The sequence below is a fragment of the Leopardus geoffroyi genome, chromosome X (assembly GCF_018350155.1).
Source record: "Leopardus geoffroyi isolate Oge1 chromosome X, O.geoffroyi_Oge1_pat1.0, whole genome shotgun sequence".
Lineage (NCBI taxonomy): Eukaryota > Metazoa > Chordata > Mammalia > Carnivora > Felidae > Leopardus > Leopardus geoffroyi.
The window spans coordinates 65,992,926-66,065,014 of NC_059343.1; the positions used below are offsets into that span (position 1 = coordinate 65,992,926).

Genomic DNA, 72,089 nt, shown 5'->3' on the forward strand with positions numbered 1-72,089 from the left:
GGTTTTATTTCCTGTTCTTTATCCAGCTCTTTAAGCTGTAAGGTTAGGTTGTGTATATGAAACCTTTCTTCATTCTTTAGGAAGGCCTGGATTGCTATATACTTCCCTCTTATGTTCACCTTTGCTGCGTCCCAGAGGTTTTGGTCTGTGGTGTTATCATCTTCATTGGCTCCCATGTATTTTTAATTTCCTCTTTAACTTCTTGGTTAGCCCATCCATTCTTCAGTAGGATGTCCTTTAGTCTCCAAGTATTTGTTATCTTTCCACATTTTTTCTAGTGGTTGATTTCAAGTTTCATGGTGTTGTGATCTGAAAATATGCATGGTATGATCTTGATATTTTGTACTTGTTGAGGGCTGATTTGTGTCCCATTATGTGATGTTCTATATGCACTGGAGAGGAATATGTATTCTGCTGCTTTTGGATGAAATGTTCTGAATATATCTGTTAAGTCCATCCAGTCCAGTGTGTCATTCAAAGCCATTGTTTCCTTGTTGATTTCTGTTTAGATGATGTGTCCATTGCTGCAAGTGGGGTGTTTTTCTCCCCTAATATTATGGTATTATTATCAATGAATTTCTTTATGTTTGTGATTAATTGATTTATATATTTGAGTGTTCTCAAATTTAGAGCATAAATGTTTACAATTGTTAGGTTTTCTCTGTGTATAGACCCCTTAATTATGATATAATGCCCTTATTCATCTCTTGTTACAGTTTTTATTTTAAAGTCTAGATTGTCTAAGTATGGCTACTCCAGCTTTCTTTTGGTGACCATTAGCATGATATATGGTTCTCCATCCTCTTACTTTTAATCTCAAGGTGTCTTTAGGTCTAAAGTGGTTCTCTTGAAAACAGCATTTGGATGGATATTATTTTCTTATCCATTCTGCTACCCTATGTCTTTTGATTGGAGCATTTAGTCCATTGATGTTTAGAGTGAGTACTGAAAGATATGAATTTATTGCCATTATGTTGCCTGTAGAGTTGGAGTTTCTGGTGGTATTTTCTGGTCCTTTCTAGTCTTTGTTGCTTTTGGTCTTTTTTTTTCACCTTTTCTCCTCTCAGAGGGTCCCCCTTAAAATTTTTTGCAGGGATGGTTTAGTGGTCACAAACTCCTTTAATTTTTGTCTGGGAAACTTTTAATCTTTCCAATTTTGAATGACAGCCTTGCTGGATAAAGAATTCTTGGCTGCATACTTTTCCAATTCAGCACATTAAATATATCCTGCCACTCCTTTCTGGCCTGCCAAGTTTCTGTGGCTAGGTCTGCTGCAAACCTGATCTGTCTTTCCTTGTAGGTTAAGGACTTTTTTCCCTTGCTGCTTTCATGATTCTTGCCTGAGTATTTTGTGAATTTGACTATGATATGCCTTGTTGATACTCAGTTTTTGTTTAATCTAGTGGGGGTCCTCTGTGCTTCCTGGATTTTGATGTCTGTGTCTTTCCCCAGGTTAGGGAAGTTTTCTGCTATGATTTTCTCACATAACCCTCCTACCCCTTTCTCTCCCTCTTCATCTTCTGAGACCCCTATGATTCTGGTGTTGTTCCTTTTTAATTAGTCATTTCTTTCTCTAATTCTTAAATTGTGCCTTTTTGCCTTAGTATCCCTCTTTTTCCTGCTTCATTATTTTCCATAAGATTGTCTTCTATACTGCTGATTCTCTGCTCTGCCTCATTCATCCTTGCCGCTGTGGCATCATTCAAGATTGCAGCTCACTAAGGGCATATTTTTAATTCATCCTGACTAGCTTTTACTTCTTTTATCTCCACAGAAAGGGATTCTAATCTATTTTCAACACCAGCTAGTATTCTTATTATTGTGATTCTAAATTCTGGTTCAGACATCTTGTTTGTATCTGTGTTGATTAAATCCCTGGCTCTTTCTTCTTTTTCTTTCTTTTGGGGTGATTTCCTTCATTTCATCATTTTAAAGGAAGAAATGGAATTAATAAGGTAAAAAAAATAAAATTTAAAATTTAAAATAACACCAAAAGAATCAAATAAAGGATGCTAGATCTTAGGTGTATTTTGGTCTTGTTGTTGAAAGGAGCTTGATAGATTAGAGAAAAAAGGGAAAGATAAGAAAAGAAAAAAGGAAAATGTTTGAAAATTTGAAAAAATGAATACAATGAAAAGAATATAATGAAATGATAGAAGTAAAATACAATTTGAAAATTTACAAAAAAGTAAAAAATATAGTAGAAAAAATTATAGAAAAATAAAATGGAAAATAAAAATAAATTTTTGCTTTCTGTATTGAAAAACTAGAAAAGAAAAGAAAAGAAAAAGAAAAAAAAATGAATAGATAGACCGGCGAAAAGACTGAAATACGAGTGAAATTACATTGGTTTCCCTTACAAGTCAAACTATGAAGCACTTTATAGTCTGTAAATTAAGCAGGTGGAGAAACTTGTGGTGTTCCTGAAGACAGAGGTTGGCCCAGTTGGGTGGGACCTACTGCAATGGCTCCATTCTCCACTAGATGGTGCTGCTTAGTTTACTGTTGTGGTCCATGTAGGTGTGCATGAACATGCTTGGGAGGGGTGAAAATGGCGCCACCCACCTACCAAGTCTCTAGTATCAGAACTTTATGCTCTCCGCAACCAGCAATCGTGCACTCCGTCTTTGTCTCTTGTTTCTATCCACTTCCCACTTCTAGACTGTCCATTACCAAGCCATCAGGATGCCAGGAGGCACCACCTTCCTGAGTTTTATCTCATATGCAGCTGTATTTCCCAACCCCTCACCCTGAGGGACTGTGGCTTTGACACGTTCTGGCCTTCTGGGGGAGGGTCTCACCAAGTAATGGTCAGGTACAACCCACCCCCAGGAATGTTCACAGGATTGTGCTGCTGCCAATGCCCAGAGACTGTGGCTGGATGCCAGCTCACCCCAGAAAAACTTCACACAATTGTGTAGTAGCAGCATTCCAGGGATTATGGTAAATCACAATACACATCTGGCACCAGGCTTCACCCTTAATGTCCTTGTTCCAACACCAGCAAATGTGGTTGTTCTCTAGGATCTGCTGGGACCTTTGCCTGTGGGGTAGCCTCACAGCCTCTACCAAATATTCTCCAAGCAGGGGAACTGCCTCTCCTTGTGTGGCCTTCCGACCCCTCAGATCTCACTCTCTGCTCCTGGGGATTCACCCTTCCCACCAGAGCACTGCCAGGTATCAATCTGTGGAGTTTCAGACTCTGCACTCCCCTTGTTTATAGAGTCTTAATGGAGTTTAAACCCTCTATTTTCTACTTTCTCCCTTTTTTGTTCAGTCCCTTGCATAGTCTTTCTTTTCTCTCCAGCTGCTTTTGGGAAGGAGGGATGTTTTACCATACTCTCCTCCCATCTCCTTCCTCTCTCTGCAAGCAAAAACAGCTCCCTGACCTCTGCAGCTTCTCTCTCCCCCACTTCACCTCTCTGCACCATGTACCTTCTGAGTTCTTTGGTTCAGGTTGTGCAGATTGTTGTGTTAATCCTCAAATCAGTTTTCTAGGTTTGCAGGGTGGTTGAGTGTTGATCTGGCTGTAATTCAGGGGCGAAAGATAAAAATAAAAAATACCTTCCATGCTGTTCTGCCATCTTGGCTCCTCTGACTTGTTTTATAACTGAAAGTTTGTACCTTTTAATCCCCTTCACCTAGTTTGTCAAGTCCCCCATATACTTACCCTCTACCAACCACCAGTTTGGTCTCTGTATTTATTAGTCTATTTTTTTGTTCATTTGTTTTGTTTTTTAGATTCTACATATAAATTAAATCATATGGTTATTTTTCTTTCTCTGTTTGACTTATTTCACCTAACATAATACCCTCTAGGTCTATCCATTTGTCATGAATGGGAAGATTTCATTATTTTTATAGCTGAGTAATATTTCATTTTATACATATACCAACAGAAAAGATGAGACTTTTGATGGTCCTTGAAAAATGTATGGACTGAGAAGGTTAAAAAAAATAAACCCCAAGCAGGATGGAAACCTAGAGCTTGTCTGGAGATGCATCTTTGATTCAGCCAGCTCCTGCTTATCTCTCAAGGGTTTATGTATTGTTTTTAGGTGCCTGTATTCAGTGCCACCAGGCATGTAACTAGAATCCTCAGAACATTTGAGACAGGGCCCATACTGCATAAAAATCCTGATTAGACAGGATTAGTAGGTCAAAAAGAAACTACTAACAACAGGACTAACACCATTTTTAGGGAAGAAGTGTTATCAGAATTTAGAAAGAGAGAAGCATATAGAATAGGCCACCTGGAAAGGAACAAGCATTTTGGGCAACGGACCCTGCTAGCCTGCGGTGATCCTTCAGGGAGGGAGCTGGCATGTAGTAAGTGTTTAATAAATGTTAGCTATAATTTGATCAACACATTGCATGTGATTACTTAAAAGCTAAAGTTAAATTACTTTAAATTACTACATGCCGCTCATGATTTCACATACTTAAAATATATTAATTCATCTTAATCCTTAGCAACCCCAGGAGAGAGTTGCTAATATTAACTCTGTTTTACAAGTGATTATCACACCCAGGCACAGATAATTAAATAAATTATCCAAGATTATATGTCTAATAAAATGGTAGATCCATAATTTGAATGCAGGTAATTTTGGCTCTAGGACCCAATCTTTTAATAACTATTCTTTACTGTTTGAGCTGGTTAGTGTTCTTAGGTCCTGAGGTTGAGAGTGAGTATGGTGTGTGGTATGCTCCAGCTTATTCCCTCCTTTTTTCACCTCTTTCCATGTCAGTTGAAGATGGATCTTTGTCTCATTGTCTCTAGGGACCAATTAAAAAATAAAAATCTCTATGATGGTATACAATCCTCAAGCCCTGTCCAATATCTTTTAACACAATAAATTAAGAAACAGGGAATTTCCATTCAACATGAAATATCAATAAAAGGGAGATGGTGGCAACAGTAGAGTGTTGGCCAGGCCCAAGCATGACTCTGCAAGTAAATACGAAAAGTCACATTCATCCTTTTAATTAATTTTATGATAATAATACTGACCACAATACTCACTAACTATTTAGGTATATCTACTAAAATATTAAAATAAATAGTTACCTTAACCAGTAATAATTATTCTTTGGTCACTTTTGATTTAATAAAATTCTAACCCACAACTCCAATCCAATTATTGCCTTTATTTTCACCACTGTCCTCTCAAGATAAAATATACCTTGTATTGCAAGTTATGAAAGATATTCTGAAGTTGGACTGTGTTACAGTGAAATATTTGGCATTACATATTTATTTTTATATGATTTACTTTAGCAATTACATAATGTTATGATTTGTTGTCCGAGATTCATCACAAGATGTCTTTTGATCAATGTAACCAACCTAAATAGTTGTTATTAGACAGCTCTTCAAGCACAAGAGATCAAGGTTGGGGTTTTTATGTATGTGTGTTTATACACACATGAATGTATATAAGAACATGAATACACATATGTGTGTGTTTCTGCATGTGCTGGTTCAGTCAGGCTCATGGAATTTGTGATTTTGTGCTCGCCATAAAGAGTGAAAACATTAGGAATGCCATTGGTATAAAATTTTGGTCACTTCCCAATCATAGTAATATTATGGGGTTATAATGGTCTTCCTACTATAGTAAGCAGTGTCTCATAAGGACCATTTTCATTTAAAACGGCACCCACTGACACTGACTTGTTCAAGGAAAAGGCTAGATACAGAAAAATCTCTGCTCCTAAATTTGAACAGTCTTCTCTTTTGAAATGTCCCCAAACTGCTCACTTGCCTCCTTGTATCCTACCTAGGATTGTAACCTGTATCTGAAGACCAATTAGAAAGTCTTTTATTTAAAAAAATATTAAAATTTTCCCAATCATACACTGTCTCATTATGGTGTCTTTTTATTCTACAAAACTTACTCCTTCCTATCTCCTTGAACCGCTCTTGAAGCAAAAGTAAAGGCAAATGGGTTCCTGTGCACAAGTTTATAAATAAGCACTTTGTTAATTTTGTCTCAGATTTAGTTTCATCTTTTATAGTATATTCCAAATGAATTCAGCAAGCCTGATTTGAATAAGTTCTCAAGATAATTTCTTAGTTTAATTCCTTACAAAAATCTAAGGTTACTAAGTTATCACTGTCCGTTTCAGTTTACAATTGCCTCCATGATATTCTGCCTGCTGATAACAAGAGAAATAAGCATATTTTAGATGTAATTGCAAGATCTTTTTGTTACTTGCTAAATTTTCCTAGATACTATAGTAAATGATGTAGTGGAATAGTTTGTCATTACTATACCTAGCAATATACATTTTGTGATTTCTCTTTTCAAATGTAGTGATCCTTTCTATAAAGGAATCACTAGTGAGCCATATGTTAAAATAAAAAGTAAATATTTTTAGCAACTTTGCCATAGAGAAAGACTTAGGGAAACTTTTCCTCTTACGCATTTCCACTTCTCCTTAGATTCCAATTATAATTACTACTGTTCAAATTGGATATATTCAATGATTTTTTTTTCAAAGAGTGTTAAGCTTCACAAAACTTTTAATGCTCTCAAGAGGAAAGAAACAAATCTCCATCTCATCCTTGAAAAAATAAGCTATAAAATAACACAATAAAGAACCTTCATATTACATTGAAATGTAAAAATTCACAGTCAAAAAATCTTCTTATGTCTTATAATTTGATGCCAAAACCATTTTGTAACACTCTGGCAGTTCTGGAGCACAATTTGTTATTTTCGGTCAATCTTTCTTACTTAAAAGGCCTGCTTTAAAATAGAATTTTAACTTTGCACGAATATTTTAAATATAATACCTTTTTTTCTTTATCTTGTGGCCAAATTTTAAGGGAAAACCAGAAACCTTGGATCTATAGACTTGACAGTGTAATTCTTAAGTTTACATGTAACACATTAACACAGCTGTGACCAATAACTGCACTGTCTTTATTGTTCTCCTATGATATGAAATTAAAATGAAATGGAAATGTTTATTCCATATATGGTGGGCAACACTTTAAACAGATAATAAATTCTAAGGGGGTTTTCCTGAAAGCAAAAGGTCTCTCATTTAACCAAACCAAGAGGTGACTCAATGACAAGTTTGTTCAAATAGGCAGAGACAGCTGATCATCCTGTCAATTCATTCAGTTACATAGCAATATCTTCACTATGGGGAACTATTTTTATTTTGTAACTCTCGTGTTCCATGAGAAATGAAGCTTTTTGTTTCACATGGTGAATTGAATTAGCCCAATTCAATTGGTCATCTTTATATGAAGATAGCTTTTCTTCCCAGGACATTATTGACAAGACTCTTTTGGTTTTTGTTTGCTTCTCTTTTAAAATTCTCCTGGAACCTGTTTAGAAATTATATATTAATTCTTTGATCAGGTTTATGATGTTTTCCCTCATTGAAAAAATTGACATATCACATTTAATCATTTCAACTCAACATTATTTTGCCTTGTTTGTACCAATCAATAAATTCAACCAAATCAAATTATTGAAGGTTGTTAATTCTGAATCCGATAAGTTCCTGATTCCAACATGTTCAGATGACATGTATTTTGTTTGAAATAAGATATTTCTCCTTCAACAGACACATGCCAATTCAACAGTGCTACATGAGGAACTTCCATAACTATCTAAGGACAACTTGCTGACATGAGTCTGAAAATTGATTTTCAACATGTTCAGTGTCTTTAGGGGTATAGGAAGGGCAGCATGTGGGGAAGCAAGAATTTCAAGAACTTCAGGGTGTTTTTAATTAACTTTACAATTCCATCCATATATCATTTACCACTGTACAAAGAACTGATGCCTGCAAATGGCACAGAAATCTAGAAATTTCAACAAAGATTGTTAACTTGTATTGTTCCATTGGGTCACTAAAGCTAAAAGAACTAGTCCCAAAATATCCTGGACAACATCTTTGACGCTCAGCAAGATGCAATATCACTGGATATGAATGGTTAAAGGGATTATTGGAGAAGTTCAGAGAGACTGGTAGACAGTTGAACTATCTTTTCAGTTTGTACTGTATCTTATTCCACTGAAAACAAGATTAAGAATATAGGCAAAATGTTTCAGGGTATTACTGTGTGCTTCCAAGAGAATAGGTCCACAGAGTTCTGGGCTCTACTAAATCCTGATTCTCCTGGAGCTGATCCCAGAGGCTAATGGATAGGATTTTCCAAGGCAGACTCTGTTGGTTCTCTGGGAATGACAGTCTGTCAATAAAGGCAAACTGAGAAGAAAAAGGATTACTCTCAGCTCATGGTAAAAAGTAACAAATAACTGTGGTATGTTTATACTTGAGTCTTTTTTTATAAAAACATCTTACCCCTAATTTCAGAGGTAAATTGTTAAAGTGCCCCTTTGTCTATAAAGTCACATTCCCCCTTCTTCTACCTATTTGTGACTCTTCCTACTTGTCCTTGATTTTAATTTCAACATGATTCCATGAGGATTCAAATGCTGATGCTTATAGAGAGAGATTTGTCTCCAGCCCTGTACTAGGACTTGTATGACACTAAAAGTTGGCACCAATTCAACCTACCTCTTTCTACCAAATCCTATCTTACTACAACCTTAAATCAACAAAAGGTCTTAGCTTTCACTTGATGTGTTTCTTATCACATGTTCATACTTGGATATCATCATCTATATTTCATGCCAAATTAAAATTGGCTCTCTTTCATTTGGCAAACATTAATTTTACCTTCTTTCCCATATTTGGTATCAAGTATAGCTTAGGGCTACTTGAATTTTCCTTAACAGTTTTCTTCAGCTCAGGAATTTGTAATTATTTAGTAACTGGTATTGTAGGATAGACCAAAGCAAGAGAAAAAATGCTGATGTTTTGTGAACTCCCTTTTAGTAAACTTTTGCATTTTAGTGCTGAGATGAAGTGACTTCCAAGAAGATTTAGGATCCAGATGTTTGGTTCAGATTACTTTAGTCATGATATCTGGGATTGCTGTTCCAGAAAATATAAAATATGTTTAAGGTGTAGTAAGTACCTCTATATCCCCAGATAGTATGTTTAGAGCACTGTGAAAGACATATGACATATAAAACATGAGTCCAGGTTTCAAGTATTTACAATAAAAGGAGAGAAAAATGGAAAATGCTATTAGAATTATTAAAGCAGTAGTGAAGATGTTAAGTGCTACAAGAGTTAAGAATAGGAAAAAAGTGTGATTCTTCTGAATTGCATTATTCAGGATAGGTTTCCAGTAAGGGTAGGATTTGAAGTAGGCCTTGAGGGTTGGGTAGGAGTATAGGTGGAGGTGAGTATAAAATATGAAGGGATAAGAACCGTTTAAGCAAAAAATACAAAGTAATATCTGAGTAAAAATTGCAGTGAAGACTAGTCTTATCAAAAAGTACTAATTGGGGCTCCTGGATGGCTCAGTCGATTGAGCGTCCGACTTCGGCTCAGGTCATGTTCTCACAGTTCATGGTTTGAGCCCTGCGTCGGGCTCTGTGCTGACAGCTCAGAGCCTTGAGCCTGCTTCTGATTCTGTGTCTCCCTCTCTCTGGCCCTCCCCCGCTCACGCTGTGTCTCACTCTCTCAAAAATAAAAACATTTTTTAGAAAAAGTACTAATTGATCTCACATGCTCAGGTCCTTAAAAAATTAAGCTCTGACATAAAACAAACTCATGTTATTTTAATAGTATTATTATGCTAATAAATGGAATGGGAGACAGTAAGAATTATTTATTACTAATGCAGTTTGAAAAGGTTCAAATTAACATTTTACACTAAATGTTAAGTCTGCACCAGTGGTTTCAAACTTTAACTTGCAGAAGAATAAGCTGGGGGGGGGGCTGTTAAAATACACATTACTGTATCTCCTCTCCAGCATTTTTGACTCAGTTGGTCTCTGATGGTTCTGGAGAATTTGCATTTCTAATAACTTTTTTTAATATGAAATTTATTGTTAAATTGGTTTCCATACAACACCCAGTGCTCATCCCAAAAGGTGCCCTCCTCAATACTCATCACCCACCCTCCCCTTCCTCCCACCCCCCATCAGCCCTCAGTTTGTTCTCAGTTTTGAAGAGTCTCTTATGCTTTGGCTCTCTCCCTCTCTAACCTCTTTTTTTTTCCTTCCCCTCCGCCATGGTCTTCTGTTAAGTTTCTAAGGATCCACATAGGAGTGAAAATATACGGTATCTGTCTTTCTCTGTATGACTCATGTCACTTAGCATGACACTCTCTAGTTCCATCCACGTTGCCACAAAAGGCCATATTTCATTCTTTCTCATTGCCCCGTAGTATTCCATTGTGTATATAAACTACAATTTCTTTATCCATTCGTCAGTTGATGGACATTTAGGCTCTTTCCATAATTTGGCTATTTTTGAGAGTGCTGCTATAAACATTGAGGTACAAGTGCCCCTATGCATCAGCACTCCTGTATCCCTTGGGTAAATTCCTAGCAGTGCTATTGCTGGGTCATAAGGTAGGACTATTTTTAATTTTTTGAAGAACCTCCACACTGTTTTCCAGAGCAGCTGCACCAGTTTGCATTCCCACCAACAGTGCAAGAGGGTTCCCGTTTCTCCACATCCTCTCCAGCATCTATAGTCTCCTGATGAGTTCATTTTAGCCACTCTGGTGTGACGTGATATGAGTGTGGTTTTGATTTGTATTTCCCTGATGAGGAGTGACATTGAACATCTTTTCATGTGCCTGTTGGCCATCTGGATGTCTTCTTTAGAGAAGTGTCTATTCATGTTTTCTGCCCATTTCTTCACTGGATTATTTGTTTTTCGGGTGTGGAGTTTGGTGAGCTCTTTATAGATTTTGGATACTAGTCTTGTGTCCGATATGTCATTTGCAAATATCTTTTGCCATTCCCTTGGTTTCCTTTTAGTTATGTTGATTGTTTCCTTTGCTGTGCAGAAGCTTTTTATCTTCATGAGGTCCCAATAATTCATTTTTGCTTTTAATTCCTTTGCCTTTGGGGATGTGTCAAGTAAGAAATTGCTGTGGCTGAGGTCAGAGAGGTTTGTTCCTGCTTTCTCCTCTAGGGTTTTGATGGTTTCCTGTCTCACATTCAAGTCCTTTATCCATTTTGAGTTTGTTTTTGTGAATGGTGTAAGAAAATGGCATAGTTTCATCCGTCTGCATGCTGGTGTCCAGTTCTCCCAGCACCATAACTTCTTAAGTGACACTGGTGTTGCAGATCTAGGGACCACATTCTGGGGGAAGTGTTTCAGTCAGAGGAAACAGCTAGTGCAAAGACCTTGAGACTCAAATTATCTGGGTGTGTTCAAGAAACAATGAGGCCTTTTTGGATGAAATAGATTGAACAAGTGGGAGAGTAGTAGGTCAGAGAGATAAGGGGAAGTTGAGGTCAGAGAGGTAATAGGGATGAAATACAGGATCTTGGAGGTCATAATCAAGATTTTGGCTTTTATTATGGAACTGAAAGTCATTAAATTTCTATTTTGACAAGCCTGTCTTGTTGCTGTGAGAATGGACTTAAGGAGAGCAAGGTAGAGTATCAGAAAGTCAGTTAGAATATTGTAGTAATACAGGCCTGAGATGATTAACTAAGGTAGTAGTAATGAAACTGGTGAGAAGCACTGGACTTTGTACATACTTTGAATACAGTGCCAACATGATTTCCTGAAAACAATAAAAGATGACTCCAATGTCTTTGTTCTGAACAACTGGAAGATGGATGTTCCATCAACTAAGATAGGGAAGACTATGAATAGAGCAGATTTGGAGGTAGGGAAAGACAAGAGTTTAGTTTGTGGTATGTATGGTTTGAGATTTATAGACTTTTAAAATATTACAACTGGAAGGGGCCACAGAGATTAATAGCCCAGTGAGGGATGATAATTAGACCAAAGTCACATATCTGGACAGAAGCAGATCTAAAATTGAGACACTATATTTTCTTATATCTCCAAAAGTTTCAGCACTGTTTTAGGCACACAGTAAGAACTTTCTAAAGACTTGTTGAAAGCTCTTATGAGGGATATTTAGTTAAGCACTCTTTGTTTTAAGTTTATTTATTTATTTTGAGGGAGGAGGGGAAGATGGAAGGAGAGAGACAGAATCCCAAGCAGACTTTGTACCATCAGCACAGAGTCTGATGTGGGGCTCAAACTCACAAACCTCGAGATCATGACCTAAGCTGAATTCAAGAGTCAGACACTTTACTGACTGAGCCACCAAGGCACCCCTAGTTTAGCACTATTTACCAATATATATTTGGATAAAATATCAAATCAGATTATTTCATCAATAATTTGTATAAGGTGATCTTTATAATGATTTTTAGGTTCTAAATATGAAAAATATATTGGTGCTAAAGAAGGTCCTAGGCATCACACATTAAGCTAAATTCCATTATGAGGGTTTAGTGTCTTGAAACTGCATATACTGGCCAGCCACAGAGATACTGTTCCTGAATGCTGAATCTAAGAGATATAATTAAGGTATTTTTTGTGACAGTTGAGTGAGTACAATCTGGGGACTCAAAAGATCTGAGCTCTGGTCTCAACTTTGCTTTAATCTCTCTGTGTCTCTGGGAAAGTCATTCCCCCTATTTGCATGCAGTTTCCTCATCTGTAAAACTAAGATGTTGGCTTACATGACCTCTATATTTACTTAAAGCTCTTGAAATTAGATTACCAATTTCATTCTTTTAGAAGGAATTTGTGACTGAGTGTTTTTGTTCCTTAGGGCTTCCATGTGCATCCAGAAATTCATTTACTTAAACAACTAGACGCGAATTGTGAGTTTGGGACCCTCCATTGGAAAAGGTCAGACTTAAAAAGCACAGTACTGGCCAGTAATGAGGACTTCTCCCACTCGTGTTCGAGTTCCCCAACCATGAGATGACTCCACATGCACTACTTGCTGTGTACAGACCCAATCTGGGGTTGCAAATAGGTTGTTCTGTGTATAAATAAAACCTGCCATTGTCAAAAAAAAAAAAAAGCACAGTATTCATAGTAGTAAGTATATTGAACTTTGAGGGTTTTTTATTTAAAAAATTTTTTAAATGTTTATTTAATTTTTTGAGAGATAGGGAGACAGAATGCAAGTTGGGGAGGGGCAGAGAGAGAGGGAGACACAGAATATGAAGCAGGCTCTGAGCTGTCAGCATAAAGCCCAATGTGGGGCTCAAACTTGTGAACCGTGAGATCAAGACCTGAGCAGAAGTCAGCTGCTTAACTGACTGAGCCACCCAGGTACCCTAGTATATTGAATTTTGAATCAGAGTCTTGAATCTTTTCTCTGACCTCACCGTTGACTCACTATGTTACTTAACTGTGCCATTTTATCTGAGATTTCAGTTTTGCTCAAATAGGGCTACTGCTTGCCCCTCCCACATCATGGGGTTTTTGTGATAATCTAATGGGATAACAAATGTAAAGCATTTTTGAAGAAGAAAAACTTTTAAAAATATAAATTGGTGTCGTACATAACACAAACACAATAAAAACAATGATAGTAATTCACATTTATAATTTACAATACGTTTTCACTACATCAAGTTCTTGCTCCGTCATTTTGCTAAATGTCGTTTTCTCAGTGGTGACTTTGCTGACCGCTCTGTTTATAAATTATACTCCTTCACTCATGTTCCCATCCCCTATATTCTGCTTTATTTGGGATGGCACTTACAACCTGCTAACATCCTGTATAATTTAATTCTATTTTTTAGTGCCTGTCTCTGGTCCTAAGAACATATACTATATGAAGAAAGGGATTTTATGTGTTTTGTTCCTTCAACACTTAAAACTGTAAACTAATACATAACAGACACTTAATAAATATTTCTTTAATTAGTGATTTCTGCCTGATCTTTTCCCATGTAGGTACGTATATTATTAGCTTGTGTGAAATCAAGATATTTACTATTCATCCAGCAGAAATTATCCTTGTTCTATGCAGGTAGCCAGGTGGAAATCCTGCTATCTCAGAAGATCCTAAGTTAAGACAACAATTTTCTGTGGATATAATAAGCCTTTTCTTTTAATTCCAGTATAATGAACTACAGTTTTATATTAGTTTCAGGTGTACAATATAGTGATTCAACAATTCTATAAATTACTCAGCACTTGTCATGATGTGTGTACTCTTAATCCCCTTCACCTAATTAACCCATCCCCCTATCCACCTCCCCTCTGGCAACCACTAGTTTGTTTTCTATAGTTAATAGTCTGTTTTTTTGTCTCCTTTTTTCTTTATTTATTTTGTTTTGTTTCTTATATTTCACATATAAGTGAAATCATATGGCATTTGTCTTTCTCTGACTGACATTTCACTTTATATTATACCCTTTAGATTCATCTATGTTGTTGCAAATAGCAATAATTCATTCTTTTTTATGGACAAGTAATATTTCAGAATATACATATATATACTTTATATATTATACTAATTATATTAATAAAATATATATACAAATATACTACATCTTCTTTATCCATACATCCCAATGGACACTTGGGTTATTTCCATATTTTGGCTATTATAAATAAAGTTGCAATAAACATTGCGGTGCATATATCTTTTCGAATTAGTGTTTTTGTTTTCTTTGGGTAAATACCAGTAATGGAATTACAGGATCATATCGTAATTCTATTTTTAATTTTTTGAGGAATCTCCATAATGTTTTCTATATGAACAAACTGAGAACTTTTCTTTTCCCCTAAAATCAGGAAAAAGACAAGGATGTCCACTCTCACCCCTTTTATTCAATTTAATCAGCCTTTTGAGGCACTCTGCTATAACGTTAGCCATATGGTTAGGTGAGATAGATAGTTACTATCTTCTGAGTGGGATTGTTTAATGTAATGTTTCACCTTGTGGTCCAATATTATCTCTACCATTTATTAACCATGTGACCTTAATCATGGTACTTGAATTTACTAAGGCTTCTGTTTTCTCATCTATGAAATGAGGGTTTGCAATAGTGCCCTCTTCAAAAAGATGTTAGGTGACCAAATTATGCATGAAGCACTTGACACAATTCCTGAACATGGTAAAAGCCAAATAGTCTTCTTTAGGTAATGCCAAAGGGGGCAGGTGTTCTAGAAATATTCCCATCTCCCCTTCACAATTGGAAGGATGTTTGATTTTCTATAAACGTCTTCCCATCCCCACAAAATACAAAATCCGTAGGCACTTATCTACAGAAATTGAGAGTATGTGTATATTCCCATGTCTAGGTACTTGATGGGGAAGGAAAGTGAAGGAGTTGCAATTGAAAGGGACTCAAAAGGAGGCTGAAATTCTGAAAATTCACTTCACCAACTTCAAAAGATTGTGCTGGCTGAGGTTGATGATTGGAGCTTGGTCCATGGTACTTAAGGAAATATTCCTAAGGTAAGTACACCACAATAGAGGGTGCTGGGATACTAGATTCTATGCTGTGACTTGCAAGTTTCTCGTTGCCAACATGATTTTCATGGCTGCCAAAAAGTAGTCAAAAATCTCCCTTCAACAAAATTAATTATATATATATTCTTTGTGCACCTAGACATAAACTTCCGTCCCTTCCTTATTTTTTCTTTTTATTTTTTAATATAATTTATTGATGAGTTAGCTAACATATGGTGTATAAACTGTGTTCTTGGTTTCAGGGGTAGATCCCATGATTCATCACTTAGATGCAGCACCCAGTACTCTTCCCAACAAGTGCCCTCCTCAGTGCCCATCACCCATTTCCCCCTCTCCAACCCTCAGTTTGTTCTCTGTATTTTAGAGTCTCTTATGGGTTTGCCTCCCTCTCTGTTTGAAACTATTTTTCCCCTTCCCTTCCCCCATGGTATTCTGTTAAGTTTCTCAAGATCCACATACGAGTGAAAATATATATTTGTCTTTCTCTGACTTATTTCATTTAGCATAATACCCTCCAGTTCCATCCACATTGCTACAAATGGCAGGATTTCATTATTTCTCATTGCCAAGTATCATTCCATTTTATATATAAACCATATCTTCTTCATCCATTCATCAGTTGATGGAAAGTTGGGGTCTTTCCATGATTTGGCTATTGTTTAAAGTACAGCTATAAACATTGGGGTACAAGTGCCCTTATGAATCAGCACTCCTCTATCCTTTGTATAAATTTCTAGTGGTGCTGGGATGCCTGGGTGGCTCAGTCAGTTAAGCGTCCAACTCCGGCTCAGATCTGATCTCACTGTTCCTGAGTTCAAGCCCCACATTGGGTTCTGTGCTGACAGCTCAGAGCCTGGAGCCTGAGAATCTGAGCTTCAGATTCTATGTCTCCCTCACTCTCTGCCCCTCCCCCACTCGCACTCTGTCCCTGTCTCTCTCTAAAAAATAAATAAAAGTTACAAATTTTTTTTTTTTAAAATTCCTAGTAGTGCTACTGCTGGGTCATAGGGTAGTTCTATTTTTATTTTTTTGAGGAAACTCCACACTATTTTCCAGAGTGGCTGCACCAGTATGCATTCCCACCAACAGTGCAAGAGGGTTCCCATTTCTCTACATCCTCACAAACCTTTGTTGTTTCCTGAATTGTTAATTTTAGGTGCTTTGACTGGTGTGAGGTGGTATCTCAATGTGGTTTTGATTTGGATTTCCCTGATGATGAGTGATGTTGAAAATTTTTTTCATGTATCGGTTGGCCATCTGGATGTTTCTCTGGAAAAATGTCTATTCATGTCTTCTTCCCATTTCTTCACTGGATTGTTTGTTTTGCGAGTGTTGAATTTGATAAGTTCTTTATAGATTTTGGATACTAGCCCTATATCTGATATGTCATTTGCAAATATCTTTTCCCATTCTGTCGGTTGCCTTTTAGTTTTGTTGATTGTTTCCTTTGCAGTGCAGAAGCTTTTCATCTTGATGAGGTTCCAATAGTTCATTTTTGCTTTTATTTTTCTTTTCTTCAGAGAAATGTCAAGTAAGAAGTTGCTGCAGCTGAGATCAAAGAGGTTGTTTCCTGTTTTCTCCTCTAGGGTTTTGATGGTTTCCTGTCTCACATTTCGGTCTTTCATCCATTTTGTTTTTATTTTTGTGTATGGTGTAAGAAACTGGTCCAGTTTCATTCTAATGCATGTTGCTGTCCAGTTCTCCCAGCACCTTTGCTAAAGAGGCTGTCTTTTTTTCCATTCGATACTCTTTCCTGCTTTGTCAAAAATTAGTTAGCCATACATTTGTGGGTCCAATTCTGGGTTCTCTATTCTATTCCATTGGTCTATGTGTCTGCTTTTGTGCCAATACCATATTGTCTTGATGATTACAGCTTTGCAGTAGAGACTACAGTCTGGTATTATGATGCCTCCCATTTTGGTTTTTCTTTAAAAACATTACTTTGGCTATTCAGGCTCTTTTGTGGTTCCATAAAAATTTTAGGAGTGTTTGTTCTAGCTCTGAGAAGAATGCCAGTGAAATTTTGATTGGGATTCAATTGAATGTGTAAATTGCTTTGGGTAGTATTGACATTTTAACAATATTTGTTCTTCCAGTCCATGAGCATGGAATGTTTTTCCATTTCTTTGTGTCTTCTTCACTTTCTTTCATAAGTTTTCTATAGTTTTCAGCATACAGATCTTTTACCTCTTTGGTTAGGTTTATTCCTAGGTATTTTATGGTTCTTGGTGCAATTGTAAATGGGATCACTTTCTTGATTTCTCTTTCGATTGCTTCATTATTGGTGTATAAAAATGCAACCGCTTTCTATACATTAATTTTGTATCCTACGACTTTCTCAAATTCATGTATCAGTTCTAGCAGTTTTTTGGTGTAGTATTTTGGGTTTTTCATGTCGACTATCATGTCACCTGCAAAAAGTGAAAGTTTGACTTCTTTGCCAATGATACAATTTCTTTGCTGGCTATCAGTCAGGTCAAGTTTTCTATTTCTTTCTACTTCAGTTTTGGTAATTTATATGATTCTAGTAATTTATCCATTGCTTCCAGGTTTTCCAGTTTGTTGGCACATAGTTTTCCTAATATTATCTTATGATTGTTTGTATTTCTGTGGTGTTGGTTGTTATTTCACCTCTCTGATTTGTGATTTTATTTTGGGGGGGTCCTGTCTTTTTCTTTGTAATAAGTCTGGCTAGGGGTTTATTAATTTTATTAAGTTTTTCAAAGAACCAGCTCCTGGATTCATCAATTTGTTCTATTATTTATTTAATGTCTGTATCATTTATTTTGGCTGTAATCTTTATTATTCCCCCTTCTACTGGTTTAAGACTTTGTTGTTCTTTTTCTAGCTCCTTTAGGTGTATGGTTAGGTTGTGTATTTGAGATTTTTCTTGCTTCCAGAGGTAGGCCTGTATTGATATAAACTTTCCTCTTAGGACTGCTTTTGTTGCATACCAAGGTTTTAGAACATTGTATTTTCATTTTCATTTGTTTACATGTATTTTTTAGTTTTTTTTTTTGTTTGTTTGACCCATTAATTGTTTAGTAGCATGTTGTTTAACGTCCATGTATTTGTGATCCTTCCAAAATTTTTTCTTGTGTTTCACTTTTAGTTCCACAGTGTTGTGGTAAGAAAAAGTACATGGTATGACTTCAATATTTTTCTATTTGTTGAGGCCTGTTATGTGACCAAATATATGACCTATTCTGTGGAACGTCCCATGTGCACTTGAAAAGAATATGTATTCTGCTGTTTTAGGATAGACTGTTCTGAATATATATGTTAAGTCCATCTGATCCAGTCTGTCATTCAAAGCTATTGTTTCCTTATTTTCTGTTGAGATGATCTGCCCATTGTTGTAAGTGATGTGTTAAAGTCCCCTAATATTACTGTATTATCATTGAGTTCCTTTAGGTTTGTTATTAATTGTTTTATATATGTGAGTTCTCCTATGTTGGATGCATAAATATTTACAGTTGCTGGATCTTCTTGTTGGATTGCCCCCTTTATTATGATATAATGCCCTTATATATCTCTTGTTACAGTCTTTGGTTTAATTTTTTTTTTTTCTACGTTTATTTATTTTTGGGACAGAGAGAGACAGAGCATGAACGGGGGAGGGGCAGAGAGAGAGGGAGACACAGAATCAGAAACAGGCTCCAGGCTCTGAGCCATCAGCCCAGAGCCTGACGCGGGGCTCGAACTCACGGACTGCGAGATCGTGACCTGGCTGAAGTCAGACGCTTAACCGACTGCGCCACCCAGGCGCCCCGAGTCTTTGGTTTAAAAATTAGTTGTTCCAGTAGAAGTATTGGTACTCTGGCTTTCTTTTGACATCCATTTGCATAAGTATTTCTCCATCCTTTCACTTTCAATATGCACGTGTCTTTTAGTCTAAAATGAGTCTCTTGTAGGCAGAATATAGATGGATCTTCCTTTTTAAATACCTCTTGACACCTTTTGCCTTTGAAGCATTTAGTCAATTTACATCCAAAGTAATTGCTGATAGATATGTATTCATTTATTACCATTTTATTGCCTGTTTTGTGGTTGTTTCTGGATATTTCTTCCAATCCTTTCTTGTCTTTCTCTTTCATCTGTTGCTGATTTTCTTTAGGAATATATTTGGATTTCTTTCTGTTTATTCTTTGCATGTTTATTAGTGGCTTTTCATACATCATTTCCATTATTTTTGTTTTTTTTTAATATATGAAATTTATTGTCAAATTGGTTTCCATACAACACCCAGTGCTCATCCCAAAAGGTGCCCTCCTCAATACCCATCACCCACCCTCCCCTCCCTCCCACCCTCCATCAAACCTCAGTTTGTTCTCAGTTTTTAAGAGTCTCTTATGCTTTGGCTCTCTCCCACTCTAACCTCTTTTTTTTTGCCTTCCCCTCCCCCATGGGTTTCTGTTAAGTTTCTCAGGATCCACATAAGAGTGAAACCATATGGTATCTGTCTTTCTCTGTATGGCTTATTTCACTTAACATCACACTCTCCAGTTCCATCCACGTTGCTACAAAAGGCCATATTTCATTTTTTCTCATTGCCACGTAGTATTCCGTTGTGTATATAAACCACAATTTCTTTATCCATTCATCAGTTGATGGACATTTAGGCTCTTTCCATAATTTGCTATTGTTGAGAGTGCTGCTATGAACATTGGGGTACAAGTGCCCCTATGCATCAGTACTCCTGTGTCCCTTGGATGAATTCCTAGCAGTGCTATTGCTGGGTCATAGGGTAGGTCTATTTTTAATTTTCTGAGGAACCTCCACACTGCTTTCCAGAGCGGCTGCACCACTTTGCATTCCCACCAACAGTGCAAGAGGGTTCCCGTTTCTCCACATCCTCTCCAGCATCTATAGTCTCCTGATTTGTTCATTTTGGCCACTCTGACTGGCGTGAGGTGATATCTGAGTGTGGTTTTGATTTGTATTTCCCTGATAAGGAGCGACATTGAACATCTTTTCATGTGCCTGTTGGCCATCTGGATGTCTTCTTTATAGAAGTGTCTTTTCATGTTTTCTGCCCATTTCTTCACTGGGTTATTTGTTTTTCGGGTGTGGAGTTTGGTGAGCTCTTTATAGATTTTGGATACTAGCCCTTTGTCTGACATGTCATTTGCAAATATCTTTTCCCATTCCGTTGGTTGCCTTTTAGTTTTGTTGGTTGTTTCCTTTGCTGTGCAGAAGCTTTTTATCTTCATAAGGTCCCAGTAATTCACTTTTGCTTTTAATTCCCTTGCCTTTGGGGATGTGTCGAGTAAGAGATTGCTACGGCTGAGGTCAGAGAGGTCTTTTCCTGCTTTCTCCTCTAAGGTTTTGATGGTTTCCTGTCTCACATTCAGGTCCTTTAACCATTTTGAGTTTATTTTTGTGAATGGTGTGAGAATGTGGTCTAGTTTCAACCTTCTGCATGTTGCTGTCCAGTTTTCCCAGCACCATTTGTTAAAGAGACTGTCTTTTTTCCATTGGATGTTCTTTCCTGCTTTGTCAAAGATGAGTTGGCCATACGTTTGTGGGTCTAGTTCTGGGGTTTCTATTCTATTCCATTGGTCTATGTGTCTGTTTTTGTGCCAATACCATGTTGTCTTGATGATTACAGCTTTGTAGTAGAGGCTAAAGTCTGGGATTGTGATGCCTCCTGCTTTGGTTTTCTTCTTCAAAATTACTTTGGCTATTCGGGGCCTTTTGTGGTTCCATATGAATTTTTTCTTTAGGGATATTTAGGGAATTTTAGGATTGCTTGTTCTAGTTTCGAGAAGCATGCTGGTGCAATTTTGATTGGGATTGCATTGAATGTGTAGATAGCTTTGGGTAGTATTGACATTTTGACAATATTTATTCTTCCAATCCATGAGCAGGGAATGTCTTTCCATTTCTTTATATCTTCTTCAATTACCTTCATAAGCTTTCTATAGTTTTCAGCATACAGATCTTGTACATCTTTGGTTATTTTTATTCCTAGGTATTTTATGCTTCTTGGTGCAATTGTGAATGGGATCAGTTTCTTTATTTGTCTTTCTGTTGCTTCATTGTTAGTGGATAAGAATGCAACTGATTTCTGTACATTGATTTTGTATCCTGCAACTTTGCTGAATTCATGTATCAGTTCTAGCAGACTTTTGGTGGAGTCTATCGGATTTTCCATGTATAATATCATGTCATCTGCAAAAAGCGAAAGCTTGACTTCATCTTTGCCAATTTGGATGCCTTTGATTTCCTTTTGTTGTCTGATTGCTGATGCTCGAACTTCCAGCACTATGTTAAACAACAGCGGTGAGAGTGGGCATCCCTGTCGTGTTCCTGATCTCAGGGAAAAAGCTCTCAGTTTTTCCCCGTTGAGGATGATGTTAGCTGTGGGCTTTTCATAAATGGCTTTTATGATCTTTAAGTATGTTCCTTCTATCCCGACTTTCTCAAGGGTTTTTGTTAAGAAAGGGTGCTGGATGTTGTCAAAGGCCTTTTCTGCATCGATTGACAGGATCATATGGTTCTTCTCTTTTTTTTTTGTTAATGTGATGTATCACGTTGATTGATTTGTGAATGTTGAACCAGCCCTGCATCCCAGGAATGAATCCCACTTGATCATGGTGAATAATTTTTTTTATATGCCGTTGAATTCGATTTGCTAGTATCTTACTGAGAATTTTTGCATCCATATTCATCAGGGATATTGGCCTGTAGTTCTCTTTTTTTACTGGGTCTCTGTCTGGTTTAGGAATCAACGTCATACTGGCTTCATAGAATGAGTCTGGAAGTTTTCCTTCCCTTTCTATTTCTTGGAATAGCTTGAGAAGGATAGGTATTATCTCTGCTTTAAACGTCTGGTAGAACTCCCCTGGGAAGCCATCTGGTCCTGGGCTCTTATTTGTTGGGAGATTTTTGATAACCGATTCAATTTCTTCGCTGGTTATGGGTCTGTTCAAGCTTTCTATTTCCTCCTGATTGAGTTTTGGAAGAGTGTGGGTGTTCAGGAATTTGTCCATTTCTTCCAGGTTGTCCAATTTGTTGGCATATAATTTTTCATAGTATTCCCTGATAATTGTTTGTATCTCTGAGGGATTGGTTGTAATCATTCCATTTTCATTCATGATTTTATCTATTTGGGTCATCTCCCTTTTCTTTTTGAGAAGCCTGGCTAGAGGTTTGTCAATTTTGTTTATTTTTTCAAAAAACCAACTCTTGGTTTCGTTGATCTGCTCTACAGTTTTTTTAGACTCTATATTGTTTATTTCTGCTCTGATCTTTATTATTTCTCTTCTTCTGCTGGGTTTGGGGTGTCTTTGCTGTTCTGCTTCTATTTCCTTTAGGTGTGCTGTTAGATTTTGTATTTGGGATTTTTCCTCTTTCTTGAGATAGGCCTGGATTGCAATGTAGTTTCCTCTCAGGACTGCCTTTGCTGCGTCCCAAAGCATTTGGATTGTTGTATTTTCATTTTCGTTTGTTTCCATATATTTTGTAATTTCTTCTCTAATTGCCTGATTGACCCACTCATTCGTTAGTAGGGTGTTCTTTAACCTCCATGCTTTTGGAGGTTTTCCAGACTTTTTCCTGTGGTTGATTTCAAGCTTCATAGCATTGTGGTCTGAAAGTATGCATGGTATAATTTCAATTCTGGTAAACTTATGAAGGGCTGTTTTGTGACCCAGTATATGATCTATCTTGGAGAATGTTCCATGTGCACTCGAGAAGAAAGTATATTCTGTTGCTTTGGGATGCAGAGTTCTAAATATATCTGTCAAGTCCATCTGATCCAATGTATCATTCAGGGCCCTTGTTTCTTTATTGGCCGTGTGTCTAGATGATCTATCCATTTCTGTAAGTAGGGTGTTAAAGTCCCCTGCAATTACCACATTCTTATCAATAAGGTTGCTTATGTTTATGAGTAATTGTTTTATATATTAGAGGGCTCTGGTATTCGGCGCATAGACATTTATAATTGTTAGCTCTTCCTGATGGATAGACCCTGTAATTATTATATAATGCCCTTCTTCATCTCTTGTTACAGCCTTTAATTTAAAGTCTAGTTTGTCTGATATAAGTATGGCTACTCCAGCTTTCTTTTGCCTTCCAGTAGCATGATAAATAGTTCTCCATCCCCTCACTGTCAATCTAAAGGTGTCCTCAGGTCTAAAATGAGTCTCTTGTAGACAGCAAATAGATGGGTCTTGTTTTTTTTATCCATTCTGATACCCTATGTCTTTTGGTTGGCGCATTTAATCCATTTACATTCAGTGTTATTATAGAAAGATACGGGTTTAGAGTCATTGTGATGTCTGTATGTTTTATGCTTGTAGTGATGTCTCTGGTACTTTGTCTCACAGGGTCCCCCTTAGGATCTCTTGTAGAGCTGGTTTAGTGGTGACAAATTCCTTCAGTTTTTGTTTGTTTGGGAAGACCTTTATCTCTCCTTCTATTCTAAATGACAGGCTTGTTGGATAAAGGATTCTCGGCTGCATATTTTTTCTGTTTAGCACACTGAAGATATCGTGCCAATTCTTTCTGGCCTGCCAAGTTTCAAAAGAGAGATCCGTCACGAGTCTTATAGGTCTCCCTTTATATGCGAGGGCACGTTTATCCCTTGCTGCTTTCAGAATTTTCTCTTTATCCTTGTATTTCGCCAGTTTGACTATGATATGTCGTGCAGAAGATCGATTCAAGTTACGTCTGAAGGGAGTTCTCTGTGCCTCTTGGATTTCAATGCCTTTTTCCTTCCCCAGTTCAGGGAAGTTCTCAGCTATCATTTCTTCAAGTACCCCTTGGGCACCTTTCCCTCTCTCTTTCTCCTCTGGGATACCAGTTATGCGTATATTATTTCTTTTTAGTGTATCACTTAGTTCTCTAATTTTCCCCTCATACTCCTGGATTTTTTTATCTGTCTTTCTCTCAGCTTCCTCTTTTTCCATAACTTTATCTTCTAGTTCACCTATTCTCTCCTCTGTCTCTTCAATCCAAGCTGTCATCGTTTCCATTTTGTTTTGCATTTCATTTAAAGCGCTTTTCAGCTCCTGGTGACTGTTCCTTAGTCCCTTGATCTCTGTAGCAAGAGATTCTCTGCTGTCCTCTATACTGTTTTCAAGCCCAGCGATTAATTTTATGACTATTATTCTAAATTCACTTTCTGTTATATTATTTAAATCCTTTTTGATCAGTTCATTAGCTGTCGTTATTTCCTGGAGATTCTTGTGAGGAGAATTCTTCCGCTTGGTCATTTTGGATAGTCCCTGGAGTGGTGAGGACCTGCAGGGCACTTCCCCTGTGCTGTGGTGTATAACTGCAGTTGGTGGGCGGGGCCGCAGTCCGACCTGATGTCTGCCCCCAGCCCACTGCTGGGGCCATAGTCAGACTGGTGTGTGCCTTCTCTTCCCCTCTCCTAGGGGCGGGGTTCACTGTGGGGTGGCGTTGCCCGTCTGGGCTACTTGCACACTGCCAGGCTTGTGATGCTGGGGATCTGGCATATTAGCAGGGGTGGGTAGGCAAGGTGCACGGGGGCAGGAGGGGCAGGCTTAGCTCGCTTCTCCTTAGGTGATCCACTTCAGGAGGGGCCCCTCTTCCGTGGGCCTCTCGTCTGCGCTTGGCTCTGGAGACTCCGTTCTGCTAATCTTCTGGCGGTTTTCTGGGTTATTTAGGCAGGTGTAGGTGGAATCTAAGTGATCAGCAGGAGGCGTGGTGAGCCCAGCGTCCTCCTAAGCCGCCATCTTCCCTCTCTCCTCTATTATTTTTGTATAAAACCCTTTCTACAAACAGCAGCAGTCTATACTAAGTTGGTGGTTGTTCAAGTTTGAACCCATTCTTTTCTCCTCTCCTACATTTTAGGTATATGTTATTATATTTTATATCTTTTTTCTGTGTGTGAGTTCTTTGAATGATTTTTTACAGAAACATTCACTTTTATTGCTTTGTGTTTCCTGTCTTTATGCTGTCACTTTTGGTCTCTACTTTCCAAAGTGTCCCTATAATGCTTCTTACAGGGCTGGCTTAGTGGTCATGAACTCCTTTAGTTTTTTTCTGACTGGAAAGCTCTTTATTTCTCCTTCTGCTCTGAATGATATTCTTGCCTGCAGATTTTTCCCATTCAGTACATTGTATATATCATGCCAAACCCTTCTGGCTTGTCAAGTTTCTTCACCAGCTAGCCTTATGGATCTTCCCTTTTAAGTTAAATATTTTTGTCTTGATGTTGTTAAGATTTTTTTCTTTATAACTGTATTTTGAAAATTGAATTGTAATGCGTCTTTTTTAGGCCTGCTTTGTTGACTTTTATGGGAGTTTTCTGTGCTTCCTGGATCTGGATGTCTGTTTCCCCAGATTAGGGAAGTTTTCAGCTATCATCTCATCAAGTTTTCTGTTCCCATTTTCTCTTCTTCTTCTGGGACTCCTATAAAGCAAATGTTATTACATGTTATGGAGTCATTGAGTTTCCTACGTCTATTCTCTTGTTGCATAATTCTTCTATCTCTCTTTTGTCCAGTGCGTTGCTTTCCATTACTTTGTCTTCTAGGTCATTAATTCGTTCTTCTGCTTCATCCAGCCTGCTGTTCATTGCATCAAGCCTATTTGTAATCCTATTTATTGCACTTTTCCTCTGTGATTGGCTATTTTTTAACTCTTTTATCTCCGTGGAAAGGGTGTCACTGATGTCTTCTGTTCTTTTTTCAAGCCCACTAAGTGTCCTTATAAGTGCTTTAAATTCTTCATCAGACATGTTATTTATATTTGTCTTGCTTAGATCTGTGGCGGTGGCCCTAGCTTGCCCTTTCATTTTGGATAAATTCCTCCCATGTCTCTAATTTGTTCTATGTTTTAGAAAAGCCAGTTCTACCTGCTGCTCCTGAAAGGAATGGCCTTCTGAAAGAGAGGTCATGTTGTGCCCAGTGGCTGATGCTTTATGGAGTTTCTCCAGTATGTGCTCCATGCACTTTGCTGCTGTGTTCTGGCTGCTCTATCCTTCAGGCCAGTCATCTGCAGACGCTCTTCTTGCCTACTCTGGGCAGTGTTTGTTCCCTGGTCTGAAAATGGTGAGTTTTAACTAGGTGTGCTTTGCTCTGCTTGTGAAATAAGACATGTAACTATCTCAACCAGAAATGAGGCCCTGCAGAACTCTCTGGTTGAGAAACATGCTGTGGGAAATTATTTTGCACAGGAGCCTTCTGTTCTGGAAATGAGTCAAGCATGACTGACAAGGGCAATTACACAGGACCCCAGGAGTGTGGTGCTCATGTAAGCAAGTTAGACAGCTATTGTCAGCGCTGTAATGCTTCCCACAGGTGGCTCTGCGTTTATGGTGAGGAGCTGAGGGAAGGAAATGGTGGCAACCAGCTCCTTTGTTCCCAAAGAGGTGTCTCCATTAATGCTGCCTCTCAAGGACCTGCTCCTAGAAGAGCAAATAATCTCCCCACTGTGTGCCCAGGGACTCTTCAAATCACTGTTTCTACACTGTCTGCCTCCAGGTTGTTTGCTTGCTTTCTCTTGAGGATCACAGTGCTCTCCAGGCTCTATAGCAGCCATGCCCACTGACCTTTAAAACTCTAGGCTTTAAGCCTTGCTGGTTGCAAGAACTTACAAAATTCATCTCTGCTCATTCTCCAAGCCAATGGCTGTGGGTAAACACTCTCCTTGTGTATTCCACTGTATGTTCCTATCTCTCTTGCCCTCCCTTGTGACCATAGATCCCTCGCTTTCACAACAGCCAGCATCCATTTCTCCCCTAAACCATATCTCTGCACTTCCTACCTTCTTTGATGTGGCCTCTTCTCTCCATTCAGTTGTGGAGTTTGTTTTGTCAATCTTCAGGTTGATTTCTGGGGTGTTGAGGATTATTTAATGGTTTCATAGCTGTTTTTCTGGGATGAGGAGGGCCTAGGATTCTCCTACTCTGCCACCATATTCCTCATACCCTTTATTATTATATAGTATATTTCTTTGTTTCTTACAGTTTTTTTGTTTCAAAGTATCTTTTGTCCAATATAAGTATTGCTACCCTGGCTTTTTTAGACTTTCATTTCCATGATAAATAGTACTCTATCTCCTAACTTTCAGTCCGTGTCTTTCAGTCTGAAATGACACTCTTGTACACTGCATATAGATGGGCCTTGTCTTTTATCAACTCTTTCACCCTGTCTTTTTACAGTTTTTACCCTTTTTATTGGAACTTTTGGTCCTCCCAAAAAACAAAAGCCCCAGGACCAGATGGCTTCACAGAAGAATTCTACCAAACATTTAAAGTGTATACCTATTCCTCTCAAAATATTACAAAAAATATAAGAGGAAGGAAAACTTCCAAATTCATTCTATGAGGCCACTTTCACCCTGATACCAAAACCAAGGAAAGATGTAATCAGGAAAGAAGAAAAAAAGCTAACATCTCTCATGAATAAAGAAGAAAAATCCTCAACAAAATATTAGGAAACTGAATCCAACAATACATTAAAAAATCATGCACCACAATCAAGTGGGATTTATTCCTGGGATGAAAGGGTGGTGCGATATTCAAAAAGACATTCAGTATGATACATCACATCATTAAGAGAAATGATAAAAATTGTACGATTATTTTAAAACATGCATAAAATGCATTTGGCACTGTACAACATCTTTCATTAAAAAAAAAACCTCCACAAAGTAGGTCTAGAGGGAACATACCTCAACAAAATAAAGACCTTATATGAAAAACTTGCAGGCAACATCATTCTTAGTTGTGAGAATTTGACAGATTTTCTCCTAAGTCAGGAACAAGACAAGCATGTCACTATCACCACTTTTATTCAACATAGTTCTTGAAGTCCTAGACACAGTAATAAAACAACAACAAAATATAAATGCATCACAATTGGTTAAGGGATAAGTAAAACTTCCACTATTCGATGACATGATACTCTATGTAGAAAACCATAAAGACTACACTTAAAAACTACTAGAACTGATGAATGAAATAAGTTTCTGAATTTCAGGATACAAAATGAATGTACAGAAATATGTTGTATTCCCATATGGTAATATTGAAGCAGCAGAAAGAGAAATTGAGAAAACAATCCCATTTACAATTGCATCAAAAACAATAAAATATCTAAGGGCAAACTTAAACAAAGAAGTGAAAGACCTGTACTCTGTAAAGTATAAAACACTGATGAAAGAAATTCAAGACACAACACAAAGAAATGGAAAGACATGCCATGCTCATGGTTTGTAAGAACAATATTTTTATAATGTCTATACTGCCCGAAGCTATCTATAGAATTAATGCAATCACTATCAAAATACCAACAGTATTTTTCACAGAACTAAAACACACTATCCTAAAATTTGTATGGAATCACAAAAGATCCTTAATGGGCAAAGCAATCTTGGAAAAGAAAAAGAAATCTGGGTGTACCAGAATTTCAAATTTCAAGTCATGTTACAAAGCAGTAGTAATTAAAACAGTATAGTAATTGACACCTATGTGGCTCAGTCAGTTGAGCACCTGACTTCGGCTCAAGTCATGATCTCAGTTTGTGAGTTCAAGCCCCACATCATGCTCACTGCTGTTAGTGCAGAGTCTGCTTTGGATCCTCTGTCCCCATCTCTTTCTGCCCCTCCCTTGTTCATGCTCTCTCTCTCAAAAACAAATAAAATAAATTTTAAATAATTTTAGAAAATAAAATAAAAATAAAACAGTATAGTGCCGGCATAAAAATAGACATGTTTATCAATAGAATAGAACAGGAAGTCTGGAAATAAACCCACAACTATATAGTCAATTAATCTTCAACAAAGTAGGAAAGAATATCCAAAACAGACAGTCTCTTCAACAAATGGTATTGGGAAAATTGGAGACCAACATGCAAAATAACCTGGAACCCTTTCTTACACAATACACAAAAGTAAACACAAAGTGGATTAAACACCTAAATGTGAGGCCTGAAACCATAAAATTCCTTGTCAAGAGCACAATGTATGGAATGAAAGAAGATGTTTGCAAATGACATATCTGATAGAGAATTAGCATCCAAAAAATATAAGAACTAATACAACTCAAGACCCAATAAGTAAATATTCCAATTAAAAAATGGGCAGAAGACATGAGCAGACATTTCTCCAAAGAAGACATACATGCTCAACGTCGCTTACCAGTAGGGAAATGCAAATGAAATGTACAATGAGACATCACCTCACTTCTGTCAGAATGGCTACACACACACACATACACACACACACACACACACGCACAAGATGGAACAAGTGTTGGAGAGAATGTGGAGAAAAAGGAACTCTTGCACTATTGGTGGGAATGCTGACTGGTGCAGCCACTGTGGAAAACAGTATACAGGTCCCTCAAAATATTAAAAATATAAATACCCTACAATCTAGTAATCACGCTGCTGTGCATTTATCAGTAAAATAAAATAAAATAAAACAGTAACTCAGTGAGATACATGCACCCGTATGTTTATTACAGCATTATTTACAATAACCAAATTATGGAGGCAACCAAAGTGTCCATGGATAATTGAATGGATAAAGATGTGATATACATCTATATAGGTATATCTTATATATATTATTCAGCATTAAAAAGAATTAAATATTACCATTTGCAATAACATTGATAGAGCTAGATAGTATAACGCTAAGCAAAATAAGTCAGTCATAGATAAATACATGATCTCACTCATATGTGGAATGTAAGATACAAAACTATGAGAAAAGGAAGGGGGAGAGAGAGGGAGGGAGAGAGAAACCAATGGGAAGACTCTTAACCTTAGAGAACAAACTCAAGGTTACAAGAGGGGACTTTTGTGGCAGGATGGGTGAAATAGGGGATGATGATGAAAAAGTACACTTACCATGATGAAATCAAGTAAATGATTAAAAAATTCTTTTTTTAAATTCCTGCCTCCACGTTTTATGCATATGATGTCATATTTTCCATTTTTTATCACTTTTTTATGTCTAATTATGACCTTTTCTTTTCTACTTAAGGAAGTTTCTTTTACACTTCTTGTATGAATAGTTTAGTTGTCATAAACTACTGCAATTTGTTTGTCTGGTAAACTCTTTATCTCTCCTTTAATTCCGAATAATAACTTTGCTAGGTAAAGTACTCATGATTGCAGGTTTTTTTCTTTGATGACTGAATATATCATGCCACAATTTTCTGGCCTGCAAAATTTCTGCTGAAAAATTAGTTAATAGTTTATGAGGTTTTCCTTGTATGTAAAATTTTCCTTCTCTCTTGCTTTTTTAAAAATTCTTTACCTTTAACCTTTGACATTTTAATTATTATGTGTCTTGGTGTGGACCTCTTTGGGTTCATCTCTTTCTCTTGTCTTTTTAATGATAGCCATTCTCATAGGTGTGAGGTGATATCTCATTGTGGTTTTGATTTGCATTTCCCTGATGATTACTAATGCTGATCACCTTTTCATATACCTATTGTCTGTTAGTAGGTCTTCTTTGAATAAATATCTATTCAGGTGTATCTCTATTTATTAATTAGATTGTTTAGTTATTTTTGTTATTGAGCTGTATGAATTTTTTTTAAGTTTATTAATTTTAAGGGACAGAGAGTGAGCAGAGGAGGGGCAGAGAGAGAGGGAGAGAGAGAATCCCAATCAGACTCCACACTGTCAGCACAGAGCCTGATGTGGGACTTGATCCCATGAACAAGATTATGACCTGAGCTGAAATCAAGAGTTGGTTTCTTAACTGACTGAGCCACCCAGGAGCCCTGTATGTGTTCTTTGTATATTTTGGATATTAGCCTTTGTGTAGATATATGGTTTGCAAATATTTTCTTATATTCTGTAAGTTGACTTTTCTTTCTGTTGAGTATTTCTTTTGCTGTGCAGAATGTTTTGAGTTTGATGTGGTCCCACTTGTTGATTTTTGCTTTTGTTGAATGCACATTTGGTGTCATATCCACAACAATTATTGTAAAAATTCCGAAGAGTTTTTCCCTGGTATCTTCTATGATTTTTATGGTTTCAGGTGTTATGTTTAACTTCCTCTCTCTTTTGAGTTAGTTTCTGTGAATGGTGTGAGATGGGTTCCAATTTCAAGCTTTTGTGTGTCATTATACACTTTCCCCAGCACCACTAATTGAAGAGACTGTTCTTTTCCCATTGAGTATTTTTAATTCCCTTGTCAAATATTATTGATGTACATAGAGGGTTTTTTACCCCTGGGATATCAATTCTGTTCCATTGGTCTATCTATCTGTTTATATGCCAGCATCATATTGCTTTGATTACTTTAGTTTTATAATATAGTTGGAAATCATAAAGTGTGATGCCTCCAGGTTTCCTATTCTTCCTCAGGATTGCTTTGGCTATTACATGTCTTTTGTGGCTCCATATTAATTTTAGGATTATTTTTTCCTATTTCTATAAAAATGCCATTGGAGGGGCGCCTGGGTGGCGCAGTCGGTTAAGCGTCCGACTTCAGCCAGGTCACGATCTCGCGGTCCGTGAGTTCGAGCCCCGCGTCAGGCTCTGGGCTGATGGCTCAGAGCCTGGAGCCTGTTTCCGATTCTGTGTTTCCCTCTCTCTCTGCCCCTCCCCCGTTCATGCTCTGTCTCTCTCTGTCCCAAAAATAAATAAACGTTGAAAAAAAAATAAAAAATAAATAAAAATAAAAATGCCATTGGAATTTTGATAGGATTGGTATTAAATTTATGGATGATTTTGGGCAGCATGGAAATTTTAATATTAATTATTTTTGTCCATGAACATGGGATACCTTTTCATTTATTTGTGTTTTCTTCAATTTCTTTCATCAAAATCTTGTTGTTTCCAGCATACAAGATATTTCACCTGCTTAGTTAAATTTATTTCTAAGTATTTTATTATCTTTGATGTTATAGCTTATAGTCTTCTTTATCTTTTTAGATATTTTGTTGTCAGTCTATATAGAAAGACAACTAATTTCTGCATGTGGATATTGTATCTTGCAACTTTATTGAATTTGTTGATTATTTCTAACAGTTTTTGGTGAAGTTTTCAGAATTTTCTCCATATAAGAACAGATCATCTGTTGTTAGCCACATTTGTGGTGAGCATAGCAAAATGTATAGACTTAATGAATCACTAGGTTGTACACCTGAAACTAAGGTAACGTTGTGTGTCAATTATACTTCATTAAAAAAAAGAAAAATCAGAACATCTGCAAATAAAAACAATTTTACTTCTTCTTTTCCAATTTGGACACCTTTTATTTATTTTTCTTGTCTGGTTGCTCTAGACAGGTCTTCCCATAGTATGTTGAATGAATAAGAATCATGAAAGTGAGAACCCTTGTCCTGTTCCTGATCTTAGAAGCAAATCTTTCAAACTTTCATGGTTCAGTATGATGTTAGCTGTGTGTTTGTCATGTATGGGATTTATTATGTTGAGATACATTCTTTCTATAACCAGCTTGTTAAATGTTTTTATCATGAAAGAATGTTGTATTTCATCAAATCCTTTTCTGCATCTATTGAGAAGACAATATAATTTTTATCTTTCATTCTATTAATGAAGCATATCACATTTATAGATTTGTGTATGTAAAACCATTCTTGCATCCCAGGGATAAATTCCACTTGTTCATGGTATATGACCCATTTAATGTATGTTTGAATTTGGTTTGCTAATATTTTGTTAATAATGTTTGGATCTATATTAATCAAGGTTATTGATCCCTAATTTTATTTTATTTTATGGTCTTTATCCAGCTTTGTTATCAGGGTACTTCTGGTCTCATAAAATGAGTTTGGAGCATTTTCTAGTCTTCAAAATTCAGTTTTTTAAGTTGTAGATTGTAGTTGTAGTTGTAGTTGTATATACTTGTAAATTTTAAGTGTAGAAATTTATGCATTTCTTCTAGGTTATCCAGTTTGATGGCATATAATTATTTATAGTAGTCTCTTATAATCCTATATATATTGTGCTATAAGTTGTAATGTCTCCTATTTCATTTTTTATTTTATTTGGCTCTGTTTTTTTCTTAGTTTAGCTACAGTTTTGTCAGTTTCATCTTCTCAAAAGAGAAGCTCTTATTTTTGATTATCTTTTTTGTGTTTCTGCTCTCTATTTCACTTATTTCCCTTTGACCCTTGTTATTTACCTTCTTCTGCTAAATTTGGCATGCTTAAAATAAGCAAAAGCAAATAAGCAATAAAATATCCTAACAGTATCCAAACTAAAGAATATGGGAATCAGATTTCAAAGAAAAGACATGGCCAATGGCCAGGAATTCAAAATGTCTTTTTTATTCTTTCATTTGTTCATTCATTCATTCCTCCAACAGATGTTTATTGAAAACCTACTATGAACCAAAGTGCTAGACACTTTGAATATACATGGTCTCTACATTTATGGAGTTTGCAAACTAATGCAGAGAAGTGAAAATAAAACAATGACACAATACATAAGAAACTCAGAACCAGGAGAAAAAAAGTTTGAGAAGCAGAATTTCAGCCCCTTATACTCTTGTAAATATTGAGAGAAATTATTTGTGTGCCCTGTTGTACTGTGTGAAATATCAGAATTAGAGATTCATTTTGGGAAGTCTTTTTTTTTAATTTAAATTTAAGTTAGTTAACATATAGTGTAGTTTGTTCCAAGGGTAGAATTTAATAATTCATTGCTTACATATAACACCCAATGCTCATCCCAACAAGTGCCCTCCTTAATGCCCATCAGTCAGTTAGCTGATCCCCCCACCTGTATCCCCTCCAGCAACCCTCTTCTCTGTACTTGGGAGTCTCTTATGGTTTGCCTCTGTCTCTGTTTTAATCTTATTTTATTTTTTCTTCCCTTCCCTGTGTTCATCTGTTTTGTTCATTAAATCCCACATATGAGTGAAATCATATGATATCTGCCTTTCTCTGACTGACTTACTTTGCTTAGCATAATACACTCTAGTTCCATCGAGTTGTTGCAAATGGCAAGATTTAATTGTTTTTGATAACTGAGTAGAATTCCATTATGCATATATATACCACATCTTCTTTATCCATTCATCAGTTGATGGGCATTTGGTCTCTTTTCGGGGAGTCTTGAGAATTGTCAGTGTCTCAAACTTTTTTGTTAGAATGAAAATACCCCAAGAAGAAGATGTACTTTAAGTATGGAGGTTGTTCTTTTGGTTCCTTGTTCTCCTACCACTAGTCTATGTAGGTCAGACCAAATCTCCTGGCCCATATCAAGTGCAACAAAAACTAGCTACCCAAGTTACAGTGCTACCCAAAGAGCTTTTACAAATCAGCAAGATAATGAGCTTCTGCTACTTCCCATTTCAAACTTATTTCCCGGCAATAATATTAACCATGTGATTTATAAGTAATATTAAATTTGGCCAAGATCAGTGAGAGAAACAACTGGTAATAAATATATGTAGAAGCCCTCAAGAATGTGGGTTCAATTTAATCCTTTCATATTAACTAAATTACTTCCTTAATGACCTTATCTTTAGTTTGTGGCAAAGATTCCTCTCATACTGCTTATAAGACCCCTCCCCAAGATGAAGTTAACTCAGTTATATGTGGTTCTATTTGTAACTACTGTTGGCTTCATCTATATATGTTTTCCACTTTATGACTGTTGTTATAAAGCAATAGTATCAAGGTACACAGGAATGATTCCTCATCAACTTGGCCTTCACGGAAACTTTGATTCTATTTGGTGCAACTCATACTGTATTCTTGGTTTCACTTGCTATTGTGGTTAAAATAATACAAAACATTCCACAATTCTTGTCTTCTTAGTTTTGTTTTTCCATAACATTTCATTGATTTTCACTCTCCTAAATTTACTAGGTTAATTCCACTCAATTCTCTAACGTGACTGATAAAATTCCCTCCTCTTCTAACATGATAGAATTTTCTTGCAACCAATATGACTCATTAAACAGTTTATTCTCCCTTAAATGTCTTTCCTAAAAAAGTAGGTCTATTTTAACCATTTTTATAGCCATCTCAGTATAACCTAATGTTTAATTTAGCCCAAAGTAGTCACTTTTTCAATGTTATTGGTAAATTAAAGTTTATCATTTAAAATATTGTTACAGACTAGTTGATAGCTTTTGGGGAGCAAATATTTTCAGGAATAGTCCTGGAGTGTAAAATGCATGTGTAGGAGGTATAAATTGGGAGGTGAGGTTTTAACAAAGACTATCTTTCCTAACTTCAAGATTCTGTTTGGATTGGCTCTTCCCTCCAAGGGAACATTTTTATGCTGGCCTCAAAAAATGATTTTGATATTAGAGTAATTCTGGGCTGATAGAATGAATTTGGAATTTTTCCTCCCACTTCTGTTTTTTGGAGTACTTTGAAAAAAAAATGAGTATTAATTCTGCTTTAAATATTTGATAGAATTCACCTGTGAAATTTTCTGGTCCTGGACTTCTGTTTGTTGGGAGTCTTTTGATTACTGAGTTAATTTCATTGCTAGTAAGCAGTCTTTGCAAATTTTCCATTTCTTCCTGATTCAGTTTTGGATGGTTTTATGTTTCTAGAAATTTATTTATTTATATTTTGTCCAATTTGTTGGCATATAATTTTTCATAATATTCTCTAATAATTATTTTTGTTTTTTGGTGTCAGTTATTATCCTCTTTCATTTCAGATTTTAATAGAGTCTTTTCTCTTTTTTTCTTCTTTATCAGTCTGGCTAAAAGTTTTTTTAATGTTTATTTTTTGAAAGAGAGAGAAACACAGAGTGTGAGTGGGGGAGGGGCAGAGAGAGAGAGGGAGACACAGAATCCGAAGCAGGCTCCAGGCTCTGAGCTGTCAGCACAACGCCCGACATGGGGCTCGAACCCACAAGCTGTGAGATCATGACCTGAGCCGAAGTCAGACGCTTAACTGACTGACCCACCCAGGCTCCCCAGTCTGGCAAAAATTTATCAATTTTTCTTTTTAATTTTTTTTAAACAAGCTCTTGGTGTCATTGATCTTTTCTACTTTTTTTTTACATCAGTAATAGAACTAGTTTTCTAAATATATCTCCTCAGGCAAAAGAACCAAAAGCAAAAATAAACTTTTGGGACTTTAACAAAATAAAAGCCTTTGCACAGCAAAGGAAATCATCAACAGGACCACAAGGCAATCTTCAGAATGGGAGAAGGTATTTGCAAATGATATATCAGATAAAGGGTTAATATCCAAAATTTGTAAACAACTTACACAACTCAATACAAGAGAAACAAACAATCTGATTAAAAATGGGCAGAGGAGCTGAATAGACTCTTTTTTTTCCCCAAAGAAGACATACAGATAACCAAAAGAAACACATAAAGATGCTCAAAATCACTAATCATCAATGAAATACAAATCAAAACTACACTGAGATATTACCTTACACCTGTTAGAATGGCTAGAATTAAAAGTACAAGAAATAATAAGCATTGGTAAGGATTTGGAGAGAAAGGAATCCTCATGCACTATAGTTGGGAATGAAAATAGGTGCAACCACTGTGGAAAAACAGTATGGATCTTCTACAAAAAACTAAAAATGGAATTACCGTGTGACTCAGTAATTCCACAATTAGGTATTTTTCCCCACAAAAATTGCAGCACTATTTGCAATCACCAAGACATGGAAGCAACCCAGGTGCCCATTTATACATGAATAACGAAAATGTGAGATATCTTGGCGATTGCAAATAGTGCTGCAATTTTTATACATATATTTATGTATATTTTATATTACTTAGCCATAAAAAGAATTAAATCTTGTTATTTGCAACAACATGCATGGGCCAAGTCAGACTGAGAAAGACAAATATCATATGAATTCACTCATATGTGGAACTTAAAAACAAATTAACAAAGAAAAAAAGAAACAAACAAAATAACAGACTCTTTATTATAGAGAACAAACTGGTGGCTCCCAGGGAGGAGGTGGGTGGGGAGATGGGTGAAATAAAATGGATTGAGAGTACAATTGTGATGAGCACTGAATAGTGTATAGAATTGTTGAATTATTATATTACACACCTGAAACTGATATAACAGTGTATGATAATTATACTTCAATAAAAATATATCAAAATTTTAATCTTTGCACGTGAACAAAAAATGTCTTTTTATCAGAAATTAAATAAATTAGCCCAATATATTTCCATTTTCTACTTTGCTGTCCAGAATCTTAGAGCTAAATTAAGTTAATGTATATAAAATGAGATAACAAATAAAGTACCTAACAGTGCTGGCCCATAAGAGATGCACAATAAATATTAATTCCCTTCAAAATTGGGTTAAAGTTCTAGTAATTAAGACCAGGGGCCTAAGTAACAACTGTTACTTTTAGAGTAGAGTTACTTAAAATGTGCTGAGTCAGCAGCATCAAAATCACCTGAAAGTTGTTAAAAATGCATACTTCCATGTTCCACTCTAGACACACTGAATTAGATACTCTGACATTGAGACCTGTAATTGGGTTTTCACATGACTTTCAGAAAATTCTGGTGGACACACAAGTATGAAACCCACATCTATAGACAACTTTGCTTTGTTTTTTCCTTAAATGTTTCACTTTGCATTATGTTTTAATCCAAAAGCTGCTTTAAATTGTTTAGAGAAATGACGGGGAACAAACCCACCTAAAATATGCATTAAATTAACTGAATAACTTGCTACAAAAAGATTTAATTTGGAATAAAACTCCTTTCTACAAATCTCTCCAGCAATTCCAAAGTTCTATCCAGTATAATTCATACATTCAAAAATATAGGTCCTTTTTTTTACCATTTAAAGTTGTCTGCCACCCATGCTGGTAATTGTAGAAAAGAGTGCACTAAAACATTTAAATTGTGAGTCAGGCATGAGTTCTAATTAGCCCATGCTACCTAATGTTCCATTCCATTAGCTTCTAGTTTTTATGCTCACAGTTCCCCAACCCCCAATCCTTCTACACTGAAACTTCCCTTGGGATCTGCCAAATAATAAATAGCATGTCGAAATATCCTCAGGTGTCTTAAAGAAGCATCTGATTATAGATGCTATGTACAAACTGCTTTTTGCTATTAAACCTCTGAGTCTTATAGAGGTCTGTTTTCTGCACATACAACACTCCAGCCACCTGCAATAAGAGCACAAATTCCTTAGTCCTTATTGGCTCCAGGTGGAAAGGTCCTTAAATTGGAAATCTCTCTGGAAACGTGTCAGCCCATCAGGGATGTTATGCCCTTATAAGATCTGTTGAAAATATGCTAACAGATTAATGGTCTCAAAGGTTAAGTGACAGTTTGAAAAACGTGTGTAGGAGGGAAGGCACATGCCAGAAGAGTGCTCTCCTGACACTCTACCTGTGGGATGCAGGTAGTTAAGGCAGCATCAAATTGCAGTTTAAGTAACACAAAAGAAAAGATTGTAATATGTGGCAGGCATAGACCTGCAGAGAGGAAAACGTTGGCTGTAGAGAGCAAATGGAAATCCTTTCTCTAGTCAGATCTCATACTGCTATAGTAATATACAATTGTAACATCTTTTTGCTTGCTGAACAACTAGAAATAGAAACAAATGGATGGAATGGAGAAAACTATTGCAGGCAAAGCAATTTCCAACATTCAGTCAGGTCAAGTTATGACATCTTCAAGTAGCACTAAGAAGCCTGGTGAAAGATGCACATAACTAGATATCAGAACCCTGGGTTTTGGCCTAGGCTTTGTCACATTCTGGTTATGTGACTGTGAGATTCGTCTTTCCTTGAAATTCCTTCACAGACCTATATTTTAACATCAGGTCACTGACTTTTACTAAAGGTTAATATGAGAAATGACCACATGGAAATGTTTTATCTTTAGTAAGTCCTCTATTTTATATTATTTTATTTTTTATCTCCAATGATGATTTTTATTTTTATTTATTTTTTATGAAATTTATTGTCAAATTGGTTTCCATACAACACCCAGTGCTCATCCCCACAGGTGTCCTCCTCAATGCCCATCACCCACTTTCCCCTCCCTCCCACCCCCCATCAACCCTCAGTTTATTCTCAGTTTTTAAGAGTCTCTTATGGTTTGGCTCCCTCCCTCCCTTTTTCTTTTCTTCCCTTCCCCTCCTCCTCCATGGTTTCTGTTAAGTTTCTCAGGATTCACATAACAGTGAAAACATATGGTATCTGTCTTTCTCTGTATGGTAAATCCTCTATTTTAAAGAAACACATACACACACAATCCCAACACTTATTGAACAACTAATATGAAAGGCACTGTGGTAATATTTCCCAATTTGCTTTGTCTCCTTAGAAATTCAAAGCTAAGGTTGATACTTCACTTTGACAATTACTTTTTAGTCTATTCCTGATATCCACTATGTCCTCTCCTTCTCCATCACATAGTTTTTGCTATTTTTTAATTGTCCTATTATGTCTGTCTCTTTTATTATAAACTGCACAAAGACTCAGGAAGTATATAGAATGAAAATAATAAGTCATTTCACTTTTATTGGTCTCATTTTCTCCATGCATAAAATAATGGGTGAGGTGAAGTGGGTATCATTTACCCAATAGTCTGTAAAGGTATACTCCAAACGGGAAGATTTCAGGTTTTCCTGACATCTTTTTCCTTGTTTTTATTTTCTTATATAAAAGTAATACAGAGGGGCTCCTGGGTGGCTCAGGCGGTTGAACATCCGATTCTTGATTTTGGCGCAGGTCATGATCTCATGGTTTGTGGGATCTAGCCCGGCATCCGACTCTGGCCTGATAACACCAAGCCTGCTTCAGATTCTCTCTCTCCTTCTCTTTCTGTGCCTCCCTTACTCGTGCTGTTTCTCTCTCAAAAATAAATACTTTTTTTTGAGTGTCTTAATTTATTTTATTTTTTTTAGTTTTTTTAATTTACATCCAAATTAGTTAGCATATAGTGCAACAATGATTAAAGGAGTAGATTCCTTAATTCCCCTTACCCATTTAGCCAATCCACCCTCCCACAACCCCTTCTGTAACCCTCAGTTTGTTCTCTATGAGTCTCTTCTGTTTTGTCCCCCTCCCTGTTTTTATATTATTTTTGATTTCCTTCCCTTATGTTCATCTGTTTTGTCTCTTAAAGTCCTCATATGAGTGAAGTCATATGATTTTTGTCCTTCTCTGACTAATTTAACTAAGCATAATACTCTCCAGTTCCATCCACGTAGTTGCAAATGGCAAGGTTTCATTCTTTTTGATTGCAGAGTAATACTCCATTTAAATAAACTGTAAAAAAATAAAATAAAAGTAATACAGACTCATGATTATTGTTTTAAAATGTTAGGATACTGTGTAAAGGGAAAAGAAAACATTCTCTCCCACCCCCATCTCTTATTCCCATCTTCATAGGTAGCCATTATAACTTCTTATGCATCTTTTGAGAAATGTTCTATGCCTAAGTATATAAACATACTTATGTATTGTTAACTTAGGTAGCTACTGCTGTATGGCATTATTACCACAAAATTAGTGGCTTAAAACAACATAGTTTTATTTTCTCACAGTTTTTGTGAATCAGGAGTTGAGACATGGTTTGCTGAGTCCGGTGCTTTAAGATTAAAAAAGCTGTAATCAAGGTGTTAGTTAGAGTTGCAATCTTGTCTAAGGCTTGACTAAGAAAGGATCTCCATCCAAGCTTATGTGGTTGTTGACAGCATTTTCTTTGTGGGCTGTTGTACTGAGGATTTCTGTTTTGTGTTAGCTATCACCCAGAGGCTGCCCTCAGTTATTTGCCACATGGGCTGTCTTAGTCCATTTGGACTGCCATAAAAAATTAGCATATATTGGGTGGCTTTTAAACAACAGATATTTATTTCTCACAGTACTGGAGGATGGGAAGTCCAAAAGATCTTGCCAGAAGATCTATGTCTTGTGAGAAACCACTTTCTGGTTCATAGACAACATCTTTTTGCTGTGTCCTCACATGGTGGAGGAGGCAAGCTTGCTCTCTAGGGTTTCTTTTATATAATAGAGGCATTAATCCCAATCATGAGGGCTATGGCCTCATGTCCCAATCACCTCCCAAAGCCCTGCCTCCAAATATCACCATTTGGGGGTCAGTATTTCTACATATGAATTTTAAAGGGTGCAAATATATTCAGTCCATAGTATAAGCCTTCTAAGCATGGCTTTTTTGCTTTTCCAAAATCAGTAAAGGAGAGAGCATATCCTCACAGGATAAACTTTATAATCTTATATAATGTAACTTTATACATGTTATCACCTATATCACATGGCATTAGCAATATTCTATTGAATAGAAGCAAGTTGCAGGTCCTGCCATGCTCATGGGGAAGGAATTACACAAAGGTGTGATACCAGGGGGCAGGGATCATAGTGGCCACCATAAAGTCTACCTACCACAATCATTTTGCACACAAATTAAAAGAAAATTATCATCCATATTCAATTCTGTACCTTGCTTGTTTTCCCTTAAAATTACAGTATTCATGTTTTCAAAGAAAAGCACATGGAGATATACCTTATACTTTTTAATTGGTTTCTCATGTCAACAATGCAAATATAACACAATTACTTGGCTCATTTCTGCTTGAATAACACTTAATTCTCCACTTATGCTATTATTAACCTTGTAATAAATCTTTGTTATGTATCATAGGATACTTCTTTGACTATGCACAAAGATAAAATTTTATCAATGTACTTTGTGTTTCAAAAGGTATATACTATAAACTTTTTGTGAATAGTGTACATACTAAGCCAGCTCTGAATATCATATAACATTTTTTTCTTTAAGTTTTTATTTAAATTCCAGTTGGTTAACATATACTGTAACATTAGTTTCAGGTGTAGACTCTATTGATTTGTAGCTTACATACAACAGCCAGTGCTCATCACAACAAATGTCTTCTTTAATACCCATTACCCATTAAATCCATCCCTCTGCCTATTTGCCTTACGCTAACCCTCAGTTTGTACTCTATAGTTAAGATTCTGTTTTCTGGTTGGCCTCTCTTTCCCTCCCCCACCCCATGTTCATCATTAAGTTTGTCAAATTCCACATATCAGTGAAATCATTTGGTATTTGACTTTGACTAACTTAACTTCAGTTAGCATAATACTCTCTAGTTCCAACAATGTTGTTGCAAATGGCAATTTTCATAATTTTTAATGACTAAGTAATATTTCATTGTATATATATACCACAACTTCTTTTTTAAATGAAATTTTATACAAAATCATGATTTTAATTATCTTTTTTTCAACCATCTTTCTGTTAGTGGCCATTTATACATCATTTATTCAGTAATTGGAGCTGCTTGGTGGTACAGAATCGCTGTGGCATTTTCTACCACTATTTCCTTATTGTTGCTCTTTTATTTGTATCTCTTTCAATTTATTGTTTTTAATTTCTGGAAGGAATGTGAAGTACTAGAGTCCTGAGCAAAAATATTCCCAAATAAACAGTATATTGTGAGGTAGGGAGAAAGTCCTAGTTACAGAGCCAGAACTCCTGAATTGTAATTTTGGCTATACCTATTACTTAAAACACTTAAGTTTTTAAGCCAAGGATTACCAATCTTTTTTTTTTTTTTTTTTACATTATGAACACATAAAAAATAATGATGTTTGTGCAACATAGTAGGGTAAAGTATAAGGAAATGGTACCACAATGGCTGCACATGGCTATAGATTTGGAGACTGCAGTTTTTCCACATCTCTCCTGATCACCCCAGAGGTTGAAGGGATTTATTTTTCTTTGCACATCAGTATGCTGCATTCAAACTGTTTGAAAATCTATGCTGTGATGGAACTCAACTTCCCCGTATGAAGAGAAATAATGGTATATAATTTTGCTGGGTTATCAATAAAAGTTAAATAAAATTGATGCCTCAGAAAGTCTCATGGTCTCTTTTATTATCATTACATAAGCTTTCTTCCGGGAATGCTTGACTTCCTTCCTCACCTGGCTGTTAAAAATTTTTAATTAATTAATCTTTTATGGAAATATAGCTGAAACACAATATTTCCTTAGTTTCAAATGTAGAACAATTCAACAAGTCTATACATTATGTTATATTAACCACAAACGTAACTACCATCAGTCAGCATACAACACTATTACAATACCATTGACTATATTCCCTATGCTTTACCTTTTATTGCCATGACTTACTCTTTCCATTACTAGAAGCCTGTATCTCCCACTTCCTTTCACCCATTTTGCCCATTCTCCCAACCTCACTCCTCTGGAAACCATCACTCACATATATACATATATGTGAGATATGTATATATATGTGAGATATATACACATACATACATATACATATATGTGAGATATATACATATACATACATATATGTGTGTACATATATGTATGTATATGTATATATATGTATATGTATACATATATATACATATACATATATATATGTATATATATATAAATCCTTGTATTTTTCCTGACTTAGAGGGGAAACTCAGTTTTTCACAATTGAGTATCGTGTTAACTGTGGAGTTTTCATATGTAGCCTTTATTATGTTAAGTATGTTCCCTCTAAACCCACTTTGTTGATAGGTTTATCATGAACAGATGCTGAGTTTTTCCAAATGCTTGTTCTGTATCTATTGAAATGATTATATGTTTTAATCCTTTGTTTTGTTGATGTGGTGTATGTTAAATGATTTGTGAATATTGAACCATCCTTGAATCTCCAGATTAAATCCCACTTGGTTTTGGTGAGTGATCCTCTTAATGTGCTATTAAATGTGGTTTGCTAATATTTTCTTGAGGATCTTACATGTATGTTTATCAGGGATATTAGCCTGTCCTGTAGAGTTTTGTTTTGTTTCGTTTGTTTTCTTTTCTTTTAGTGTCTTTGCTGGTTGTGATATCAGGGTAATGCTAGCCTTATAGAATGTATTTGGATGCTTTCTTTCTTCTCCTATTTTTAAAAGAATGTGCATTAACTATAGTTTTAGGAAAAGAGGTATTAACTCTTCCTTAAATGTTTGGTAGATTTCACTTGTGCATGCACGTGGCCGTCGACTTCTGTTTTTGTTTTAGTTTGTTTTTGATTACCAAATCAATTTCTTTTTTAAAAAAAATTATAATTTGTTGTCAAATTAGTACCCATACAACATCCAGTGCTCATCCCAACAAGTGCCCTCCTCCCTGCCCATCACCCACTTTCCCCTCTCCCCCACCTCCCATCTATACTTAGTTTGTTCTCAGGCCTTGAGAGTCTCTTATGGCTTGCCTCCCTCCGTCTCTGTAACTTTTATTTCTTCCCCTTCCCCCCCCCCCATGGTCTTTTATTACATTTCTCAAGATCCACAGATGAGTGAAAATATATGGTATCTGTCTTTCTCTGCCTGGCTTATTTCACTGAGCATAATACCCTCCAGTTCCATCCACATTGCTGAAAAAGTCAGGATTTCATTCTTTCTCATTGCCAAGTAGTATTCCATTGTATATATAAACCACAACTTTTTATCCATTCATCAGTTGATGGGCATTTAGGCTCTTTCCATTATTTGGCTGTTGTTGAAAGTGCTGCTATAAACATCGGGGTACAAGTGACCCTATGCATCAACACTCCTGTATCTCTTGGGTAGATTCCTAGCAGTGCTATTGCTGGGTCATAGGATAGATCGATTTTTAATTTTTTCAGGAACCTCCACACCGTTTTCCAGAGTGGCTGCACCAGTTTGCATCCCCACCAGCAGTGCAAGAGGGTTCCTGTTTCTCCATATCCTCGCCAGAATCTATCGTCTCCTGATGTGTTCATTTTAGCCACTCTGACCAACATGAGAAGGTATCTCATTGTAGTTTTATTTGTATTCCCTGATGATGAGTGACACTGATCATCTTTTCATGTGCCTGTTGGCCGTCTGGATGTCTTCTTTGCAAAAGTGTCTATTCACGTTTTCTGCCCATTTCTTCACTGGGTTATTTGTTTTTCGGGTGTGGAGTTTGGTGAGTTCTTTATAGATTTTGGACACTAGCCCTTTATCTGATACGTCATTTGCAAATATCTTTTCCCATCCCGTCGGTTGCCTTTTAGTTTTGTTGATTGTTTCCTTTCAGTGCAGAAGCTTTTTTTCTTGATGAGGTCTCAATAGTTCATTTTTGCTTTTAATTCCCTTGCCTTTTTGAAGATGTGTCGAGGGCACCTGGGTGGCGCAGTCGGTTAAGTGTCCGACTTCAGCCAGGTCACGATCTCGCGGTCCGTGAGTTCGAGCCCCGCGTCAGGCTCTGGGCTGATGGCTCAGAGCCTGGAGCCTGTTTCCGGTTCTGGTCTCCCTCCCTCTCTGCCCCTCCCCCGTTCGTGCTCTGTCTCTCTCTGTCCCAAAAATAAATAAACGTTGAAGATGTGTCGAGTAAGAAATTGCTGCGGCTGAGGCCAGAGAGGTTTTTCTCCTGCCTTCTCCTCTAGGGTTTTGATGGTTTCCTGTCTCACATTCAGGCCCTTCATGCATTTTGAGTTTATTTTTGTGTATGGTGTAAGAAAGTGGTCTAGTTTCATTCTTCTGCATGCTGCTGTCCAGTTCTCCCAGCACCATTTGTTACAGAGACTGTCTTTTTTTCCATTGGATATTCTTTCCTGCTTTGTCAAAGATTTGTTGGCCATACTTTTGTGGGTCAAATTCTGGGGTCTCTATTCTATTCCATTGGTCTATGTGTCTGTTTTTGTGCCAATACCATACTGTCTTGATGACTACAGCTTTGTAGTAGAGGCGAAAGTCTGGGATTGTGATGCCTCCCGCTTTGGTCTTCTCCTTCGATATTACTTTGGCTTTTTGGGGTCTTTTGTGGTTCCATACAAATTTTAGGATCGTTCGTTCTAGCTTTGAGAATAATGCTGGTGCAATTTTGATTGGGACTGCATTGAATGTGTAGATTGCTTTGGGTAGTATTGCCATTTTTTTTTTAATTTTTTTTTTCAACGTTTATTTATTTTTGGGACAGAGAGAGACAGAGCATGAACGGGGGAGGGGCAGAGAGGGAGGGAGACACAGAATCGGAAACAGGCTCCAGGCTCTGAGCCATCAGCCCAGAGCCTGACGCGGGGCTCGAACTCACGGACCGCGAGATCGTGACCTGGCTGAAGTCGGAAGCTTAACCGACTGCGCCACCCAGGCGCCCCGGTAGTATTGCCATTTTAACAATATATATTGTTCCAACCCATGAGCCTGGAATGTTTTTCCATTTCTTTGTATCTTCTTCAATTTCCTTCAAAAGCTTTCTATAGTTGTCAGCATACAGATTTTTATATCTTTGGTTAGGTTTATTCCTAGGTACTTTATGGTTGTTGGTGCAGTTGTGAATGGGATTAGTTTCTTTATTTCTCTTTTGTCGCTTCATTATTGGTGTATAAAAATGCAACCGATTTCTGTACGTTAATTTTGTACCCTGCGTCTTTGCTGAATTCACGCATCAGTGCTAGCAGACTGTTGGTTGAATCTGTCGGGTTTTCCATGTAGAGTATCATGTAGTCTGTGAAAAGTGAGCGTTTGACTTCATCTGTGCCCATTTTGATGCCTTTGATTTCCTTTTGTTGTCGGATTGCTGATGCTAGGACTTCCAAGACAACATTAAACAAACAGTGGTGAGGGTGGACATCCCTGTCGTGTTCCTGATCTCAGGGAAAAAGCTCTCAGTTTTTCCCCGTTGAGGATGATGTTAGCTGTGGGCTTTTCATAAATGGCTTTTATGATCTTTAAGTATGTTCCTTCTATCCCGACTTTCTCAAGGGTTTTTATTAAGAAAGGGTGCTGGATTTTGTCAAAGGCCTTTTCTGCATCGATTGACAGGATCATATGGTTCTTCTCTTTTTTTTTGTTAATGTGATGTATCACGTTGATTGATTTGCGAATGTTGAGCCAGCCCTGCATCCCAGGAATGAATCCCACTTGATCATGGTGAATAATTCTTTTTATATGCCTTTGAATTCGATTTGCTAGTATCTTATTGAGAATTTTTGCATCCATATTCATCAGGGATATTGGCCTGTAGTTCTCTTTTTTTACTGGGTCTCTGTCTGGTTTAGGAATCAAAGTCATACTGGCTTCATAGAATGAGTCTGGAAGTTTTCCTTCCCTTTCTATTTCTTGGAATAGCTTGAGAAGGATAGGTATTATCTCTGCTTTAAACGTCTGGTAGAACTCCCCTGGGAAGCCATCTGGTCCTGGGCTCTTATTTGTTGGGAGATTTTTGATAACCGATTCAATTTCTTCGCTGGTTATGGGTCTGTTCAAGCTTTCTATTTCCTCCTGATTGAGTTTTGGAAGAGTGTGGGTGTTCAGGAATTTGTCCATTTCTTCCAGGTTGTCCAATTTGTTGGCATATAATTTTTCATAGTATTCCCTGATAATTGTTTGTATCTCTGAGGGATTGGTTGTAATCATTCCATTTTCATTCATGATTTTATCTATTTGGGTCATCTCCCTTTTCTTTTTGAGAAGCCTGGCTAGAGGTTTGTCAATTTTGTTTATTTTTTCAAAAAACCAACTCTTGGTTTCGTTGATCTGCTCTACAGTTTTTTTAGACTCTATATTGTTTATTTCTGCTCTGATCTTTATTATTTCTCTTCTTCTGCTGGGTTTGGGTGTCTTTGCTGTTCTGCTTCTCACCTGGCTTTTAAAATAACATTCATTATTAGAAGATTCATTAGGTTAATTTTTAGATCTAAAAATTTTCATATTTAAGCAAGTCTAATCTAACAATCCCTTTCCATTTTATAATCAGAAGAAACAATTTAAAGCAAAAACTAAAAGATACGATCAGAACCCCTTAAATAAACTGTTGATAAATGCTGCTACCTTCCAAGTAATGATAAAAGCTTGATAAGGTCTATAGCACCATATCTTTAGTATTCTTGGCAATCCAGGATGATGTTAATTGAATTCTCTGTAGCTAGTTGTAGAGAAGCAATGGACTGAGATTAATATATACCATATTCATACATTCATTTAGGTTGGGAATACAATTGATAGTTTGACCAGAGGGCCCTGAACTGCTTGCACATTCATTTTTCTTCCCCTTTCTCAGTACAGTTTGCAATAGTATGTGCCAAGTAAATCTGTCTTCAGGTTAGCTTTTTTCTGCTTTCTTCCTTCAAACATTTGTTAAATGCCTAGTATGTTTAGGTGCTGTGATAAATAAGACATAGACCATCCTCAAGGAGCTCACACTTTAATGAAAAAGACAGAATATGTGTACAGTGCGATAGTATATACACTACTAAGGGTAAATACAAAATATTATGGGAGCACTTTACCCAAGCAAAGGAAGACAGAAATTATAGGAACTACATATAGAAAGGTAGACTGAGGACAAAGACACTTCTGTTAAGAGATCATGTTTTACAAAATGCAAATAATTCAGTATTCCTCAATAATTGTGGCAGGTAGGGAAGGATAATGTAATATAACAGAGAGATAAGGCATGAATAGACACTTTTCCAAAGAAGACATCCAGATGGCCAACAGGCACATGAAAAGATGCTCATTTTCACTCATCATCAGGGAAATACAAATCACAACCACACTGAGATACAACCTCATGCTGGACAGAGTGGCTAAAATGAAGACATCAGGAGACTATAGATGCTGGAGAGGATGTGGAGAAACGGAACTTGTTGCACTGCTGGTGGGAATGCAAACTGGTGCAGTCGCTCTGGAAAACAGTGTGGAAGTTCCTCAAAAAATTAAAAATAGAACTATCCTATGACCCACCAATAGCACTACTAGGAGTTTATCCAAAGGATGCAGGAGTGCTGATTCATAGGGACACATGTAGCCCAATGTTTATAGCAGCACTTTCAACAATAGCCAAATTATGAGCCTAAATGTCCATCAACTGATAAATGGATAAAGAGGATGTGGTTTATATATACAATGGAATACTACTTGGCAATAAAAAAAGATTGAAATCATGCCATTTGCAGCAACATGGATGGGACTGAAAGGTATTATGGTGAGTGAAATAAGTCAGGCAGAGAAAGACAGATGTCATATGTTTTCACTCATATGTAGATCTTGAGAAACTTAACAGAGGACCATGGGGGAAGGAAGGGGGGGGGACAGTTACAAAGAGAGAGGGAGGGAGGCAAACCATAAGAGACTCAAATACAAAGAACAAACTGAGGGTTGATGAGGGGGTGGGGGAGAGGGGAAAATGGGTGATGGACATTGAGGAGGGCACCTGTTGGGATGAGCAATGGGTGTTGTATGTAAGCGATGAACCACAGGAATCTGCAAAAACCAAGAGCACACTTTACACACTGTATGTTAGCCAATTTGACAATAAATTATATTAAAAAATATTATGGCAGCCACGGAAGGAGAATGTAATATAAAAGAGAGATAATGCTAGAAAATAGGCAGAGGCCATATGTTGAAGGACTGGGGATGATTTTGAACTTGATCTTCTAATCAATGGCTAGTCACTGCTTAAGCAAAATAATGCCATGATAAGATTTTAGAAAGATTACTCACTACAGTAGGGAGGTGTGGATTCAAGAGGACAGGCAGAGAAATTAGTTAGGAGGCTGTAACCATACTCCAAGCAAGAGATGAAAGTGACTTGTCTGTATAAGAGAAGTCATTGACACTGCAGAATAAATAGACCCCAAGATGTAGAAAGACTCAGACCTGGTGATATGGAATGTGAAAATTTTGAGAGAGACAGAGAGGCATTGTGAATAATGGCTTGGTTTCTGATTTGTGAAGCTGGTATAGAGAATACAAGAGAAAGTAGTTGGGAGTATAAAGGCAGGATAATAAGTTCAGTTTTTAATGTTATATGTAAGGTAACTACACAATAGAGAGTTACACAAAAGTAGAGGAGGTAATTAGCTAAATAGGTTTTGTCTGTGAAGGAAACATACTGTTGGGGGTCATCAATATATATGTGGTAGCTGGAGTCACAAGAATAGATCAGATTGATCATAGAAAGTATGGGGGGTTAAATGGAAAGAATTAACGTTAAACCCCCAAGGAACATCAACATTTAAGGAATGGGTGATGTAAGAACTTAAAAGATAACTAAGAGAGAGTCAAGGGTAGATAGAAGGTGAAGTGCTGATGAGGACAGAAACATCTGTTAGATTTGGCTTTATGACACTTTTAGATAATCTTGATAGTGGCAATTTCAGATAAAAGGCAAATGCAGAAATCTAGATTCCAGTGAGTTAAGTAATGGAAAGGGAACTTCAAGTAGTGTTGTGGACTATATACATTGAGAGGCTTTTTCACAATGCATCCATTAGATCATGAATAGAACAGGTATTTAATGTACTGCTGAACTTAAAAATAAGAGGTAAATTTGAGGCACACTCCTTGCTAGCTAGAATGAAGTAACCTGAAACCAGAGCAAGCAGGCAAGCAGGAAAATGGCTTAGATATGAGGGCAAATGTCACTGTCATCACTAAAATGGATCAGGAGACTAACTTTGAGTCAGCATCAAGCAGGGGAGCTGAATTTGAGGCTGTGGGCATAAAGCCAAAGCTCCTATCCAAAAAGGAACTAAAGGTTCCCAGGGTAGTAGTATACTCTGGCACACACAGACAAAAGCAAATATTCTATAGGGAAAATTTCCTTTAATGTAAACTCATTGGATTTCCACATATGAAGACCAATAAAATATAAGCTTACAATAAAAGGTAACAAACACACAAGGATAAAATCATTATGAGTGAGAGTCACCAGATAAAAAGCGAACAGCAGATTTAGACTCTGAAAGATTTCCTTCAGTTATTAGAAGAGTCAGGTATAACTTATAAAATACCTGTATATGAACTTTTTTCATGAAATACAAGATAAAATCCAAATACATATATATAAGCAGATACCAGATGTTGAGATAGATAGATGATAGATAGATAGATAGATGATAGATAGATAGATGATACATACTAAATGGAACTTATAACATTAAACAAAATTATTTGTTTTTTTTATTTTTTTTAACGTTTATTTATTTTTGAGACACAGAGAGACAGAGCATGAATGGGGGAGGGTCAGAGAGAGGGAGACACAGAATCCGAAACAGGCTCCAGGCTCTGAGCTGTCAGCACAGAGCCGGACGCGGGGCTCAAACTCACGGACCGCGATATCATGACCTGAGCCGAAGTCGGCCGCTTAACCGACTGAGCCACCCAGGCGCCCCAAAACAAAATTAATTGTTAAAGAAATCAATGTATGTGCTAAAAGGCAGATAAGGGAGAGTTAAAATATTAACAAGCTAGAAGATCAATCTAATGAAATTGTATATAATGCAACAGAGAAAGAAAAGTGAAAAATGTGAAGGGGAAATTTATAGATCTTGATTATGAATGAGAAGCTTTAGTGTATATCTCAGAAGAGAATAAAGAAAACAGAAGAGGGGCGCCTGGGTGGCGCAGTCGGTTAAGCGTCCGACTTCAGCCAGGTCACGATCTCGCAGTCCGTGAGTTCAAGCCCCGCGTCGGGCTCTGGGCTGATGGCTCAGAGCCTGGAGCCTGTTTCCGATTCTGTGTCTCCCTCTCTCTCTGCCCCTCCCCCGTTCATGCTCTGTCTCTCTCTGTCCCAAAAATAAATAAACTTTGAAAAAAAAATTAAAAAAAAAAAAAAGAAAACAGAAGAGAGTTAATATTTGAAAAGATAATGAATAAGGATTTTCCAAACCTCGTAAGAGACATGTGTCTACAGATATTAAAAGAAAAAGTGCACAAAGCAAAATAAATAAAAATAAATGTTCAAATTCAAGATGGTGAAGTAAGGGGATTCTGAACTCACCTCCTCCCATGAACACACCCAGTCTATAGATATATGTATATAAATATATATATACATATATATATATACACACACACACATATATATGTATGTATATACAAAGATATACAAAGATATATATATGTATATATGTGTGTGTATATATATATGTATATATATACAAAGATAGATATATACACACAGATATATATATATATATATATACATATATATACACACAGATATAGATATTTATTGATTTTTAAATATATTTATTATATTTTTATATGATTATTAAATATATATAAACATATATTTAAATATGTATATATATATTTATTTATTTATTTATTCCTCTTAAAAACACCTAAAAACTGGCTGAGTGACCCCTATGTATTGGGCAAATGAGAAAAGGCCCACACTGAAGCAGGTAGGAGAGGCTGGGACATAATCTTGCCATAAACCACACCCTGGGCATTGTGACCCACAGTCAGAAGGAACTGAACAACTTAGAGCTTCTCCCCAAGGAATAAAGAGTTTGAATTATACATTGGACACCCACAACTTTGAAGACCTGTACCTGAGAGACGAGTGCCCAAAACATCTAGCTTTAAAAACCAATGGGGCTCATATACATGATAACCACAAGACTATAGTGACCTGAGAAATAGCTATTAAAGGGTTTGCACATTCATACTCACCCACACCAGGACCCAGTGCAGTAGTGGCTGATTAAGGGGCTCCTGAATTTGTGTGAGAGAGACTAATTCACTTACTTTTGAGCATGACTCTAAAGGATAGGCACATGATTTGACACAATTTTAAGGACCTGTTAGTATTCTCTACAGGATGATGACCACTGGGTGCTATTTTTGCACTTTCACTTTTCTTGCTCCAGCTGAAAATCATCATATATATATATATATATATATATATATATATATATATATGCTTTTATTTCTTTATTTCTTTTTTCTTTCCCAGTGGGCACCATCTCTATGCTCTTCCTCTTCCTTCCTCCAGACAGTGGAAGCCATCTTTGTGCTCTCTCTCTGTCATGCTCCAAAGAGCCAGTAAGTCCCAGAGAGGAGTTTTTTCTTATGCACACTATACACATTGTTATATTAGTCTCAAGTGTACAATATAGTGGCACAACAAATCAACACAGTGCTCATCTAGTCTGCTAGAACTGATACATGAATTCAGCAAAGTTGCAGGATACAAAATCAATGTACAGAAATCAGTTGCATTCTTATACACTAACAATGAAGCAACAGAGAGACAAATAAAGAAACTGATCCCAGTCACAATTGCACCAAGAAGCATAAAATGCCTAGGAATCAATCTAACCAAAGATGTAAAAGATCTGTATGCTGAAAACTATAGAAAGCTTATGAAGGTAATTGAAGAAGATTTAAACAAATGGAAAGACATTCCCTGCTCATGGATTGGAAGAATAAATATTGTCAAAATGTCAATACTACCCAAAGCTATCTACACATTCAATGCAATCCCAATCAAAATTGCACCAGCATGCTTCTCGAAACTAGAATAAGCAATCCTAAAATTCATATGGAAACACAAAAGGCCCCGAATAGCCAAAGGAATTTTGAAGAAGAAGACCAAAGCAGGAGGCATCACAATCCCAGACTTTAGCCTCTACTACAAAGCTGTCATCATCAAGACAGCATGGTATTGGCACAAAAACAGACACATAGACCAATGGAATAGAATAGAAACCCCAGAACTAGACCCACAAACGTATGGCCAACTAATCTTTCACAAAGCAGGAAAGAACATCCAATGGAAAAAAGACAGCCTCTTTAACAAATGGTGCTGGGAGAACTGGACAGCAACATGCAGAAGGTTGAAACTAGACCACTTTCTCACACCATTCACAAAAATAAACTCAAAATGGATAAAGGACCTGAATGTGAGACAGGAAACCATCCAAACCCTAGAGGAGAAAGCAGGAAAAGACCTCTCTGACCTCAGCCGTAGCAATCTCTTACTCGACACATCCCCAAAGGCAAGGGAATTAAAAGCAAAAATGAATTACTGGGAACTTATGAGGATAAAAAGCTTCTGCACAGCAAAGGAAACAACCAACAAAACTAAAAGGCAACCAATGGAATGGGAAAAGATATTTGCAAATGACATATCAGACAAAGGGCTAGTATCCAAAATCTATAAAGAGCTCACCAAACTCCACACCTGAAAAACAAAAAACCCAGTGAAGAAATGGGCAGAAAACATGAATAGACACTTCTCTAAAGAAGACATCCGGATGGCTAACAGGCACATGAAAAGATGCTCAACGTCGTTCCTCATCAGGGAAATACAAATCAAAACCACACTCAGATATCACCTCATGGCCAGTCAGAGTGGCCAAAATGAACAAATCAGGAGACTATAGATGCTGGAGAGGATGTGGAGAAATGGGAACCCTCTTGCACTGTTGGTGGGAATGCAAACTGCTGCAGCCACTCTGGAAAACAGTGTGGAGGTTCCTCAGAAAATTAAAAATAGACCTATCCTATGACCCAGCAATAGCCCTGCTAGGAATTTACCCAAGGGATACAGGAGTACTGATGCATAGGGGCACTTGTACCCCAATGTTTATAGCAGCACTCTCAACAATAGCCAAATTATGGAAAGAGCCTAAATGTCTATCAACTGATGAATGGATAAAGAAATTGTGGTTTATATACACAATGGAGTACTACATGGCAATGAGAGAGAACGAAATATGGCCCTTTGTAGCAACGTGGATGGAACTGGAGAGTGTGATGCTAAGTGAAATAAATGAAATAAGCCATACAGAGAAAGACAGATACCATATGTTTTCACTCTTATGTGGATCCTGAGAAACTTAACAGAAACCCATGCGGGAGGGGAAGGGAAAAAAAAGAGGTTAGAGTGGGAGAGAGCCAAAGCACAAGAGACTCTTAAAAACTTAGAACAAACTGAGGGTTGATGGGGGGTGGGAGATGGGTAAGAGGAGGGCACCTTTTGGGATGAGCACTGGGTGTTGTATGGAAACCAATTTGACGATAAATTTCATATATTGAAAAAAAATTAAAAAAAATAAAATAAAAATAAAAAAAAAATAAAGTTACCCACCTCCAGAAATTCTGAAGTAATTGATATGAAATGTGACACTGATTTGGGGATTTTTATAAGCTCCTAAGTATTATTAATTTTGAGACAGAGTAGAAAATCACAGATGTAGAGTCAGAAGGCCTGAGGTGTTATAGACTCTATCAATTAATAGCTTGAGACAGTAACTTAATCTCACTGACAGTCGTTTCATCTTGAAAATAGAGAAAATAATACTTTTGTGTTTATTCTAGAATTAAATGAGATAGGCCTAATTGGCCAAGATCTGGCATGTAGTAAGAGCTAAAACCAACTGTAATTAGAAGATACTATGCAGGATAAAAAAGATCTGATAAACTAAATCCTACTAAAGCAATGGTCCTCAAACTTTAGCATGCATCAGAATCACCTGTAGGCTTGTTAAAACACAGATTATCTCTCTTCATCCATTTTTTAGGTCTGGGATGAGACGAACAATTTGCATTGGTAACAAGTTTCCAGGAGATGCTGCATTTTAGCATTTTTAATGCTAAATTTTCCCCCCTGAAAAATTATTGACATTTTAATACACTCCAAGGATATTATTAAGGTGGAACGTAAGATAGTTCATAGACAGTGGGAAGATATTCTAGGACAGGAAATATCTTTGTAGGAAAATGACTATTCCATTTATTCATTTTTATTTTTAATTTTTAAGAGAGACTGTGAGTGGGGAAGGGACAGAGGGAGAATCTTAAGCAGGCTCCACTCTAAGCATGGAGTCAGGTGGTGGGCTTAATCCCACCACCCTGGGGTCATGACCTGAGCACAAATCAAGAGTCACTTAACTGACTGAGCCACCCAGGTTCCCCCTATTCCATTTAATATTAAGGTGAGTTTTTGTCAGCTGCTCTGTGCTGTTTTCCAAAGCAGTGGACAGATCAGTGGCTGCTCTGAATGGAATTTTTGTAACAGGATAGAGGGAGCTTTGGGAGATTTTTTTTTTCCTTTCCAGCACTATATTATGAGCTGCCCTTTCCACTCCTTCCACTCCAATTTGGAAAAGATGTGATTAAAATGGAATGTATTTATAGGATTTAATTTATGTATAAACATATGTTGAGACTTGTAAAACACATCAAGATGGTTGGGATCTGATTATTTCCTACTGAAAAGTGTTAGAGAAATGAAGATATTTTCCTGTGTGACTGGGGAGGTGATGACAAATAGACCGAGGCTGGAAAATTTGTGCTCCCCTCCAGAAAGCTACTGAAGTCATCATTTCTGGAAGGAATGATACTCTGAGCCCAATGAGGAGGTTGGTAATGCTTGTCTACAGCATATTCTTCCCAATTCTCCTTTTAACGCCTCTGCCAGGTACTCCACTCACATTGCCAGCTCTGGCTTCCCAATTCACCAACACTATTTCCGGGCAGTGAGCATTATTCATGTTAAACTTCACCCCAGTCAAAATCTATTTTGACTTGATTTCTATTTCTCTGATATCTGGCTAGGGATAGGCAGTTGACTTGCTGAATTTAGATACAGGAATTCATACTGGATGTGTGAACGGTTGATTCTGTTTAATGGGTATTTCAAATAATTTGCATGACAAGAAGCATGCAAACAAATGAGTCAAATCGCGGAAAACAGACATTTTGGCTAACAGCAGACAATTTTGTTTTTTAATTTGTTTTTGTTTTTAATATGTGTGTGACTTGGTAGGGATGGGGGACTTTGAACCATTTCACATATCATATCCTCTCCATCTTCGGGAGCTGATGATTTGCTCCCTAGATGGTATTTGGGCAATAAGTGCCAATATTATCAAGTAGAGAAAGTTGGGAGACTCCTAGAAGCTAGCACCACAAGTGGTTAGGTTTGACCTTGGAGATATCACTCAATATCTTCACCTCTAGATATTCATCTATAAAATGAGGTTAATAATATTCTGCCCTGTGTTGCTCTGTATGTAGGGTTGTGAAAATGAATCTTCAGGGCACATGTGAAAGCATCCTATAAATTAGTAGATGTTAGATAAATTCAAGTTTTTGAATAATTGAACAATTATGATGTTGAAAATAAATCCTTTCCATATGGGTTTCAACAAACAGCATATCAACATATTGGGGGGAACAGAGACACAAGTTGAATTTAGTAAATTTTTTCACTCCAAAAAAGTTGAACTATTAAAAAGTGCTCTTTTAGGGGTACCTGGGTGGCTCACTCGGTTAAGTGTCCAACCCTTGGTTTCAGCTCAGGTCATGATCTCATAGTTCATGAGTTCGAGCCCCACGTCAGTCTCTGCACTGACAGCATGGAGCCTGGTTGGGATTCTCTCTCCCTCTTTCTCTTCCCTGCTCTCTCTCTCTCTCTCCCTCTCTCTCTCAAAAATAAATAAATTAATTAAAAAAAACTATTTAAAAAAAAAGCTTTCTTTTGATACAAATTAATTTTAATGTTACCATTCCTCATATCTTAGAGCCAAGAAAACTCACTGATTTGATATGGATATAGCATATTTACTAGGCATGTCCTTCTCTGGGTCTCAATGTCCCTATCTGTTCCATGAGGGAATAGGAGGCCTGGACTTTCATGGATAGCATGGTTTTCTGGGTATTCATAGGGAGGAAAGAAGCAGAGGTGAAGCTGGATGGCCCCACATCCTCCTTTCTCCTCCAGAAGGAGTAGCCCTAGGACCAGAGAAGAAACAGCAACACTTTGTAGGGGTCTGTACTCTGGAGGCAACTTTAAGAACCCCTAGTGGCCCCCTGCTGCTCCCTCCTGGTAAACCACTTTCAGTGAAAGATTTGCAAGTACTAAAGACACTGTAGGTTAGTGAAATTCTGGTCCACAATGGCTCTTAGCTCTAGGAAATAAGTATGAAGTAATTGCTCATTTGAAATGATCCAGGATCACTTATTTTTAAATCATTCTACTGGGTAAAAGCAGCAACTAACTTACTGGAGAGACTTACTGTATTTATCCTGGTATCTGCAATTCTCAGCCTCCAACTCCCAGTACTGAATTAAATGAGCAGGGACTATTCATGCAGAGAATGCTGAAGATGATGAAACTCTGTGTTCAACCCCATAGACCCTATCCTCAGAAAAGCAGTGATTCCTAGCTAGTCAGATTCAGCTTCCATGGTAATCCAGCACAACTTGCTCCAGGAGAAAAACAAACAAACAAACAACAACAACAACAACAACAACAACAACAACAACAACAAAAACCAAAGGGCTGCAAAGAGGGGGTGATCATCTCTGCATAAGGTAAGCATCAAGAGTTGTTTTATTGTTGGAGCACCAGGGTGGCTCAGTTGGTTAAGAATCTGACTCTTGATTTTGCCTCAGGTCATGATCTCATGGTTGAGGAGTTCCAGCCTCACATCAGGATCTGCTCTGATATTGCAGAGCCTGCTTGGAATTCTCTCTCTCCTAACCCCCTCTCTATGCCCCTACCCCGCTCTCTCGCTCTCTCTGTCTCAAGTAAATAAACTTTAAACATTTTTAAAAAGAGTTGTTCTATTGTTGTACTGGTGCTTAATTTAGGGGACAGGGTTGGGCAAGCAGGTAACAGAGGGCATGATTCTAAAATGTTGATCTCCACATAAGCAAGAAGAAGGATGCTCCAGACAAGGATAACCTTATAAATAGATGTATTCTAATTTCCCACTTAAAAAGTAAATCTCTTGTAAGCCTTGCAATTATGCCTGAAATTATACTTTTCAGTGCTTGTCTTAAGCATTGCCCTCTTCCTAAGGCCTTAAAATGGGAAGCAGTGTATCCAGTGACTAAGAGCCAACATTCTAGTTGGGACTCGGCCATTTACTAACACTTCTTCCTAGGCAAATTGCATTATTTCTCTAAGTTCAGTTTCCACATCTGTAAAATATGGTAAAGAATGGTACCTTCCTTGATAGGGCTGTTATGATGACTAAAAAGATAACATTAAGTGCTTAGCACAATGTTTGGCATGTAGGAAATGTTTTTTTCTTTTTAAATGGTAGCTATGATTATTACCCAAAATCCAAATTCTCTTTCAGGATATTTCCCCAAATCTCCACGAGTGTTTGGCAGATGCATGCTTTTCAGAGACAGTTTGGCAGAGTATAAACACCATGGACTTTGGATTCAAACAGACTGGGGATTAAATCCAGGTTCTCTCATCACAGCTCTGAGACTATGACTAAGCCACTTCAACTCTCTGAGACTCAGGCCCAGCCTATTGAAAAATGGGGATAACATTTCACTTTATGGGACCATTGTGAGAATTACAAATGATGTTTTTGATGTGCCTGGTACACAGTAAGCATTCAATGTATTAGTTCCTTCTCAGAAAAGCAATGGGCTCTGACACATGATGAGAAGGAGGGTACTGAAAATAGGGTGATAGATGTAGAAAGGAAAGCTGGGACACTGGAGATGAATTTATGCCTTCTGGGCTTGATTTGGGATTTGAGTACTCTACTATCAAGATAATGAAAAGATGCAAGAACCTAGTGTCATAAAAATGTTAGTATACCATAATAAAAAAGAGGTTACATGGTGTAACCATATATAAGGTGTCAATGCACAGGACAGGCCATTTAAATTGTTTCCCATGCTCACTGCAACCTTCTGAGAACTTCCTTATTCTCAGATGACCATCCCACCCTGGCAGCATACAATGGGCTTTTCAGTTGGCTATAAGACAGTGTAGCATGAGAATTTTACTTAGGAGTGGGTCTAGTGGAATGATGAATGGCTGAGCCCATCAGATCCTCTCTTGAATTTGATGTTAAGGGAGGGAGATTAGGGCCATGAAAAATAGAAAAAAAGATTTGTTATAGCAATAATGGGTGCTGATTGGATCAGTAGAAGCAGAATAAGTTGATATTGGTGATCATTACATCACCACAATGCTATAACATTAGAGGCAAGAGAAATAGCAATTTCTGAGGGGAACTTTTATTAGAGGTATTGATAGTCTATATCTTTTGCCACACTGCTAGAGCTATTGCTCTATCCTGAATATGTAATGATTCCAGTTATCTGAGGCCTGGCTCTGTGGTTATCAAAACAGTGTCCTGATCTCTGTATTTCTCTATATATCTTTATAATAAATCTTCTCTAACAGACATGATCTGAGATTATCTGGGTTGCTTGCAAGTGGAAAGAACTTAGAATATTTTGTTGTGAATTTAAGCCTTGCCACTTACTTATTTTTTCATCTGTAAATTGGAAGTTGTGAGGATAAAAATAGTTAATACAATTTGTTGAGGCTTGGTTTGTGACCTAATATGTGATCTATTCTGTAGAATATTCCATGTGCACTTAAAAAGAATGTGCATTCTGCCTTTCTAGGATGGAATGTTTTCAATGTATTTGTTATATCCATCTGGTTCACGTGTCAGTCAAAGCCATAGTTTCCTTGATTTTCTGTTTGGATTATCTATCCATTGATGTAAGTGGAGTGTTAAAGTCCCCTACTATTATTGTATTAGTATTGATGACTTTCTTTGTGTCTGTTATTAACTGCTTTATGTATTTGGGTTCTCCCATGTTAGGCAAATAAATATTTATAATTGTTATATCTTCTTGTTGGATTGTTTCCTCTATGATTATAAAATACTGTCCTTATTTGCCTCTTGTTATGGTCTTTGTTTTAAAGTCTATTTTCTAATATAAGTATTGCTACCCTGGTTTTCCTTTCATATCCTTTCATATCATTTGCATGATAAATGCTTTACCATCTTTTCACTTTCAATCTGCATGTGTCCTTAGGTCTGAAATGAGTTTCTTGTAGATATCATAGGGTTGGATCTTTCTGTTTTCATCCACTGTGTCACCCCATCTCTTTTAATTAGATCATTTAGTCCTTTTTCATTCATACTAATTATTGATAAGTATGTCCTTATTGCTCTTTTGTTACTTATTTTATGGTTGTTTTTGTAGTGCTTCTCTGTTCCTTTCTTTTCTTGCCTCGTTTTGTCCTGGTTTGCTGGTTTTCTTTAGTGATAAACTTGGATTTCTTCCTCTTAGTTTTTTGTATATCTATTACTAGTTTTTTTTTTTTTTTATTTGTGGTTACCACTCAGTTTATATATAACATGCATATAGCAGTCTATATTAAGTTCATGGTCACTTAAGTTTGAACACCTTACTTAGTTCCTCCCCTCACCCCACATTTTAGGTATATGGTGTCATACCTTACATTCCTTTATTTTGTTAATCCTTTGGCTGATTTTTGTAGGTATACTTAATTTTACTGGTTTGGTGCTTCCTACTTTTAATTCTACTTAGTCTTTCCTTTGTACCAAAAAGTTTCCTTTAAGGAGGTATTTAGGTAGCTTGGAAAGATGGCAGTGTAGGAGGACACTCAGATCTCTGATACCATGTTTACAAGTAGATACCATCCACATCCAAGTCAACAAACCAACTCATCATCATGTGCAGTGCTCAGCCTCACATCCCCAGCTGCCACAGTACTTCTGGGGATCCTGTACTGAATTAGTGACCCATTGCACATTTTTGTTATACTGCCACACCACTCCCAAGTTCCCCTTCAGTTCCCCTAAGAGCTGGCTTGCCTGGGTCCCACCAGCACCACAGAGAGCAAGCACACCCCACAATAGGCAGAAAGTCAGTGCACAATACTGCACTGAAAGTAAAAGTGACTCAAATACAACAGCAAGGCATAAACAACACATAGGATTCTCTCCTGAAGTGCCCAGTTCTAGTGAACAGGGAACACCAACTGCAGGGCTCTCTAGGCCATCTTCATAAAGTCAGTACATTAAAGAGCAGAAGACATAGCTGACTTTCTTAACAGAAAGATACAGAAAGACAGATAAAATGAGAAACAGAGAAATTTATTCCAAAGGAAAGAAAAGGACAAGGTCACATCCAGAGATCTAAGCAAAACAGATGTAAGTATGCCTGAGAGAGAATTCAAAGCACTGATCATATGTATACTCACTGGACTTGAGAAAAGAGTGCAAGACATAAGTGAGAAACATAACACAGAGATAAGGAATAACATAACAGAGAGAAAGGGCTCAATAAACAAAATGAGAAACATGTTTGATGGAATGGACAGAAAGCTGGGAGACACAGAGGAATGACTAAATGACCTAGAAGACATAGTAATGAAAGTAATCAAGCTGAACAAAAGAGAAGAAAATAATCATACAAAATGAGTACAGACTTAGTGAACTCAGTGACTCCATGAAATATAATAACATTTATATTATAGGAATCCTGGAAGAAGATAGTGAAAGGGGGCAGAAAATTGATTTGAAGATATAATAGCTGAAAACTTCCCTAATTGGGGGAAGGAAACAGATATCCAGGTCCAAGAGGCACAGAAAACTCCCATCAAAATAAACAAAAGCAAAGTGACACCCAGACATATTGAAATTAAATTGGCGGGTGCCTGGGTGGCTCAGTTGGTTAGGCATCCAATTCTTGATTTTGGCTCCAGTCATGATCTCACAGTTCATGGGTTCAAGCCCTATGGAATCCTTGGGATCCTCTCTCTGCCCCTTCTCTGCTTGTGCTCTTTCTCTCTCAAAATAAATAAACTAAAAAAAAAAAAAGAAATTAAGTTGGCAAAATATGATGGTAAAGAAAAAAAATATTAAAAGCAGCAAGACAAAAGAAGTCAGTAACTTACAAGGTAAAACCCATAAGGTTAGCAGGAGATTTTTCAAAAGAAACATTGCAAGCCAGAACAGAGTGGTATGATACATACAAAGTACTGCATGGGAAAAATCTGCAGCCCAAAATACTCTATCCAGCAAGGCTATCATTCAGAGTAGAAGGAGATAAAGAGTTTCTCTGACAAACAAAAACTACAGGAGTTCATGACAACTACACCAGCCAGGCAAGAAATATTAAAGGGTACATTTTGAGCAGAAGGAAGAAACCAAAAGTGATAGTATAAAGGTGGAAACACAAAATCAGTAAAAATTAATATTTCTGTAAGAATTAGGGAACTCACTAAAAAACCTAATGTAAAATATGACAACATATATCTAAAGTGTGGGTAGGAGAAGAATAAAGAATGGGTTTAAATGTGAACAATCATCAACTTAATAGAGACTGCTTTATGTAGAAGAGGTTGTATACAAACCTAATAAGAATCATATACTGAAACCACTAATAAATATACAAATAAAGCAAAAAAATCCAAATGTATCACTAAAGAAAACCAGCAAACCATGAAAGACAAGAAAGGATGAGAGAAAATCTTTACAAACAACCACAAACCAAGAAATAAAATAGCAATAAATACATATATAGCAATAATTGCTTTGAATGTAAGTGGAATAAACATTTCAAGCAAAAGACATAGTGTGTCAAAGGAAAGCCAGGATAACAAAACATATAGCAGAGAAAACAGACTTTAAAACAAAGAATGTAACAAGAGAAAAAGAAGGACACCAGTTAATAAAGGGGACAATCCAACAAGAAGATATAACAATTGTAAATATATATGCAGCCAACAAAGAAGCACAAAAATACATAAAATAGTTAATAACAAACACAAAGAAACTGATAATAAGGCAATAACAGTAGGGGACTTAAATACCCCACTTACATCAAAGGGAAGATTATCTAAGAAAATCAATGATGAAACAATAGCTTTGAATGACACACTGTAACATATGTATTTAACAAATAGATGCAGAACATTCCATCCCAAAACAGAAGAATATACATTCTTTTCAAGTGCACATGGAACATTCTCCAGAATAGATCATATATATTAGTCCACAAAAGCAGCATCAACACATTCAAGAAGATAAAAGTCATACCATGAAACTTTTCTGACCACATTATGAAACTAAAAGTCAATCAAGAAAAAAATCAGGAAGGGACAAAAATAGGTGGAAATTAAACAACATGCTACTGAACAATGACTGAGTCAGCCAGAAAATAAAGGAATAAATGAAAACTACATGGAAACAAATTAAATTGAAACACAACAGTCCAAAACCTCTAGAATGCAGAAAAAGCAGTTCTTACAGAAAAGTTTATAGTAATAGAGGACTACCTCAAGTAGGAAGAAAAATCTCAAATAAACAACCTAACCTTAAACCTAAAGGAGCTAGAAAAACAACAACAAACAAACCTAAAACTGGAAGAAAGGGAAAATAAAGATTACAGCAGACTAAATGATTTAGAATATAAAACAGATTAGATCAATGAAACCAGAATCAGTCTTTAAAAATAGTCAATAAAATTGATAAAACTCTAGCCAGACTTATCAAGTAGAAAAGAGAAAGTATTCAAATAAATAAAATCACAAATCAGAGAGGAGAGATAACAAGTAAAACCACACAAATACCATTATGAGAATATTATTAAAAGCTATCTGCCAAAAAATTGTACAACATAGAAGAAATTTATAAATTCCTAGAAACATACAAACTACCAAACTGAACAAGAAGAAATAGAAAATTTGAATACACTGATAACCAGCAAAGAAATTAACCAGTCATCAAACAACTCCCAACAAACAAAAGTCCAGAATCAGTTGGTTCATAGGCAAATTCTACCAAACACTTAAAGAAGAATTAACACCTATTCTTCTCAAACTATTCCAAAAAACAGAAAAGGAAGGAAAATGTCAAGCTTATTCAATGAGGCCAGCATTATCCTCATACCAAACTGGATAAAGATAGAACTTAAAAAAGAGAACTACAGGCCAATATCTGTGATGAACATGGATGCAAATATCCTCAAAAAAAGAAAAAAAAAAGCTATCAAAATGAATTTAAAAATACATTTTAAAAAATCGTTCACCATGACCTAGTGAGATTTGTTCCTAGGTTGCATGCGTGGTTCAATATTTGCAAATCAATCAATGGGATACAGCACATCAATAAGGGAAAGGATAAGAACAATATAATTAAATAGATGCATAAAAAGCATCTGACAAAATACAGCATCCTTGATAAAAACCCTCAACAAAGTAAGTTTAGAAGAACATACCTCAACATAATGAAGGCCATGTATGAATACCTCATAGCTAACATCATCTTTAATGGGTAAAACAGAAAGCTTTCCCCTAAGGTCACAAACAGTACAAGGATGTCCACTCTCACCACTTTTATTCAATATATGACTGGAAAGTCCTAGCCACAGCTATCAGACAACAAAAAGAAATATAAGGCATCCCAACTGGCAAGAAAGAACTAAAACTGTCATTTATTGAAGATGACATGTTCATATATATAGAAAACCTGAAAGACTCCACCAGAAATCTACTAGAACTAATAAACAAATTCAGTTAAGTCACAGGATACAAAATCAATTTATAGAAATCTTTTGCATTCCTATACATCAATAATGAAGAAGCAGAAACAGAAATTAAGAAAAAGAGCACATGTTCAGTTGCACCAAAAGCAATAAGATACCTGGGAATGAACATAACCAAAGAAGCAAAATACCTGTACTCTGAAAATTATACAGCACTGCTGAAAAAAAAAAATGAAGATGACATTAAGCAGTGGAAAGACATTCCATTCTCATGGAGGGAAGAAAAACATCATTAAAATATCTAAACCTTCCAAACCAATCTACACATTTAATGCAATCCTTATCAAAATACCAACAGCATTTTCCACAGGGTAGAACAAACAATCCTAAAATTTGAATGGAGCTACAAAAGACCTCAAATAGCCAAAGCAATCTTTGAAAAGCAAAGCTGGAAGTATTACACTATGGTCTTCAAGTTACATTAGAAAGCTGTGGTCAAGGCAGTATGATACTGGCACAAAAGTAGACACATAGATCAATGGGACAGAATAGAAAAGACATAAATAAATCCACAAATATATGGTCAGTTAATCTTTCACAAAGCAGAGAAGAATATCCAACAGGATAAGGACAGTATCTTCAACAAACAGTATTGGGTAACCTGGACAGCAATACACAAAAGAACAAAAGCATAACACTTTTTTACACCATGCACTAAAATAAATTCAAAATTGAACAAAGACCTAAATATGAGACCTGGAACCATAAAAACACTTGAAGAGAATACACGGAGTAACCTCTTTGATATCTGCCCTAGCAACTTGTTTCTAGATCTGTCTCCTGAGGGAAGGTAAACAAAAGCAAAAATAAAATATTGGGATACATCAAAATAAAGCACTTCTGGACAGTAAAGAAAACAATTAACAAAACTAAAAGGCAACCTACAGAATAGGAGAATATATTTGCAAATGGCATATCTGTTAAGGTGTTAGTATCTAAAATATATAAAGAACGTATAAAACTCAACACCCAAAAAACAAATAATCTAATTAAAAATGGGCAGAAGACATGAACATTCCTCCAAAGAAGACACAGAGGTGGATAATAGACACATGAAAAGATATTCATGTTCACTTACAATCAGACAAATGCAAATCAAAACTACAATGAGGGTGCCTGGGTGGCTCAGTCAGTTAAGTGCCCAACTTTGGCTCAGGTAATGATCTCATGCACGGTCCATGGGTTCAAGCCCCACATTGGGCTCTGTGCTGACAGCTTGGAGCCTGGAGCCTGCTTCGGATTCTGTGTCTCCCTCTCTCTCTGCCCCTCCCCTGCTCGTACTCTGTCTCTCTCTCTCTCAAAAATAAACATTAAAAAATTTTTAAAAACTACACCTCATACCTATCAAAAAGGCTAAAATCAACAACACAAGGAAAAAACAGGTATTGGTAAGGATATGAAGAAAAAGGAACCCTTGGGACACCTGGGTGGCTCGGTTAAGTTCCAACTCTTGATTTCAGTTCAGGTCATGATCTCACAGTTCCTGAGGTTGAGCCCACCATCGGGCTCTGCATGGACAGTGTGGAGCCTGCTTGGTATTCTCTCTTTCCCTCTCTCTCTGCCCCTGCCCCCCACCTCAAAAATAAATACATGTTTTTTAAAGGAACATTTGTGAATTGTTGGTGGGAATGCAATCTGGGTCAGTCACTCTGGAAAACAGTATGGAGGCTCCTCAGAATGTTAAAAATAGAATTACCCTATGATTCAGCAATTGCACTACTGGATATTTACCCAAAGAATACAACAACACTAAGTCAAAGGGATACATGCACCCCTATGTTTATAGCAGCATTATTTACAATAGCCAAATTATGGATGCAGCCTAAGTGTCCAGCAATTGATAAATAAAGAAAAAAATGGTTTATATATACAATGGAATATTATTGAACCACTGAAAAGAATGAAATCTTGCCATTTGCAACAACATGGGTGGAGCTAGAGAGTATTATGTTAAGCCAAATAGAGAAAGAAAGATACTATGTGATTTCACTTATATGTGGAACTTAAGCAAGAAAACTATCAATCAAGGGGAAAAGGAGAGAGAGAGAGAGAGAGAGGGAGAGGGAGAGAGAGAATGAGATATATATATAGAGAGAGAAGCCAAAAAACAGCTTTATGTATAGAGAACACACTGATGGTTATCAGAAGGGAGGTGGGTGGGGGGGTGGGTTAAATAGATGGTGGGAATTAAGGACTGCACTGATGTGCATTGGGTGATGTATGTGATTGTTGAATTACTATGTTGTATGCTTGATACTAACACAATACTGCATGTTAACTAACTGGAATTAAAATAAAAACTTAAAAGTTTCCTTTAACATTTCTTGCCAGACTGGTTTTGTGGTCATTAATTACTTTAACTTTTGTTTTCTGGGAAATTCTTTAATTCCTTGTATTCTAAATGATAGCTTGTTGTAGAGTCCCCCATCCCCAGTACTTTCTTTATATATCATGCCACTCCTTTCTGGTCTGCAAAGTTTCTCCTGAAAAATAAGCTTATAGATTTATGGGGTTTCCCTTATTTGTAACTTGTTTTTTCTTTTAAAATTCTCCCTTTATCACTACTTTTTTTTCCATCTTAATTACTATGTGTCTTGGTGTGGACCTCTTTGGGTTGGTGTCATTTGGGGCCTTCTGTGCATCATGGACCTGGATATCTGTTTCCTTCCCCAGATGCAGAATTTTTCAGATATTATTATGTCAAATAAAATTTCTTCCCCATTTTCTTTCTCTTTTCCTTCTGGGATTCTTGTAATGCAAATAGTATTATACTTAATGGTGTCATATCAGACACAGCTGATAAAAAAGATATTACTGCCTATGTTTTCATCTAGTAATTGTATGGCTTCAGGTCTCAGAATTATGTCTTTATTCTGTTTATGTTTGTGTATGATGTAAGAAAATGGTCCCAATTCATTCCTTTCCATGTAGCTAATTTATCCAACACTATTTATTGAAGAAACTGTCTTTTCCCCCACTGTATATTCTTGTGGCCTTTCTCATAGATTAAGTGACCATATGAGCATGAGTTTTCTTCTAGACTCTATCTTTTCCATTGATCTATGTGTCTATTTTTATGCCAGTATCATACTGTTTTGATTACTAAACTTTATAATACATATTGAAAACAGGGACTCTGATACCTCCAGCTTTGTTCTTTTTTTTTCAAGGTTGCTTTGGTTATTGGGGTATTTTGCAGTTCTATACAAATTTCAAGATTATTTGTTATAATTCTGTGAAAAACGTTGGTGTTTCAATAGATTACATTACATTTGCAGACTGTTTTGGTAGAATGGACAAATCATGCAAATTCATTAGTGTATAGCAATGCAACAGATTTCTGGATGATAATGTTGTATCCTGCATCTTTAGTTAATTCATTCAACAGTTCTAGATTTTTGGGGGGAATCCTTAGGCTTTTCTACAAATACTATCATCTCATCTGTAAATGGTGAAAGTTTTATCTCTTCCTCACCAACAAGGATCCTTTTCTTTTTCTTTTCTGATTGTTATGGCTAAGACTTCCAATATTATATTGAATAGAAGTGATGAGGAACCTAAACAAGATCCAGAAGAAGATGGCGGCATAGGAGGGCGCTGGGCTCACCTCGTCCTGCTGATCACTTAGATTCCACCCACACCTGCCTAAATAAACCAGAAGACTGCCAGAAGACTAGGAGAACAGACTCTCTGGAGCCAAGCACAGACAAGAGGCCCAGGGAATAGGATCAACCCCAGCTAATACGCCAGATCCTATCAAAACATCACCACAAGCCTGGCAGTGTGCAAGTAGCCCAAACAGGGGTCACACCACTCCACAGTGAGTCCTGCCCCTGGGAGAGGGGAAGATAAGATACACATTAGTCTGACTATGGCACCAGCGGTGGGCTGGGGACAGACATTTGGGCTGACCGTGGCCCCTCCCACCAACACAAGTTACTCCAGACAGCACAGGGGAAGTGCCCTGAAGTTCAGCGCCACCCCAGGGACTACCCAAAATGGCGACACAGAACTCTCCTCAAAAAAAAAAAAAAAAAAACAGGAAGTAGCAACAGCTAAAGAATTGACAAAAACGATTTAAGCAATATAACAGAACAAGAATTTAGAATAGTCATAAAATTAATTGTTGGGCTTGAAAAAAGTATAGAGGACAGCAGAGAATCTATTCTTACAGAGATCAAGGGACTAAGAAATAGTCATTAGGAGTAGAAAATGCTATAAATGAAGTGCAAAATAAAATGGAGGTGACCACAGCTCAGATTGAAGAGACAGAGGAGAGAATAGGTGAATTACAAGATAAAATTATGGAAAAAGAGGAAGCTGAGAAAAAGAGAGAGAAAAAATCTAGGAAAATGAGGGGAGAATTAGAGAACTATGTGATGTAATCAAGCACAAAAATATCTGTATAATAGGAATTCCAGAAGAGGAAGAGAGAGAGAAAGGGGCTGAAGGAGTACTTGAATAAATCATAGCTGAGAACTTCCCTTATCTGGGGAAGGAAAAAGGCATTGAAATCCAAGAGGAACAGAGAATTCCCTTCAGACGTAACTTGAATCAACCTTCTGCACGACATATCATAGTGAAACTGGCAAAATACAAGGATAAAGAGAAAATTCTGAAAGCAGCTAGGGATAAACAAGCTCTATCTTACAATGGGAGACCCATGAGTCTAGTGGCAGACCTAGCTACTGAAACTTGGCAGGCCAGAAAGGAATGGCAGGAAATCTTCCATGTGATGAACATAAAAAAAACTATGCAGCCAAGAACCCTTTATCCAGCAAGTCTGTCATTCAGAATAGAAGGAGAGATAAAGGTCTTCCCAAACAAACAAAAACTGAAGGAATTTATCACCACTAAACCAGCCCTACAAGAGATCCTAAGGGGGATTCTGTGAGTGAAATGTTGCAAGGACCACAAAGTACCAGAGACATCACTACAAGCAGGAAACCTACAGACATCACAATGACTCTAAACCCATATCTTTCTATAATAACACTAAATGTAAATAGACTAAATGCTCCAACCAAAAGACACAGGGTATCAGAATGGATAAAAAAAAAAAAGACCCATCTATTTGCTGTCTACAAGAGACTCATTTTAGACCTAAGGACACCTTCAGATTGAAAGTGAGGGGATGGAGAACTATCTATCCTGCTACTGGAAGTCAAAAGAAACCTGGACTAGCCATACTTATAGCAGACAAACTGGACTTTAAATTAAAGGCTGTATGTAACAAGAGATGAAAAAGGGCATTATATAATAATTACAGGGTCTATCCATCAGGAAGAGCTAACAATTATATATGTCTATGCGCCAAATATGGGAGCCCCCAAATATATAAAACAATTAATCACAAATATAAGCAACCTTATTGAGAAGAATGTGGTAAGTGCAGGGGACTTGAATAATCCACTTACAACAAGGGATAGATCATCTAGAAACAGGATCAACAAAGAACAAGGGCCCTGAATGACACATTGGATCAGATGGACTTGACAGATATATTTAGAACTCTGCATCCCAAAGCAACAGAATATACTTTCTTCTCAAGTGCACATGGAATGTTCTACAAGATAGATCACATACTGGTTCACAAAACAGCTCTTCAGAAGTATAAAACAATTGAGATCATACCATGCATACTTTCAAACCACAATGCAATTAAACTTGAAATCAAACACAGGAAAAAGTCTGGAAAACCTCCAAAAGCATGGAGGTTAAAGAACACCCTGCCTCAACCAGGCGATTAGAGAAGAAATTTAAAAATATATGAAAACAAATGAAGATGAAAATACAACAATCCAAACGTTTTGGGATGCAGCGAAGGCACTCCTGAGAGGAAAATACATTGCAATCCAGGCCTATCTCAAGACACAAGAAAAATCCCAAATACAAAATCTAACAGCACACATAAAGCAACTAGAAGCAGAACAAGAAAGACATGCCAAACCCAGCAGAAGAAGAGAAATATTAAAGATCAGAGCAGAAATAAACAAGATAGAATCTAAAAAATCTGTAGAGCAGATCAACGAAACCCAGAGTTGGTTTTTTGAAAAAATAAACAAAATTGATAAACCTCTAGCCAGGCTTCTCAAAAAGAAAAGGGAGATGACCCAAATAGATAAAATCATGAATGAAAATGGAATTATGACAACCATCGCTCAGAAATACAAGCAATTATCAGGGAATACTATGAAAATTTATATGCCAACAAATTGGACAACCTGGAAGAAATGGACAAATTCCTAAACACTGACACACTTCCAAAAATCAAACAGGAAGAAACACAAAAATTGAACAGACCCATAACCAGTGAAGAAATTGAATCAGTTACCAAAAATCTCCCAACAAATAAGAGTCCAGGACCAGATGGCTTCCCTGGGGAATTCTACCAGACATTTAAAGCAGAGATCTGTTCGAAAAAATAGAAAGGGAAGTAACTTCCAGATTCATTCTATTAAGCCAGCATTACTTTGATTCCTAAACCATACAGAGACCCAGCAATAAAAGAGAACCACAGGCCACTATCCCTGATGAATATGGATGCAAAAATTCCCAAAAAGTTACCAGCAAATTGAATTCAACAGCATATAAAAAGAATTATACACCATGATCAACTGGGATTCATTCCTGGGCTGCAGGGATGGTTCAACATTTGCAAATCA

General features: G+C 36.8%; 1 non-coding gene across 1 annotated transcript; it reads left to right on the plus strand.

The window, feature by feature from the left end:
• The first annotated feature begins 12,802 nt into the window (after nt 1–12,802).
• On the plus strand, nt 12,803–12,887 carry LOC123595544. The gene has a single exon (XR_006711232.1). It is a non-coding gene; the product is annotated as a small nucleolar RNA Z195/SNORD33/SNORD32 family (small nucleolar RNA).
• The last annotated feature ends 59,202 nt before the right edge of the window (nt 12,888–72,089 follow it).